Genomic DNA, 72,089 nt, shown 5'->3' with positions numbered 1-72,089 from the left:
GGCTTACGCAACGTAAATGAGAGTTGAAGATCTCATTAATAGGAAATCAACGGTAAAAAGACAGACAAAAACAGAGTCCGTATGTAGAAGTTATGAATTTTACGCAGACGTTTAACAGTATAATCTCCTTGTACTGTTAAATTTAAGATCGGTCGAGAATTAGCCGACGGAGTCAAAATAAAAGTTGTAGATCTTATTATTACCTACGCGTGGATATAAAGAACGTCAAAAACGGAGGTCGTATGTGAAAGTTACGGATTTTAGAAGTCGGAAGTGTGCTGTGCGAAAATGGGTGATGTGGCACAATCTTGGCCATTGCTTTCTCCCCAAGGCTTGCCACCAGATGGTGACATGTGGCACAAAGTTCAGCCACATTTCAACCTATAAATACCACCTCTCCCACCCTCATTTTCTTCACACCTTTCCCATTCTTTCTTCTCTTTACTCTCTCTCTCTCTCTCTAGAACCTCTCTCTAGCCCCGAAATCCCCCGAAAAGCCTAGGGAACCTCCCTAGCACGAGGCGGAAGCCCCGGAGTACTCGACGGCTCCAAGAAGAAGAGCTTTTCGACTCGGAAACGCTGCTCCAAGCAAATCTTGGTTTTCTATAAAACCCGCTGTAAGTGAGTTACGCCTACGCTATTTTTAATATAGCTTTTATTTAATTATAGTAACGTTATTAGGAACTTATAATAAATACTTGGGCTATTATTATGGGTTATATAAGTATTTTTTGACGCTTATATAATAATAATAATAGCTAGACTATTAATTAGTCTCGACGAATAATAAACTAAACTCTAGTGGTAATAATACTAGGTTTCGTCGAAGAAAATTCTTTTTAAGAAGCGAAGCGCTGTCTGAGTTCAGAATCACCACCTTTTCAGGTGAGTGCATAGTTACTCTCATCTTACACATAGATATGAAGTATTTTATATATTACGTGCTATGTGTGCATATTATCTGTATACTTGTTATCTATGCTGGATGAATGTTTTTATACAAGTTTTAAATGATTTAAACTGTATATGTATTTTATATCTACAAAAATGTTGGGGTAAAACTTGGGTAGATGTAATAAGATGATGTGTGATAAAATGATGAGAGGCCTCAATGTTTTTGTTGTTGATCCAGTCATCTAGCGGAGTATAGATGACGACCACGGACTCTTCTAGACAGTCCAGTGGAACACTAGCAGGCTCGCAACCTGTAGGTGTTTGTGAACGATGTGTTCACCGGTGTACTCCATCTCCCACATGGTTGCCTTTAGGACATTTATTGCTGAGGAACCCCCTTAGAAGTAGTGTTTGTCCCGATGATGATCCTTAGGATAGGTCCCTTATGATAGGTGTTTAGGGACGTAAAGTGAGGATAACGGGAACGAGTAATCGGGTTATTATTGATTGATGAAATTAATAAACTTATTTATTGTGGGTTGAAAACCCTATGTGCTCACCAGGCTCTCAAGCCTGACCCACTAAGTTTTATGTATTACAGGTAGTGGCGCATGAGCATATGTGTGGTGTTTTGGACGAGGGATTACGGATATAGGCCTGTAGATATGAAATAATGTAGTAAGGCTTATATTGTACTGTTTATGCTTTTGATCTGTACGAACATGACATCCCAAGTCTTTTAATGAAATACATTTCTATGGAAATGATTTTGATAAATCTTTATCATATTTTTGTTTTGGGACAAATTCCGCAACACTTTCATTTGAAATGTAACTCTGATTTTTTTTTAAACAAAGCATAAACAAACCGGTCTTTTCTGGCTGTGATTTTGGGGATGTCACACCAATGCATGTGTCACATCATATTTTATCCCATATATATTACTACCGAAATCAACATTCATAATCACATTTCCACTTTTGAAAACCTTAAAGTTTTGCTCTCAAAACTCATGCGAAAACTTCAAGAGTTCATAAGAATTCCTTTCAATCTTCATATCTTCATAAGAATTTACCCATATTACCTTCAAATCACCATAATTCCCTCAAGAACACCATCCAAAACCTTAGGAACATTCAAATCTTCAAATTTTTCACCAAGAACACCTTCAAATATTTCCAAAGATTTTTGTAAGTATTTCTTACATAATCTAGTGTTGTCTAACACTGTAAATCAATCATTTCGCTAATTTATATACAATATCGTGTATAAATAATATTAAGATACAATTATTTTGTGTATTCTAACACGAAGAACGTCACTACCACATCGTAACCAACCATGAACACACATTCGAGGTGAGTTCATATCTCTATGTTTTCAGGATTTTTCATTGTTTTAAGGGGAGGGGGGATACAAGTAAAACACAAGAAATCTTGTGCTAATATCTAAACTATTTTAAATTATTTCAACTGTCGTTTTTACCATATATATATATATATATATATATATATATATATATATATATATATATATATATATATATATATATATATATTGTGACAACCCGAAATTTCTGTCTTGCACAATCATTCAATTCAATCAAAGTCAGACTCGTTTATACTATCTTTTAAGCATTTTTTAGGGTATGTTTGAGTGTTTTAAGTCTAGTACCTCCAAGGATAAAGTGTTAGGAAGTATCGTATAGAGTTTAGTGTGCAACATATAATCCGGAAAACTCCAAGGATTGGAGTTTACGACCGTAAACTAGGGTTTACAGCCGTAAACCCTTGTCTGGCCATGAACTCACCCCATAAATATGATACTTCTTCATTTTTTCCCACTTTCCCAACTTTCAACTCAAGAACTCAGATTTTCTCTCAACTATCATCAAGTTTTCACCTTGATCTTCCAAAATGTAAGAAATATTTCCATTTTATTTGTGGTTATCCTTCTTGATCTTGTGTCACCCTTTGATTTCATCCATGAAAATCATCTTTTTGGGTAGATCTTCAGGTATTCAACTTTCTCACCAAGAACACCTACTGTTCTTGGACCGTGAACCCCATCCCAAGCTTTAAAACGTGAGTATCTATTCTGTCTCCTAGTTAGACTTGTTAAACTCTTTATTTCTTGCTTGGGATCATCACGAAATACATAATCATCAAGAGTTTACGATCGTAAACCCCTTCATGGCCGTAAACCCGTGTGTTGATGCATGTTTTGGCCTTCAAACTCATTTAAGTCCAAACCTAGGGCCTTGAACACTTAGGGAATGCTTGTTAGACCCATAAATTACCTCGTTTGCAAGCGGTTAAATGAGTGTATGACCATAAACTCCATGACCGTACACTCATTGGCCGAAAACTCCCTTAGGCCATAAACTCCATTGTGTAGCCATAAACCCCTTAGATGCAATCCTTTGTGATTGTAACACTTCAATATAAGTGTTTCTTAGTCCCTAAGGTGGTTTCCTTGCATGATTAGTTGTGAATACACTAATTTGATAGCTATATGTGTCTTTATATGCTGAATAGGACCCGTGTGTGCTCGAGTCTTCACTTAACACTTATCATCCTTTTTCAATCTTACATTCGTATCACTCACTACATGTGAGTTCATACCCCTTAATCTACCTTTTAAATGATTTTAAATGCTTTTAGGGGGGGGGGGTACAAGTTGATAACATCATAGTTATTATGTCAATCACATGTGATTAATAACTATCAAACAAGTGGATTTTCATATACTTCAAACTGTTTTATCAAACAAACTCTTCAAAACATTTTATAAATTGACATCAAGTCATCTGCTACCATTCAAATGGTTAATACTCTTTTACGTGTTAAATCTTTTATTAAACTCTTTTAAACTTATATATTGTCAAAATCATGTCTATATAGATATAGTTATATAAGTAAGATTGAAAAAACTTAGGACTGATAACTCAGTTTATTTCCTGTTCCTTGTTTGGTTGTGGACTTAGGGTATCCAGTTATTTGTCTGAGTGTCGTTTGAATCTTAGTTATGTATTATGTACATGTGTATAGATAAAAAAAATTCCTACAGTAGTTCAGCACCTTTGGGTAGCAAAGGTGTACAAAGATACTCAGACATTCAAGCAATGTTACTAGTAAGCTATAACAGGTATAGTTTAGAGGTTCAGTACTCGCTACTTCTAATACAATGAAACATACAAGAGTCAGTTCATTCATGACTCAATACAAACTTACTATTATGAGAAACAAAAAGAACATACTATGATGAGAAACTAAGAGAACATACACTACACTATATAAGAGAACATATTATACACTAAAATAGAGAGAACATACAATACACTAGAACATACTATACAGACACTAGAATACTATAACATAAATGTGAGCCACTACTTCATGACATGTCAATCTACTGTTGTGTCATGTTTTGTAACCAGAGTCTCCTAGAGGGAGAGCATGAATTTGTGTATAGATCTATACTGGACTGACCATCATACACCTTGATGCTAGCTACAGTGGGACCTGCAGGTCTACATGTGACGAATGTCATACCATTTCGATGCCTTCGAGCGTCGTGTTTCACATTGTGATCAAGTATGGTTGCGACCTCATCACATTTTACCTTAATAAACAAACTGGTTAAGGTAGTTAGTACATTGGTAGTTATTGATATACAATACTACAGTACATTGTTATTCTCCCAATGCATTCACATTGTAACATCCCAAATTTTAGGTGTGTCTCTTAAACCAATTTTCTTTTCCAAGGTTGTCAAGTTAAGACCTTAATTGAAATATTAAGGCAAATGAGTCCATTGGGCGTACTGAGGAGTACATTGCGCGTACTCATGTGCTTTAATTGGACGCGGACACACCAAGGTATGCTGGGCGTAGCGGGCCCAGATGCAAACCCTAATTTATGGCTTGTGCACTATAAAAGGAATGCTAAGGCCTTATCCTTAGCCACCATTTCAGATATTGAAACTCTAAGAGAGCATTTCCTTCGTCCTAAAGCTTGTGTGTGAGTGTTTTGAGCAAAAAGTGCCTTTGCGTGTTAGTGAAGAAGAAGGAGGGGTGATTGTGGAGGCTAAGGTTTGGAGTTCAAGCTGGGATCTGAGTTCTTTAGAGGAAGGAGCTTCACTTTGAGGTAAAAAGATCAGAACTTTCCTCTTTATTTTGGTTTGGTATTTTATGGTCCATTTCTAGGGTTTAAGTCCCGAAGGTGGAAACTTTATGAGCAAGAGGGTCTCCATGGACCTAGATCTATCCCATTTCAGTGTTATGTGTGATGTTGATCCATAAAAATCCCAGCATGGTCGTCATTAGGAAGTCATGTTTGAGTTATGGGCTTTAGAGTGTTGAAAGTGGAAAGATTTTGGTGTTGGTGACTCTCACAGCCATGCAAAGGCTTAAAGTCACCAACTTTATGGATTAAGAGGCTTAGGGGTGGTCAGATCTGAGAGTTAGATGTGTGTCTTAACCGTTTAAGACCCCAAAAGCTAAGGAACATGAAACTGGGACTTGCGCAGGGCGTAATCCCAATACGTGCAACGTAGGGGGTCATGTTCCCCGTTTCTGTGAGGTTGTCAAGTACGCCCAACGTACAGGTTTGGTACGCGCAGCGTAACCCGAAGAGTTTAATTTTTTTGTCTTTTAGGGTTTGGTTAATGTTAGGGTCTTTGAGTCATGAGAGGGGTAAAATGGTCTTTTACCCTTCTAAGAGTGCTAAAAGAGGGATTAGTCTAGCCTTGAGAGTTGTATTGATTAGAGTACTTATTCCATGTGATTAGGCGGAGGCTAGACCAGATTTTACAGAGTTCGAGATTTACCGAGTTACCCGAGGTGAGTCTTCTCACTATACTTTACCTAGAGTGGTAATTAGAGTTATATGACATACTATCTTGTATGTTGTTTATGTGATTGTGATACACTGCATTATTTCTTTGTGATCCATGCCGTGTATGTTCCAGAGTTTACAGAGTTAGAACCAGAAGGTTCACAGAGTTAGGACTAGAGGGTCCACAGACTTATAGCCTCGAGTGGAGGATCGCGGGAAGGCGCCGGCATGATCAGTACACACTATTGGAGTTTCATAAATTTTGATATTGGGATGTAATTTTATGGATTTATCATGTGGTACATTGAGAATTGAGAATCTTTATGAAATTACATTTTTAAAAAATGAAAATTTTGTTTGAAATTTACGTTGTTACAAGTTGGTATCAGAGCCTTGGTTTGAGGGATTCGGGTGCACCTTCGGGCGTCTCTGAACTCAAACTGATGATTTGAGAGATTTTCAAAAAATAAAACAATTTTTTTTAAAAGAGAGTAAAAGGTTTTGAAAAGAGCAGGGCAAAGCAGTGTGTACGATCAACCAGCGCCCGAACGGTGATTTCCCAAAATACCCTTATATTATGCATTTGAGATATGATATGATATGTTGTGCATGTTAGAGTAGGCTAGGTGAAACGACCCAAAGTACGACCCAAAAGTTTTTGTTTTAGTATTACTAAAATCACATCATCCAATGTCATATATAACAAGAACCATGGAATGGGTACTCAAAAGTCATAGTAAGTATGTCAAAACAAAAATGTATCAATCATAACAAAATGTCTGAATAAAACTCCCAGGATAAAAATGAAGTTGTGGTGGGTGCGATGCCATCAACCCGAGCTCCTCCCTTTGCTAGCGGAAGTACTTGAAACCAAAACTAAAATTGTAAGCACGAAGCTTAGTGAGCTCCCCCAAACTACCACGTACCATACAACAACATATAAAAATATGTTAGGGCTTGCCCACTGCATCGGACTGAGGTCTAGAAACTGCATCGAACCTGAGTCCTGAACTAACTAGAACCTTTCCCTCTGCATCAGACCGAAGTCTGGAAACTGCATCGGATCGAAGTCCGGAACTAAACAGGGCCTTGCCCTCCACATCGGACCGAAGTCCGAAACTAACCAGGGCCTTGCCCTCTACATCAGACCGAAGTCCGGAAACTGATAAAACATAGCATATCATAATCATAACTACTAGCATAAACACATATACTACATACTGCATCGGACTCAAGTTTGGAACACATAACACAAATACATACTTGAATCACAAAGATATCAAGCACACTAACTACTGCATCAGACCGAAGTCCGGGACTACTGCTAACTAGACGGGTCGACATTGTGGCCGTAGACCCGTTCCTACTAGAAGGAAACTCACCTCGTAACGCTGGCTGCCCAGATGCTAAATCTGAAACTGCTTGACTGCTTCTCCAGAATTCCCTGGCTACAAATCCCATAAACACTAAATTAATTGCTGATAACTAATCTTAGGGTAAAATGACTATTCACCCCTGGGTAAGTCAAAGTCAACTTCCTGGTCAAAGTCAACTTCGTGTTGACCGGACTCGCCGAGTTGGGCCGTCAACTCGCCGAGTCCATATCATCCATTATAGACCTCTATCCGCTTCCACTCGTCGAGTTTGGCAAAGACTCGACGAGTTCTTCCACGATTCTAACATCGAGTCTAACTTCGTCCGACTCGCCGAGTTGTATGAACAACTCGTCAACTTCTCCTTCAACATATGAACACGTCCAGTCTGTGACTCGCCGAGTCGTATGAACAACTCATCGAGTCTGAAGAACAACTCGCTGAGTCCTAAGCATGCTATTACTATACAATCGATTCTAATCGATTCCAGTGCTTCCAAAACATAGATGTGAGCTTCTAGGACTGGTTTTACACGTAAAGTTTCCAACTTTACGTGCATTCACAAGGGTATGAGGTTAATATACCCAAAAGCATCAAATACTAATCACTTAGGGTTTGGAACAAGGCCAAGATTGCATAAAGGTGGCTATAATGAGCTCCAGGAGTTCAAGAGAGGCTAGATCTGAAGTATAACTTGATCATAAGGCTTTATTACAAAGGATTTGGGGTTTTTGAGCTTAATATCAACAATTTGGGGACAAACTAGATCTATTAGATCAATAAGCAAGATGGAGACTTTATTACCAGAAAAGATGACTACAAAGGAGTGTATTCCAAAATGCACCAAAAGTTCCTTCACAAGGCAACAATCACTCATGCACTCTTTAAGGAGGATAGGGTTTGATAAGAAATGTTCTGAGGGTGGTGGAGGCGAGGTTGGGGTGCATAAATGCATTTAAATAGGGTGCAAACCCTTAAAATTAGGGCTTCATCCATATAGGCGGATTTGCCGAGTCTCAGCATATGGACTCGTCGAGTAGCCAACTCAATTTGCGTGATCATCCAGTCTCTACTCGACGAGTCGGGCTACAAACTCGTCGAGTACCCCTTAAGAATTGAAAATACTTATTTAAATTACATACCAGAAAATGCAGCGTTACAACTCTCCCCCAGTTATCTTCGACTTCATCCTCGAAGTCCGCTGCTGCTAAATCTGAAAATAACTCTGGATAATGCTCCCTCATCTCCCCCTCGGTCTCCCACGTCCACTCTAAACCCTTTCGGTGCTGCCACCGCACCTTCACTAAGTGAACCACCTTGTTCCTCAAGGTCTTCGCCTTCCGATCTAAGATCGCAAATGGCCTCTCGATATAATTCAGGTTGCTATCAACCTGAATATCCTCCAAGGGTAGAACTGCTGACTCATCCATCAAATACTTCCTCAATTGGGAAACATGGAAAGTGTTGTGGATTTGGCTAACCTCTTCCGGATGATCCAACCGATAAGCTACCCGATCCACCAAATCCAAAACCCTAAAAGGACCAATGAACCTGGGGCCCAGCTTTCCCCTCTTCCGGAACCTGATAACACCCTTCCAAGGTGACACCTTCAAGAGGACCATATCGCCCACCTGAAACTCCAAGTCCGAACGCCTCCTGTCGGTGTAACTCTTCTGTCAACTCTGCGCAGTCTGTAATCTACTACGGATCTGCTGGATCAACTTTGTGGTCATGAGCACTACCTCGGTGCTCCCGATGACTCGCTGACTGACCTCGTCCCAACAAATCGAGGTCCTACACTTCCTTCGTAGAGCATCTCGAAAGGAGGGCGGTCAATGCTAGCGTGATAACTGTTGTTATACGAAAATTCTGCTAAAGGAAGATACATATCCCAACTGCCTCTAAAATCTAGGACACATGCCCGAAGCATGTCCCCGAGAGTCTAAATCATCCTCTCGCCCTGCCCGTCCGTCTGGGGGTGGAAAGCGGTGCTAAAATAAAGACAAGTCCCCATCTCTTCATGAAACCGCTTCCAAAACCGGAAGTAAAATGGACGTCTCGATCTAATACTTCTGATACGGGCACCCCATGCCATGACACTACCTCGCGTACATAAATATCGGCTAACTTCTCGGCCGATATGCTCTCCTAAATCGGTATGAAATGCGTGCTCTTGGTCAGCCGATCCACTATGACCCAAATCGATTCAACTCCATATGCTGTCCTGGGAAGCTTAGTGATGAAATCCATAGTGATATCCTTCCATTTCCACACCGGAATGTCTAACGGTTGCATCTTGCAGTGGGGTCTTTGGTGTTTCTCTGTCACAACTAGAATTTTTAGCTAGGAAATTCTATTCTCATATAAACATCATCCTAACACTATACTATAAGTGAATACTATACTCTATTCTCATTCAAATATATCTCATATGCTCAAATAAGGGTTGGAAACCCTAGGAATCCCGACTCAAGTTCTTTATGGACAAGGATTCTCTGATTGGGCCTAATGGACCAATAAACTTTCAAATCGACTATTTGGGCTCTAATTGGACCCACAATCATGGAACTAGATTGTTTTGGGCCATGAGGGCCTAAAATAATTCATTTATATCTCTAACAGGCCTTGTTGGGCCATAAGATCCATTTCTTTTATGCCATTTTGGGCCATGAGTTACCCACAAGGGCCCAATGGGCAGAAAACCATTATTGGGCTCTAGAAATTTGAATAAACCTAGAATTGACCCAAACTACCCATTCTTATCCCTTTTGGCCCAAAATCTTGACCCATTTGTAAAAAAAAAAAAAGATTAAGGGAGGATTAAGGAGAGAGTGACAACTCAAGATTACCCACCATGTATCTAAGTATTATTCTTCATACATCCAAGCTCATCACTTCCACATATCCTCCTTCTTCTCTCTTCTCTTTAATTCTCGGCCACACTCTCATTTCTCCAACTTCTCTTTTTTTTTTCAAACTCAACAATACTTCTCTAGGTCATCTAACACTCCTCCATCCACCTTCCTCAAGGAAACCGTGAGTATAAGGAAGATCTTCAAGAGAATCACTTCAAGCTTCGTTTTGTGGTAAGATCTTGCAAATCCAAGTGTCATACTTCATCATTAAACTCTTTTACTCCTCTTACACCCATGTGTTCGTGAATCATACTCTTATAGCACCTTAGAGCTCGAAAATCATCTCCATAACACATCTAGGGCCGAGATCTCTTCACTTCTTCATCAAAACCGACTTCCAAACCCCAAGGTGAGTTCATACCCCTTGGTTTCGGTTTTCACATGATTTTGGGGGAGAATGCAAGTTGCTTTATGTATATCTATGTGCATATGCATGATTATGTGTGTTTTCTTGAATCATTTGGTGATTATATGTTGCTTACTTCATTAATCTTAAAATATGTCAAGAACTTGAAGTTTATCACTTGGATCTTTATATAAATCTTGAGAGAAGTATGTTTTATCAAACTTAATACATGTAAACTAGTATATATGGGATTTATACACTTGATATAGCAAAAATGAGTGTTGTGTTCAAAGATCTATAAACTAAACTCATAAAACAACTTTTAACATGAAAGTTTTAGTCCAATCTCGGACTGTTTTGACCCTTTAATGGAAGTATTTGTCAAAAATGTTTTACATGAGTAAATTTCAGATTTATAGCTTTAAAATGACTACTCTCACGTTTTCATACGATTTTTCTACAATTTTTGGTGAATTTTACAAAACTGCCTATCAAATTTGAAATAACTTCGGACCAGCCTGTGAAGGTGGGAAATTTCACACTTGTTAGAAGCCATTAAAAATAATGAGAAACATTTTGAACAAAGTAGACAAAATTTAAAAAATTCCAGAATTTACGGATCCAAATTTCGACTTACGATAATTTTTCTACAAATTTTCCAAAAACTTGGTCGGAAAAGCCCAAAACCAGAAAAATATGTATTTCCAAAAAAATCAAGCGAAAATTTATATTTTTGACAAAAAGGGGTTTTAAATGTTATTTTTATTACAAAGTAGTCTTCAACACAAGTTTTTAACAAAATTGGAGATTAAAGTGTTATTCTTACAAAAATTGGGCCTTAATTGGAAATTTTTAGCTTATTGGGCCAAGAACGTTATTTTTACAAAAAATGAGCTTTTATGTCAACTTTGTATATAATCAAGCTACAATAAACAAAACAATAGCAAACGGGATTAAAAACGATATTCATATCCTTATCGGGCCTGGAAATAATATACATGTTTAGTGGGCCTTAGTGTCATTTTACATGTATATTGGGCTTAGGATAGACATTCGTATTCCTTTCAGCCTGGAAATAATAGACACGTATAGTGGGCCTTAGTGGTCCGCTTACATGTTTATTGGGCCTGGGAATGGGTTTTATATGCATTCTTCTTTTTATGCTATTTTAGTGAATACTTGAGCCAAAACCAATGATAAACCAACAAATGGATTGAATTTGATCATTTTCTAGGTTATTGGGACTTAGTGGCCCATTGTTATGTGTGAGAGGTCCTGTATGTGTTTATTGGGCCTCATTGACCCATTAACATGTGTGACGGACCTTGGGTACTATTTGTGTGCTATTTGGGCCTATAAATACCTTACATGTGAAATGGGCCTTAGTTGTCCTTTCATATATATTTCGGGCCCATGTTATATAATCTCATTCCAATTGGGTCTTGAAATGATTTACATGTTTAGTGATGCCTTAGTGGTTCACTTACATGGATCATTGGGCCTGAAAGGAGTTTATACCTTTTTCTTCGCGTAAATTCGATTAAGGACCTAGCGAGTTTTTATCGGTTGGCACCTATTAAGTGTACGATCATAGCCTGTAGTAATAACCAGAGTCTCTTGGAGGGAGAACGGGGATATGTATATAGATCTATACAGGGTTGACACCCCACACCTCAGTTGTTCACTACAGTTAGACTAACTTAGTCTGGGGTGACAAAAACCTTATAATCAAAGTCAAAATCGGCGTCCAACGACACCAAGACATGTGAAATATTCATTATTTAGTATGGTTATGATGGCTTGCTTATAGGAATTAATGTTATGAAGTTTACGGAAGACCTTTTTTTTATAGGCAACATCAGGTTGTCTGGGAACATTCTCTTTACATGCTCTTACATTCTCTCTACATTCTCTTTACCTTTTTAGTTAAATAAACAATAACATACATGCATTAATACAAGATCTAACACAAACACACTAAATAGTTTTAAGAAAATATCAGATTTTTTGGTGGTTTTCAAAGTTATACAAATCATTTTCACAAACATGCTTATGACTCACCAACATTTTTATGTTGACCGTTTTCAAAATAACTTGTATTCTCAGAATACCGTTGAAGCAGGACGAACGAAACAAACTAATGGATATTGTGTGATATTTTGTTTCATCATACTCTTACTATTTTGGCATGTAATATTCAAACACAATACTCGATGTAAACAATGAATGTTGTTATATTACATGTGTGATGATGATGATGTTATGTTTCAATTATATTCATTGTAATGATATTTCAAGATGAAGTCATGCACAAGCCCCCGGACGTTTCCGCCGTCTGGTTCGGGGGTGTGACATCTGCCTTTACCTTCCTGTAGGTCAAGTATCTCTCTACATAGCAGGCTACGTCCCGCTTCATGCAGGGCCACCAATAATCGGCTCTAAGATCTCTATACATCTTCGTCGCCCTTGGATGGATGGAGAATCGGGACTCGTTGGCCTCATCCATCAACACCTGCCATACCCTACCCCAATAAGGCACCCAGACTCTCCTATGAAGGGTCAACAATCCTCGACTGTCATAATCAAAAGAAGCTACTCGGCCCACAATACTCTCACACTTCTACCTCTCCTCCTTTCAGACCCTCGACCTGTGCCTCTCTAATCTGCTCCAACAATGGAGTAATCATCGTCATCCTTAGACGTATATCTCTGATCGGTGCCGCCACCGCCTCGCAGATCAGGGCGTCGGCCACAACGTTGGCCTTGCCCGGATGATAAAGGATCTCACAATCGTAGTCCTTCACCACATCTAACCATCGACGTTGCCTCATGTTCAAATTCGGCTGGTCCATGAGGTACCTCAGATTCTTATGATCCGTGTAAATGGTACACGGACCCCATAGAGGTAATGTCTCCAAATCTTAAGGGCAAACACCACTGCGCCCAACTCTAAATCGTGCGTCGGATAGTTAGCCTCGTGAGGCTTCAACTGTCTAGAGGCATAAGCTATCACATGTCGTCGCTGCATTAACACTGCTACCATCCCTGTGATCGAAGCATCAAAATAGACTACAAAGTCATCCTTTCCTTCTGGCAGGGTAAGAATCGGTGCCTCGCGCAATCGCTGTCTGAGGGTCTCAAATGTTGCCTGCTACTCAGGCCCCCAGCGAAACACCATCGACTTCCTTGTCAGTCAGGTAAGTGGAACTGCTATCTTGGAGAAGTCCTGGATGAATCTCCTGTACTACCCTGACAACCCTAGGAAGCTCCGAATCTCATATGGAGACCTCGGGACTTCCCACTGCATCACAACCTCCATCTTGGTCGGATCCACCAATATCCCCTTCTGGTTGACGAGATGTCCAGGGAACTGCACCTCGCGCAACCAGAACTCGCACTTGGAGATCTTCGCGAAAAGTCTCTCCCTCCTCAAATTCTCTAACACCTCTCTTAGGTGCTCCTCATGCTGCTCCCGAGTCTTGGAATAAACCAAGATATCGTTAATGAACACTATCACAGACCGATCCAACATCGTCCTGCATACACGGTTCATGAGGTCCATAAACGTGGCTAGAGCATTTGTGAGCCCAAACGGCATCACCACAAACTCATAATGACCATAACGGGTCCTAAAAGCTATCTTTTGAACATCCTCACCTTAGCCCGCATCTGATTATAAAAGAGCAGATCAATCTTGGAAAACCAAGATGCTCCCTGAAGCTGATCGAACAAATCATTTACCCTCGGGAGTGGATAACGGTTCTTCACTGTTACCTTGTTCAACTCCCAGTAATCTATACACATACAGTGCGACCCATCCTTCTTCTTCACAAACAGGATCAGGGCTCCCCATGGTGAACTACTTGGTCTGATGAAACCCTTGTCTAGCAGCTTCTACAGCTGCGTAGACAACTCCTGCATCTCTGGAGGAGCCAACCGATACGACCCCTTGGCTATCGGAGCCTCACCCGGAACCAGGTCAATCCGAAACTCAACCTGTCTCTCCAGAGGTATCCTAGGAAAATCCTCCGGGAATACGTACGGGTAGTCTCGCACTACCGGTACATCATCAACAATCTCCTTTCCCTTCTCCCGGGCATCCAAAACATAGGCGACGTACCCCACGCAACCCTGCTGGAAGTAGCCATGAGCTCTCGCTGCCGTGCAAAGAATCGGTCCGCGTTGTAGGCTCTCGCCCTGAATCACTAACTCTCCCCCACCAGGGGTGCAAACCCTCACTAACTGTAGCTCACAATCAATTACTGCCCCATAGAGGCTCAGCTAATCCATACCCACTATAACCTTATTCCCTCGCTGGGGAATAGGAACCAAATCCACTGAAAACTGCTCATCAAATAGCTGCAGCGAACAAGCCCTATATACTCTTGCGACCATGACAGTTCGTCCAAGATTGAGGTTGTGCTGAGTTGGGAGGTGCCGAGATCCCCTTTAGAGATCAGGAGTTTCCTGGGATTGGCCGGTTACTATCGAAGATTTATCAAGGATTTCTCCAGGATTGTTGTTCCTCTCACCAGGTTGACCCGGAAGGGTGTGGATTTCAGTTGGGGCCCGGAGCAGCAGGCCTCATTCGAGACAGTTCGCCAGAGATTATGTGAAGCCCCAGTGTTAGCCCTTTCAGAGGGGAAGGAGGATTTCGTGGTATATTGTGACGCATCGATATCGGGATTGGGTGCGGTACTGATGCAAAGAGGACATGTGATAGCATACACATCGAGGCAGCTAAAGCCTCATGAGACAAGGTATCCTACACACGATCTGCAGTTGGGGGTTATGGTGTTCGCCCTCAAGATCTAGCATCACTATTTGTATGGGCTTCGGTGTACCATATACACGGACCACAAGAGCTTGAAGTATCTGATGGATTAGCCTAACCTGAACATGCGCCAGAGGAGATGGTTTGATGTGGTAAAGGATTATGAGTGTGAGATCCTGTACGACCCGGGCAAAGCTAATGTTGTGGTCGATGCCTTGAGTTGTAGGGTGGAGAGTGCCCGATACGGGATGTTTGTATGAGGTTGACGGTGATGACTCCGGTGTTAGACACCATTCGGGAGGCCCAGGTAGAGGTCATGAGGTGGGAGAACCGCAAGAGAGAACGAGTGATCGGGAAAGTATCTATGTTCATTGCCGATAGCCGAGGATTGATGACCTTCCAGGGCCGGATTTGGGTGCCATTTGAGGGCGGGGCACGTACCATTTTGATGGAGGAGGCACACATATCGAGGTTTTCGATCCATCCCAGGGCCACTAAGATGTATTTGGACCTAAAGAGAGACAATTGGTGGCCCAGTATGAAGAGGGATGTGGCATGGTTTGTAGAGAAGTGCTTGACCTGTCGCAGGGTTAAGGCCGAGCACTAACAACCGCATGGCAAGCTGCAGCCACTTGAGATTCCCTAGTGGAATTGGGAATAGATTTCCATGGATCTTATCACCAAATTGCCGAGGACTGCGAGAGGTGTCGATGCAATTTGGGTGATCGTTGACCGGCTGACGAAGAGCTCTTATTTTCTTGCTATCAGTGAGAGCTCTTCTGCAGAGAGGCTGGCAGAGTTGTATGTAAGAGAGGTGGTATCGCGGCATGGAGTACCAATCTCGATCCTGTCGAACCGAGATGTGCGTTTCACTTCCAGGTTCTGGAAGAAATTCCACGAGGAGTTGGATACGAGGCTGCATTTCAGTACCGCATACCACCCACAGACGGACGGTCAGAGTGAGCGGACGATTCAAATGCTTGAGTACATGCTTAGGGCATGTGTGTTGGACTTCAGAGGAAGTTGGGACTCGTATCTACATTGGCTGAGTTTTCTTATACCAACATCCACCATTCGAATATCGGTATGCCTCCCTTTAAGTTGTTGTATGAGAGGAGGTGTCAGACTCCCATCTGTTGGGGAGAGGTCGGGCAGCGAGTGTTGGGTAGCACTGAGTTAGTGCTTCAGATGAAATAGCAGATACAACAGGTCAGACATAGGTTGTTTGACAGCTCAGAGTCACCAGAAGAGTTACGCGGATAGGCGACGGTCTGAGCTTGAGTTCCAGGTGGGAGACTTCATACTCCTAAAGATATATCCTTGGAAATGAGTGATTCGATTCAGGAAGAGGGTAAAGCTGGGGCCCCGGTACATCGGCGTGTTCATGGTGACCGTGAGGGTGGGCAAGGTAGCATATCGTTTGGAGCTACCTACGGAGTTGAGTCAGATTCATGACACCTTCCACGTGTCTCAGCTGAGGAAGTATATAGCCGACGAGTCGGCAGTGGTGTCGTTGGAGGATATCCAGGTGGATGCGAGTCTGAATTATGTTTAGAGACCGATCGCGATCTTGGACCGAAAGATCAAGGTTTTGAGGAACAAGGAGGTGCCTATGGTTCAGGTCTAGCGGCAACATCGGAGAGGGTCCGAGCTGACCTGGGAGCCAGAGTCAGAGATGCGGGAGCAGTATCCAGAGTTGTTTGTAGCATGAGACTTCGGGGGCGAAGTCTGGTTCTAGTGGGGGAGAATTGTAACATCCCGAATTCCAGGTGTGTGTCTTAAACCCTTTTCCTTTACTAAGGTTGTCAAGTTAAGCCCTTAATTGAAATATTAAGGCAAATGAGTACGCTGGGCGTACTGAACAGTACGTTGCGCGTACTCATGCGCTTTAATTAGATGCGGACTCGCCTAGGTACGTTGGGCGTAGCGGGCCCAGATGTAAACCTTAATTTATGGCTTGTGCACTATAAAAGGGATGTTAAGGCCTTATCCTCAACCACCATTTCAGAGAGTGAAACCCTAAGAGTGCATTTCCTTCGTCCTAAAGCTTGTGTGTGAGTGTTTTGAGCTAAAAGTGCCTTTGTCTGTTAGTGAAGAAGAATGAGGGGTGCTTGTGGAGGATAAGGTTTGGAGTTCAAGCTTGGATCTGAGTTCTTCAGAGGAAGGAGCTTCACTTTGAGGTAAAAAGCTCAGAACTTTCCTCTTTATTTTGGTTTGGTGTTTTATGTTCCATTTCTAGGGTTTAGGTCCCAAATATGGAGACTTTATGAGCAATAGGGGCTCCATGGACCTAGATCATTCCCATTTCAGTGTTATGTGTGATGTTGATCCATAAAAATCCCAGCTTGGTCGTCATTAGGAAGTCATGTTTGAGTTATGGGCTTTAGAGTGTTGAAAGTGGAAAATTTTGGGTGTTGGTGACTCTCACAGCCATGCAAAGGCTTAAAGTCACCAACTTTATGGATTAAAAGGCTTAGGGGTGGTCAGATCTATGAGTTGGATGTGTGTCTAAACCTTTTAAGACCCCAAAATCTAAGGAGCATGAAATTGGGACTTACGCGGGGCGTAATCCCAGTACGCGCAACGTAGGGGGTCACGTTCCCCGTTTCTGTGAGGTTGTCGGGTACGCCCATCGTACAGGTTTGGTACGTGCAGCATAACCCAGAGAGTTGACTTTTGTTGACTTTTAGGGTTTGGTCAATGTTAGGGTATTTGAGTCATGAGAGGGGTAAAATGGTCTTTTACCCTTCTAAGAGTGCTAAGATAGGGATTAGTCTAGCCTTGAGAGTTGTATAGATTAGAGTACTTATTCCATGTGATTAGGCGGAGGCTAGACCAGATTTTACCGAGTTCAAGATTTATCGAGTTACCCGAGGTGAGTCTTCTCACTATACTTTACCTAGAGTGGTAATTTGAGTTATCTGACAGACTATCTTGTATGTTGTTTATGTGATTGTGATACACTGCATTATTTCTATGTGATTTATGTCGTGTATGTTCCAGAGTTACAAAGTTGAAACCGGAAGGTTCTTAGAGTTAGGACCAGAGGGTCGACATAGTTAGGACCGGAGGGTCCACAGAGTTATAGCCTCAACTGGCTAATATGTGTTGTATGTTTGGGAACTCACTAAGTCTTGTGCTTACAGTGTTTGTGTTTTGTGTTTCAAGTACCAATGAAGATCGCGGGAAGGTGCCAACATGATCGGTACACACTATTGGAGTTTCATACATTTTGATCTTGGGATGTGATTTTATGGATTTGTTATGTGGTACATGGAGAATTGAGAATCTTTATGAATGAAATTACATTTTTAAAAAGTGAAAATTTTGTTTGAAATTTACGTTGTTACACACATTGTGATCTTCTCATATAAACGGAAATGTAAACTATATTTTGGTAATGATAGTCATACTTGGGAAAGATACACACTTTTACAAACAAAGAACATATAAATCATTCGGGCGTTGGTAGAAGGTTACTTTTAGTTGAAAATATAGGATTTTCTAGGAGATACAAACATTTACTACAAACACATACAAACATTTTCAAACACTTTCATACAATCAATGACACTAAAATACTTATGAACTCATCAGCTTTAATGCTAATCTACTATTTCAAAATAACTTGTATTCTCAGGTCACCAGTAGAATGGTACCGATGACTAGGTTTTTGAGATGACGGAGCTTTCAGGATTCGTCTTTATTTTGATTATTCATTTTCGGTTTCTTATAAACTATACACATAACACACTTGTATTAAAATTATATTATTAATGCAATGGATGATGTTGTTGCTTGTTTACTATTATGCATTGTTGTGATATTGTACATGACGTCCTTCGCCCCAGAACATTTCCGTCGTTCCGGTTTTGGGGTGTGGCATATATATATATATATATATATATAAACTGAAAAGGAAGTCTAATGCATATGGGTTATGGACTCAACTTGAAACTTTGTTTCATTCAAATGTTGATTCCAGTGCAAAACTTGATGTTGAGCTTCGATCTATTGACATGGATAAGTCATACGTGGCTGCATACTACACAAAAATCTGAGCCATTGCTGATACATTGGATAATCTTGATGTGGAAGTCCTAGAAAAGAACCTAGTTATCTTCATTGTGAGTGGATTGTCCACAAAGTTTGGATACATTGCAAGTTAAATTCGACACTCCATGCCCCTCCCATTTTTTTTCCGATACTCGGGCTATGCCTGAGGTTGAAGAACAACGTCTAATTGAACAATATCACAGAAACAATGGTGCATTGATGATTTTCAACACCTCCTCTCCTACAGCCTTGGTCGCTGAAAGCTCGTCTACCCCGTCGTTCAGTCGTGGCGGTGGTCATCATGGAGGCAGGGGGAAGGCGCAATTAGCGCGGTGGTAGATCTGGTGGTCGTGGTGGCTGATCATTTTATAGCGGCTCTAATCAACATGGTGGCGGTAGTAGTCAAACTCCTCATGTACTTGATGGATGGGGTTTTGGGTTTTACCATTTGGTTATTGTGGGATCACCACAACAGAACTAACACTCATGCATGCTTCCTACACCAATCGAACGTTCCCCCTGGCCCAATAGTCACAGTCCATGTGTGACAACCCGTTATTTCGGTCAACAAAAAGACAAACAAAAGTCAACAGTGGTCAATATACTAGAAACCATTTGATTTAATCATTATTATAATTATTTGATTATGTAAAATGGTTAAGGAAATCAATTTATGCCCTTATTTGAAAACCGGAAAGACGCGCACACCACTTGCCTCGGACCAAAAACGAGTTTTGGTCAAGACAACTAACCCTTACAATAATGTCGACACTTCGGACCGCAAACGGCTTTTGGCCGTAAATGACTTCGAACCGCAAACAGCTTTCGACCGTAAATGACTTCGGGCTGCAAACTACCTCGGTCTTATCTTCTTGGGTGGTGTTCTCGGCCGAAAACGCATGGATATTTATATAAGGTAAACCAAAAAAATACCTCATTCTTCACTTTCCAGCCGATAACTCTCATTTTCCCTCTCAATTATCATCAAAAAATCCTTTGAATATCCTTAAAGATCTTGCCAAGAACACAAGTGTTCTTCATATCATCGAACTATCACCTTCTATTTTTGGGATCTTCAACCAAAAAAGCACACATATTCTTGGTTTGACCAAGAACACGAAGAACATCATCCAGATCTTCATATGGCCAAAAACCCAAGGGCTGGCCGAAAACACCTTGCACCCTCACGAATTCACTTCTAACACTCATATTTGTAAGTGAAACTTACAAATTAGGCTACTTCCTTAACATACTTGCTATATATTCACTAATTGTATACCTATATATTACATGAAATGCTTTTAGGACTCGGTTTTGTTGCGAGACTTAACTTGTGGAAATAACACCTATATCGAACCTTCTATCGAATCACTCACATAAGGTGAGTTCATACCCCTATGTTTTTACTATTTTTCAAACTTTTAAAGGGGGGGGGGGGGATACAAGTAAAAACACAAGGAAATCTTGTGTTAAACAGTTCGAGCTATTTCAATTGATTTAAACTATTTTAAAAAGTGTTTTCAAACTAGTTAAATTGTTTTATACTTTTATTTTCCAAAATATATGTTTATATATATATATATATATATATATATATATATATAATGTAGATCCAATAGACTTAGGACTAGTGTTTCCACCTTATCTCATGTTCCTTGTCTGGTTGTGGACTAGGGTTGGAACCATTTGTCCGACTGCATGTCTGATCTCAATTATATATATATATATAGAACATGAAACTTGTTTAAATAAAGCTTTAAACCCTTTTGTAAACATGTCGAGTAATAGGTATCTTTCTCAAATTATTTCATTGTGTTATATAAACTGTTAAATTACTAAGATTTTCATTTCGTATAGAACACACATATAAACTATAATAGATATAGTTTAGGGAACATTGATAATCTTTTACTAAGTCACGAATATCATACTAAAATGATTATTTAAATTAGAATTATTGTACACACACTACTAGTACAATGTAATTCATAGATTTTCAAGTACAAAAGAACATTAGTATTCTCTTCGTGTCTAGTTATACAAAGTTGTGAGGTACTACTTGGTCGTACCCATTTGGGTATAGGTTTCTTAGTCTTATATATTATAACCAGAATCTCCCGGAAGGAGAGCGTGAGTTTGTGTATAGATCTATACGGGACTGACAATCCCGCACCTTGGTTGTTAGTTACAGTTGGGACCGATAGGTCTACGGGTGACAAACTAATAACTGTTTCGACGCCTTCAGCACATCGTGTATTTATCCGGCCCAAATAAGTATGGTTATATGAAACTCACAATGGTCTCAACTAAGGTTGTAGCACCTGGTTCCTGGTATGTAAATCTTATTTGAGTATTTTCCATTTTTAGCCTTGGACTCGGCGAGTCATAGGTCCGACTCGCTGAGTAGGGACGAGACCCAGGACACGTTTAAGTTGGTGACTCGGCGAGTCCATATCCTGGACTCGGCGAGTCACCGCTGTTGGATGAAACCCTAAGTTTCAGGGGTTTGCACCCTATTTAAACCTCATATCTGCCCCTTGCCAGCCCCCATTCACCCCCAGAGCTCCCAACCCTCGTTCTAAGCTTGTTCCTTGAGAGTTTGAGGCTATTGTGTGTGTTCTTGAAGGCTTTGAGGCAAGAAGGGGAAGAAGATCAAGAGGAAGGAGAGCCATCCAAGCATCATTGTGTTTTTCAGCAGTTTCATTGAGGTATATCCCATTTTCCCCTGTTTCTATGCTTAAGGTTTCATTTAAGGCATTCTTGAGCCATTCCCCAAGCTAGTATGTGCATAATGTTTTGTAATAAGTTGATTGGCCTCTAGATCTAGGCAAGATTGAGCTCCAGGAGCTCAGATCTATTAGCTTTATGGACCCATGTGACTTGTTCATCCTAGATCTACCCTTTTGAGGCATTTTGAACCCTAAAATTCATATTGGTGAATATCTACACGTCAAGTTGGAAACTTTACGTGTGATTCGTGTCTTAGAAGCCCAGATCTATGAATGGCATGGACTGAAATCGAACAAATCGGTGTATTTAATGGATGCATGGCGACAACTCGGCGAGTCGTTCATGTGACTCGGTGAGTCTGCTCGTGAGTCACCGAATTTGTCCCTTTATGATGTATCAAGTTTGAGTAGTGAGTCACAGGGTGTGACTCGGTGAGTTGGAAGCTGAACTCACCCATGGTAAGACTCGGCGAGTCCAAGGCAATCTTCATAGATCAAGAACAGACTCGACCAGTTGTTCATACAACTCGGCGAGTCTAAGCATGAGTGTTCATCGGATGAAGATGAACTCGACGAGTTGTTCATACAACTCGGAGAGTAGGACGAAGAACTTCAATGTCAGTTTAGAAGAAGAACTTGTCGAGTCATAGCCTAACTCGACGAGTAGAATCAGGGACTCAGGACAATCGTCTGGATAGGGACTCGGCGAGTTGGAGAGCCAACTCGGCGAGTCGGGTCAACTGAAAGTTGACGTTGACTTTGACTTAGGGCTAGACTAGGGGTAAAATAGTCATTTTACCCAAAGGACAGTTAGTAGTGTGTGAGTGAGTATGTTGTGAGAATTGCAGTCAGAGGATTTCTGGAGCAGCAGCAGCAGTCAGTCAGTTCCCGATCAGTTCAGCAGCTACTTTGAGGTGAGTTACCTTCCAGTAGCGGTGGGTCTAAGGCCACAATGCCGGCCCACCAGTAGGAGATGTGTGATTAGATGACGGTCTTTGTGATATTCATCTAGGGTTGCTATTACTGTGTTACGTTAAGTGTTAGTGACAGTAGGGGGAGATAGTCCCCCAGAATACCGGTCGATAGGGCCGAAGGGGCGGTTACGCCCAACCATGCTAGATAGACTATGTGATATATATGTGTGTTATGTGGTAGTAGTAGGGGTGAAATAGTCCCCAGTATCCGGTCGAAAGGACTGAAGGGGAGGCCAGCACCCAGATATGCTAGGCAGTATCCGGTCGAAAGGACCGAAGGGGAGGCCAGCACCCAGATATGCTAGGCAGTATCCGGTCGAAAGGACCGAAGGGGAGGCCAGCACCCAGATATGCTAGGTAGTATCCGGTCGAGAGGACCGAATGGGTAGGTCGGGCACCCAAATATGCCTGACAAATTTACGTATGTTATGTGATTATGTGGTATGTGGTACAGTGGGGGAACTCACTAAGCTTTGTGCTTACGTTTTATAGTTTTGTTTTCAGGTACCTCTTCTTCGAAGGGGAAGGAGCTGGCGCGGTAGCGGCACATCATGCACACACTCTGGTTTCCGCATTTACGATATTCACTGAGATTTGTACTCTGATATTTTGATGGGTTGTATGGTTTGGCTTTTTAAACATGGTTTACGCTGTGTTGTGGTGTGATCAAACAATGCTTTTAATTATTAATGTTTTCTAAAGTAATGTTTTAAAATGAAATTTTTGGACGTGAAAATTGGGTCGTTACAAGTTGGTATCAAAGCCCTGGTTTGAGGGATTCGGACTCACCTTCGGGGGTGTCTGAACTCAAATCGAGGGATTAAAAGATTTTAGAAGAGGATGTTTTCTAAAATGGAGAAAAGAGTTTAAGAAAGAACAAAAGTGTGTGTGATGTGCGCGACCGGCCGAGCTCAAGTAAGTATTCCCCAAAGTACCCATACAAGTTTATGATTATGTTTATCAGCTTTTGTAGAACAGCATGCTAGAATAGGACTAAGGATCTAGGAATGATGCCTTATGTGCCTGCCTTATGTGTTCCACCTATATGAGAATTGCATGCTAGTATAGAGTAGACAGCAGTAAGGTAGCCTGTTAGGGTGTGCCTGGTAGTATGAGTTAGCACACTGTGCTAGTTCAGTTTCTCTCTATGAGAGCGGAATTGCTTGACATTGTTTCACTCGTCTGAATGTTGCTTGCTTCGTGCTACGTGGGACTCCAAATAATGGGAATTAGCCATTAGGCGAATACGTCACATCACATGTGATCAGAGTTGAATAATCTTAGAGTACCGGATTTGATCCTACTGCGCAGCTCTTGTTTGAGTCCAACCATTGTAGGGGCGAGTCGGGTACTCGAAGGATTATCTGAGTCTCGTCGCATGTGATGGTATTCGGGTGATGGCTAATTGGCATTACGAGGAGGCCTGCAGCAGCTAAGGACTAGATCGAGTAGAGCCGGAGATTTCCCTAGGGCGAGCCTGGGATGAGTATAGTAGTGACCAGCCTTAGCGTAAGTGACCTGGTGGAGTCAAGGCAGTTCTTGAAGAAGGTACGAATAGATGTGGAATGTAGTATGGGCCCGTACTACTGAAAGCAGAGGATCCGTACCGGAACCAAGGAAGGCCAAGACAAGACCAGGGAACTTGTAAATAACTGTGATCCCTCAGGAAGCATCAGTATATCTAATGATTGTTGTGATGTATTGCAGAATGGTGGTACTTCGATCGAGGCCGGTGGATGGCGGTTCTGGAGAGGGATCAGGTTCGGGATCAGGTTCCGAGCTGGTAGATGAGGGCTACGTGAGTTCATCGCGTCAGAGATCACCATGGGTATCCTTGAGTCGACTCCCATTATCTTCGGGTCGATCAAGGAAGGGATCATGGAGTTGATGGAGGATCGCCGGCGGGCATTGAGGAGTGATTTGGCCTCTAGCCAGTCGGGGTCACGCACACTGTCCTTCAAGGACTTCAGGGGAAGTGGTGCGCCGGATTTCCATGGGGTAAAGGACCCCATTGCTGCCAGGCGATGGATTGCAGACATCGAGTCTGCACAGTTGACTAGCTTTTGCCCCGAGGGGTCGAAGGTGAGATATGCAGCGGGGTGTTTACGGGACCGAGCCCGGGATTGGTGGGAGTCAGTGGGTGACTCATTGGGAGCCTCAGCTATCGAGACTATGACCTGGTCGGATCTTGTGACCAGGTTCAGGGCAGAGTTTGCGCTGGCTGTCGAGCTTCAACAGCTGGCCAGGGAGTTTGTGGATATGAGACAGAGGACGGAGACTGTGGCGGAGATCACCGCCAAGTTCTGGGAGAGGGCTTTATTGGTGCCCCAGTATGTTGGTGACGAGGATATGAGGAGGACTCGTTATCACGATATGCTCCGAGCTGACATCCGGGAGCATGTTAGCTTTTCGACTTTCCCTACCTTGGACTCTATGATTGCCAGGGCGAGGGAGAGGGAGATAGATTTGGAGCACATCCAGAAACAGAAATTAGAGGAGGGACAGACAGGAGGGGCTTCAGGAAAGAAGCCCAAGGGATCGGATATGGGGCCGAAAGGCCAATAGGGACGGGGACGCTGCCGGAAATGCGACAAGGCACACGAGGGGGCGTGCAGGATGTGATCATCAGGCTGCTACAAGTGCGGCAAGTTTGGGCACATCAACAGGGATTGCACTGCTCCTGCAGCAGTTATTGAGACATCGGATTTGCTGTGTTTCCACTGCAACCAGAGGGGCCACAAGAAGGCCAATTGCCCCTAGTTGACAGTTTCAGCGCCGGTGAAGGCTCCAGCTCCAGCGACCCTGCGGATCACGGATGGCCGACAGGGCAAGGTAGAGGCTCCGGTGGTGAGGAGCCAAGCATTCCAGCTGACTACCGAGGAGGCACGCTCCGCACCCGATGTGGTGACGGGTATGATTCTTTCCTTCTATCTTTTGTTTTATGATATTATGATATTGATATGTGCTCCGTGTGTATATATATGCATTAGGATCGTTCCATGTGAACGGCATCCCAGTTCAGGTATTGTTCGACTCGGGTGCATCCCGATCGTTCGTTTCTCTTGCGCTTAGCAAGAGGTTTCACGAGACTTCAGGCGAGTTAAATTGCCCTTTAAAGGTAGAGATTGCTGATGATCGATCGGTGCGAGCATCGATGGTGTTTCGAGATTGCGTTCTGCAACTGTTTGAGGAGCGTTACCTGGTGGACTTGGTTCCCCTTCCATTGCGTGGGAACAAGGTGATTATTGGCATGGATTGGTTGAGCCCTAATGGGGCGGTGATAGACTTCGCGCAGCAGCTAGTGTGAGTCAGGACCCCAAGCAGGGGAGAGTTAGTGATTCATGGCGAAAGGCCGCAGTGTGGACCCATTGTATGTTCAGCAGCGAGGGCTAGGCGCTATCTTCAGCAGGGATGCACAGGATATGTCGCGTATGTGATGGATACCCAGGAGGCGGGTAAAGCGACAGTGAGCGAGGTTCCGGTGGTTCGAGATTTTGCAGATGTTTTCCCGGAGGAGCTACCTGGGATACCTCCGGAATGACAGGTGGAGTTCAGGATTGACCTTATCCCCGGTGCGGCTCCGATAGCCAAAGCACCATATCGGTTGGCTCCTCCCGAGATGTAGGAGTTATCTACGTAGCTGCAGAAGCTGCTAGACAAGGGATTCATTCGTCCGAGCAGTTCGCCTTGGGGAGCCCCGATTCTATTTGTGAAGAAGAAGGATGGGTCGCATTGGATGTGTATAGATTACCAGGAGTTGAACAAGGTGACGGTGAAGAACCGTTACCCACTCCCGAGGATTGATGACCTCTTTGACCAGCTTCAGGGAGCATCTTGGTTCTCCAAGATTGACTTGCGTTCGGGTTATCATCAGATGAGAGTCAGGGAGGAGGATACGCAGAAGACTTTGTTTCGGACACGTTATGGCCACTATGAGTTTGTGGTGATGCCGTTTGGGCTCACCAATGCTCCTGCCGCGTTCATGGACCTCATGAACCGCGTATGCAAACCGATGTTGGATCGGTCTGTGATAGTCTTTATCGATGACGTCCTGGTTTATTCCAAGACTCAGGAGGAGCATGAGGAGCATCTGAGAGAGGTGTTGGAGGCCCTGAGGAGGGAGAGATTGTATGCCAAGTTCTTCAAGTGCGAGTTCTGGCTGCGCGAGGTGCAATTTCTTGGGCACCTCATCAACCAGAATGGGATTCTGGTCGATCCGGCCAAGGTCGAGGCCGTGATGAGATGGGAGGTTCCGAAGTCTCCATCTGAGATTCGGAGTTTCCTGGGATTAGTGGGTTACTATCGGAGATTTATCCAGGATTTCTCCAAGATAGCCGTACCCCTGATGCGGCTGACGAAGAAAGCCGTCGTCTTTCGGTGGGGACCCGAGCAGCAGGCTGCATTTGAGATGCTGAGACAGAGATTGTGCGAGGCGTCGATCCTAGCCCTGCCAGAGGGCATAGAGGATTTTGTGGTTTACTGTGATGCGTCCATTTCAGGGTTGGGCGCAATTCTGATGCAAAGGGGGCATGTCATTGCCTACGCTTCGAGGCAGCTCAAGCCTCACGAGGCGAACTACCCGACGCACGATTTGGAGTTGGGGGCTATGGTCTTCGCCCTCAAGATTTGGCGACATTACCTCTACGGGGTTCGTTGTACCATCTACACGGACCACAAGGGTCTGAGGTATCTCATGGATCAGCCAAATCTGAACATGAGGCAACGTCGGTGGTTGGATGTGGTGAAGGATTATGATTGCGAGATCCTTTACCACCCGGGGAAGGCCAACGTGGTGGTCGATGCGCTTAGCCACAAGGCGGAGCCGATCAGGGACGTATGCATGAGGATGACTGTAGTGACTCCCCTATTGGAGCAAATTCGGGAGGCTCAATAGGAGGCTATCAAGGAGGTGCATCGAAAGAGCGAGCGCGTGGTGGGTCATGTGTCCTCCTTTGATTATGATAGTCGGGGACTATTAACACTACACCATAGGGTGTGGGTGTCGTATCACGGGGGCGTGCGCCAGATTTTGATGGATGAGGCGCACAAGTCCCGATTCTCTATTCATCCCGGGGCGACGAAGATGTATAGGGATCTCCGTCTGGACTATTGGTGGCCCTGCATGAAGCGGGATGTGGCATGGTACGTTGAGCGGTGCGTGACCTGCAGGAAGGTCAAGGCCGAACATCAGAGACCGCATGGTAAGATGCAGCCGTTGGACATTCCACTGTGGAAATGGGAAGATATCACAATGGATTTTATTACAAAGCTTCCCAGGACCGCGCGTGGAGTGGATTCGATTTTGGTCATCGTGGATCGACTGACCAAGAGTGCTCACTTTATTCCGATTCAGGAGAGCATATCGGCCGAGAAATTGGCCAACATCTATATCAGGGAGATCGTGGCACGGCACGGGGTGCCGGTATCGGTGATCTCGGACAGGGATGTGCGTTTCACTTCCAGATTTTGGAAGAATTTTCATGACGAGTTGGGCACCCGCTTGCATTTTAGCACCGCCTTTCACCCGCAGACGGATGGTCAGAGTGAGCGGACCATCTAGACTTTGGAGGACATGTTGCGGGCATGTGTGTTAGATTTCGGTGGTAGCTGGGATACCTATCTTCCCTTGGCTGAGTTCTCTTACAACAACAGCTACCACGCGAGTATTAACCGACCACCATTCGAGATGTTGTACGGGCGGAGGTGCAGAACCCCGATATGCTGGGGTGATGTTGGCCAGAGAGTCATGGGAAGCACCGAGGTGGTGTTCGAGATGACCGAGAGGATCCAACAGGTTCGGAGCAGACTTCAGACTGCTCAGAGTCGGCAGAAAAGTTACGCCGACAAGCACCGATCCGACCTGGAGTTCCAAGTCGGGGATATGGTTCTCCTGAAGGTGTCGCCTTGGAAAGGCGTCATTCGATTCAGGAAGCGGGGCAAGTTGGGCCCAAGATTCATCGGACCGTTCAGGGTTGTAGCCCGGCTGGGCAAGGTGGCGTATACGCTGGAGCTGCCAGCCGAGCTCAGCCAGATCCACAACACTTTCCATGTTTCTCAGCTGCGGAAGTGCCTAGTGGACGATTCAGCGGTAGTACTGTTAGAGGATATTCAGGTTGATGACAGCCTGAATTACATTGAGCGCCCAGTCGCAATCCTCGACAGGAAGTCGAAGGATTTGAGGAATAAGAGGGTAGAACTAGTGAAGGTGCAATGGCAGCACCGCAAGGGTTCGGAATGGACTTGGGAGCCGATGGACGAGATGATGGAGCATTACCCCGAGCTGTTTCAGGATCGAGCAGTAGACTTCGAGGACGAAGTCTAAAATAAGTGGGGGAGATTTGTAGCACCTGGTTCCTGGTATGTAAATCTTATTTGAGTATTTTCCATTTTTAGCCTTGGACTCGGCGAGTCATATGTCCGACTCGCCGAGTAGGGACGAGACCCAGGACACGTTTAAGTTGGCGACTCGGCGAGTCCATATCCTGGACTCGGCGAGTCACCACTGTTGGATGAAACCCTAAGTTTCAGGGGTTTGCACCCTATTTAAACCTCATATCCGCCCCTTGCCAGCCCCCATTCACCCCCAGAGCTCCCAACCCTCGTTCTAAGCTTGTTCCTTGAGAGTTTGAGGCTATTGTGTGTGTTCTTGAAGGCTTTGAGGCAAGAAGGGGAAGAAGATAAAGAGGAAAGAGAGCCATCCAAGCATCATTGTGTTTTTCAGCAGTTTCATTGAGGTATATCCCATTTTCCCCCTGTTTCTATGCTTAAGGTTTCATTTAAGACATTCTTGAGCCATTCCACAAGCTAGTATGTGCATAATCTTTTGTAATAAGTTGATTGGCCTCTAGATCTAGGCAAGATTGAGCTCCAGGAGCTCAGATCTGTTAGCTTTATGGACCCATGTGGCTTGTTCATCCTAGATCTACCCTTTTGAGGCATTTTGAACCCTAAAATCCATATTGGTGAATATCTACACGTAAAGTTGGAAACTTTACGTGTGATTCGTGTCTTAGAAGCCCAGATCTATAAATGGCATGGACTGAAATCGAACAAATCGGTGTATTTAATGGATGCATGGCGACAACTCGGCGAGTCGTTCATGTGACTCGGTGAGTCTGCTCGTGAGTCACCGAATTTGTCCCTTTATGATGTATCAAGTTTGAGTAGTGAGTCACAGGGTGTGACTCGGTGAGTTGGAAGCTGAACTCACCCATGGTAAGACTCGGCGAGTCCAAGGCAATCTTCATAGATCAAGAACAGACTCGACGAGTTGTTCATACAACTCGGCGAGTCTAAGCATGAGTGTTCATCGGATGAAGATGAACTCGATGAGTTGTTCATACAACTCGGAGAGTAGGACGAAGAACTTCAATGTCAGTTTAGAAGAAGAACTTGTCGAGTCATAGCCTAACTCGACGAGTAGAATCAGGGACTCAGGACAATCGTCTGGATAGGGACTCGGCGAGTTGGAGAGCCAACTCGGCGAGTCGGGTCAACTGAAAGTTGACGTTGACTTTGACTTAGGGCTAGACTAGGGGTAAAATAGTCATTTTACCCAAAGGACAGTTAGTAGTGTGTGAGTGAGTATGTTGTGAGAATTGCAGTCAGAGGATTTCTGGAGCAGCAGCAGCAGTCAGTCAGTTCCCGATCAGTTCAGCAGCTACTTTGAGGTGAGTTACCTTCCAGTAGCGGTGGGTCTAAGGCCACAATGCCGGCCCACCAGTAGGAGATGTGTGATTAGATGACGGTCTTTGTGATATTCATCTAGGGTTGCTATTACTATGTTACGTTAAGTGTTAGTGACAGTAGGGGGAGATAGTCCCCCAGAATACCGGTCGATAGGGCCGAAGGGGCGGTTACGCCCAGCCATGCTAGATAGACTATGTGATATATATGTATGTTATGTGGTAGTAGTAGGGGGTCAAATAGTCCCCAGTATCCGGTCGAAAGGACCGAAGGGGAGGTTAGCACCCAGATATGCTAGGCAGTATCCGGTCGAAAGGACCGAAGGGGAGGCCAGCACCCAGATATGCTAGGTAGTATCCGATCGAAAGGACCGAAGGGGAGGCCAGCACCCAGATATGCTAGGCAGTATCCGGTCGAGAGGATCGAAGGGTTAGGTCGGGCACCCAGATACGCCTGACAAATTTACGTATGTTATGTGATAATGTGGTATGTGGTACAATGGGGGAACTCACTAAGCTTTGTGCTTACGTTTTATAGTTTTGTTTTCAGGTACCTCTTCTTCGAAGGGGAAGGAGCTGGCGCGATAGCGGCACATCATGCACACACTCTGGTTTCCGCATTTACGATATTCACTGGGATTTGTACTCTAATATTTTGATGGGTTGTATGGTTTGGCTTTTTAAACATGGTTTACGTTGTGTTGAGGTGTGGTCAAACAATGCTTTTAATTATTAATGTTTTCTAAAGTAATGTTTTAAAACGAAATTTTCGGACGTGAAAATTGGGTCGTTACAAAGGCGTTTAGATTACGGGATTTTGACAACTTCAAGTAATCTTACTAAACATTAGAACTACCACCACACAACTTTCCTATTAACATGAACATACAGTTTAGAAGAGGCCTATAATTCTAACTATATGATTCCTTGGTTTATACATTAGGGTTATATATTAATAGGATATGGTAGGTAATAGAATGTGTGCTTTCCGCTTCACTTCCTGTTCTTTGTTTGGTTATAGGCTTAAAGCAGATTCACATAGTCTACTATCTATTCGATCTTAGTTATATATATATATATATATATATATATATATATATATATATATATATATATATATATATAATCAGTATACACTAAGTAATCATAGGGGGGAAACAGGTATGGGTCATGTCATAACTTACAAGTACAACATACAATTTTCTAGTACAAAAACATACTTTTCTGATGGAACGTTTAACTGAGTACATACATATACAAAGGACTGCATAGAAATACAACAATATTACATTACTTTCTAAGTACAATGTAGATGTCATACAAAAAGGACCAGCACCATTAACTCTGTATTTACCTAGTGTATACACCAGGGTTACGTACAGTGTAGATACGACAAACAGTGGAATGTGTGGATTTTGTCTCATTTCCTGTTCCTTGTTTGGTTGTGGGCTTAGGGCAGAACCACACAATCAATTGTCTGCTCGATCTGTATTGTATATAACCAATATCTACTAGGTGATTGTAGAAGGAACTAAATGGTCACATTTTTCTTACATATTACATTAGAAAATATTGGATTTTCTGGAGGAACATACTAAGGTCTTTGAGGAACAAAGAGCATGCTTTCTAAAACAAAATACTCATGAACTCACCAACTTAAATGTTGACACACTTTCAAAATCACTTGTATTCTCAGGAAACTAGTAGAGAGGTACACGCACAGGGTTCTAGAAGACAGAGCATAATAGCTACAAGTCTTGTTTTGCTACTTACTTTTGGAGTCAATCATATGTGATTTGAATACAATGTAAACACTTTAATATTAATCTAATGGATGTTGTTGCTTGTATTACTATTCTATATTTGTTGTGATACTAGATATGATGTTCTCCCTCCCTCCCCCCCCCCCCCCCCCCCCCCCCCCGCGAATGTTTCCGTCATCTCGGTTTGGGGTGTGACAACATGGAGCACTCCAATATCGTTAACATGGTGTTGCCAACACATAACAATCCTATGTTATATCTTTAAATCAGCATCAGCCCAGTCCAACTTGGCAATGGTTTAACTTGGCAATCTCTCCTCAACAATCAGATAAAGTCACATCTCTTCCCGATATTTTTAATGCCATGTCGTTAAATGATCCCTCACACAATGGGTGGTACATGGACATGGGGGCCACTGCTCACCTTCACTCTGAAGCAAGTATACTAAAAAAGAAATCTAATAACATTTTTTTATCTTTCGGTTTTGGTCGAGAACAGCTATAAAATTGTTGTAGGTAATATGGGTGACACCGATCTTTCCCATAATAATCGTATCGCGCTGTCAATTTAAAAATTGTTCTTATTACTCCCAACATCGTCAAAAATCTTAGTTATGTGCATCGTTTTACTATTTATAATAAGTGTAGTATTGAATTTGATACCTTCGGGTTTTTCAGTCAAGGATCTAAAGACTACATACTATTTTGCGATGTGATAGCAAATATGCTTATATCATTTAGGATTAACTCATCATTCAAAAAAAAAAACATAATGAATTTATAATTGTCTAAGGGCGTGTTCGGTAAAATTATCTGGTAGTTGGTGGTTTGTAGTGGGTAGCAGGTAGCTTGTAGCATTTTGTTAAACGCTACATGATGTTGCATTTGGATTGAGAGCGTTTTTTTTTTAAATTAAACGCTAAAAGCTTGTAGTGCCGAATGAAGATTTCTATTTAAAATGGAGCTTTTTGTCAAGTGATAAAAGCTGGAAGCTGCCTAACACTCCGTACCGAACATGTCCTAAAGAGTTAAATCGTTAAAACCTAAAAGTAATTATGCTATATTATATTTTTTTCGTTATAAAAAATTGATAACCTTGACTTTTATATACTAATGTTTATAAGTAGGTAAATTATTCTGTTATAGAAGACAATTCATAGTTTATGTAATTAGGTTTATTTTTGTTGTTAATTTATAACATTGACCGTTCTTTATACATCAGTCAGATAAAATACTCATTTTAGATATTTAATTGTTACATTTAGATTTATAATAAAATATATACCAAATAAGAGTTGTATTTTCTTTACAATTTATAAAGATAATTAATAATTTTTTTTTGCACGGTTTGTTCCAGCTGGAATTAAGGGTCCTACCCCTACATAGCGAAATGTGGCTGGTGCGTCGTTTGCGGATGAATGTTTTGTCCACTCAATTATTTTTATTTAAGGGTGATCGTTTTTTGTATTAATTATTTAAGATGTATGAAGTATTTAAGAACACATCATAATATTAGGAATAGATTTAAAATAAATAAAACTTTTTATTTTCTTCACATTTTGGTAATTATCTTTTTTTTTTTACACATCTAGATAACGAATTTTTTGAAAGTGTTTATATATGACCAATATGACCGGCTGTAACAGGTTACATCCGGTCATAAACGGTATAATGGTCATATTTAAACACTTCTAAAAAGTTCGTTACCTAAATATATAGAAAAAAAAAGATAGTTATCGAGATGTGAACAAACCGAAAAGATAAGATTAAATTACACAAATGGTCCCTATGGTTTGAGTTTTATGCGTTTGGTTCCTAACTTTTTTTTTTTTTTTTTTAACTTGAATGATCCCTACTGTTTATTTTAATTGTTTGTTTGGTCCTATCTTACCTCAAACGACTATTGTGTCCTTTTCAAATTCTTTTTTAATGTTTTTATCATACTAATCAACAAGTTAATACATCTTAGTTATCATCGTACAACGAATGAGAAGGCAAACGGGGCGACAAGTTGCGCCGCTAAGCCTTTTTGTATGGTACAACCAATTATTTTGAAGATTACATCCATAGATCTAGGGTATATAACATTGTTATGCATGATCCATTGTACTCTACTAACAAGCTCCATAGCATCCGCCACAAGAAAACCAAATGTATCAAATGAAAATGGTATGAGCACGTGTTGATTTTCCATGCATGGTTTCTCATGTTTGGTGACCTTGCATGTAGCAACTTTAATGCAGCTTGTCCCGTTGTGAAACCCTCAGCCCTCAAGCCTACGAAAGGGGATACCCCCGTAAGGTCCACACATGCGTGTTTCCCTCCAACCCATCTAAAAATCAAAACGTCAGTCGGTCTAAGGGTTGACCACGTCAGTTGGTCTAAGGGTTGACCTTCCTTTTATCAGATCAGTCAGGAAATTCACAGTAGCCTCTTTCTTGGCGATAACCCCAACACACTTTAATATGTTGAACAAACATATCTAACCCTATCGTGCCTGTATTTGAACCATGAGAGTTCTTTGCAATGAATTGCATGATCTCCAAAGAGACCAAACATGCCTTGCGGCACACCAGACATATCTCATCGGCTGAGAATATTGAAATCATGAGTCAATATTTAAGGATGGCACGATACTCCACGGGAGACATATGTTGGTCCAACCCATCTATAGGGATAGCTTGAAAAAAAATCTTGAGCATGTGGTGCATGTAAACATTGGAAAATTGCTTTTTGTCGAGTCGTCATGTGGAAATGCACTTCCATATCTTGGTCAATTTTTTAATTAATTTTCTTATTTGTGTATTTATTTTTTATATATTTGAAAAAATTAATAGACCCCACATATCTATGTCTCCTCATCCTAAACCTGAAACCACATTTGAGAAATTTAAGCTGGGTCTCACCAGTCATCATCGCATCTCTCACCCTCCTCAACTTCCATTTACTTTCCATCTTTAGTGACATCGACATCTTCACTGTCCTTTCTTTTTTTCGGTCCTTTAAATCCGACGAACCAACATCACAACCCGCTATCTCTTCATTGAATTTTCCACCACCACAACCCAATAGAAGGGTTGTGGTGTTAGTTTGGCGGAGTTGAAGGTCGAAAAAATAATGAATGATGAAGACGTCGATGTCACTAAAGATAGAAAGGAAATAGAAGTTGTCACACCCCCAAACCAAGGATGACGGAAACGTCTGGGGGTGGAGGACTTCATGTAGAGTATCAAAACAACGAGTATAATAGTGCTCAAAGTAAATACAACCATCACAAATATAATTGAAGATGTTACATCAAAGCACATGTTTACATGACTCACATCAATTACATTATGATACAAAATGAACTGTTTGACGATTTATCGTCCCATCCTCAAAACGTTGTTGATTTCCTGTTTTCACTGAATTCCTGAGAATACAAGTAGTTTTGAAAAGTGTCAACACAAAGGTTGGTGAGTTCATAAGAGATTTCGTTAGAAAAGTAAACCGTTTCCCTTGTAAAAGCGTTAGAATGATATTTTCTTTAAAATCTATGTAATGCAGTCTTATGACCGAAGACCAAAATGTATAAGTAACATTTCTTACTAATAGAAAATGTTACGTGTTTAAATGGACATGGATGCGTTTGAATTAAATGAAATTTCCGTATGTTCTCATGTTTGTTAATACTTTATGTATATGTAGTCCTAAATCCGAGGATCGAGAAATAACAAGTATTGTCCATACTTAAAGGTATAAATGTGGTTTCAAATGATGTGTAGTCATAAATACCAAAACCAAAAGTATACAGTAATATCTGTACTCATTGAGATAAAAAGTGATTTTAAATCGACATAAAACCCATTTAGGTTTTATAAATAAAACCCCGTAAACTTTATGGATTGTTATATCCCTATGTGAGTCGCTATAATCATACTATGACTATGTGAACCTGCCACGACGTTTCTCAGGCGTCGCGAAAACTGAAATGACATTTGTCACCCGTAGACCTGCAGGTCCCACTGTAGCTAGCAGCAAGGTGTGGGGTGTCAAACCCAATATAGATCTATATACAAGTATCATGTTCTCCCTCCAGGAGATTCTGATTATAACTACCAGGAATTATATCCCGCACTCGGACGTACAGGGAGAGAATGTCTCACAATTTAGGTTAACAAGTTTACATGAAATGTGTGTGAGTGTAAATCTTTTCTGTATGAATGTACCCTTTTTGTACGAGTGTGTTGTGTGATGTATCATAAACTATACCTATTATAGTTTATCTAAAACGTTTGTAATATGTAAGAACTCTTTTATGGAAATGCATTAATGTTATGAATCCATTAAACTATACTTTTTATAGTTTATTATACGTGTTCTAAAATGAATGTATAATATTTATTATGAATGACTTAGTTTCAGTTCATGATGATAAACTAACAAAGAAACACATTCAATAATTAGAACTTATGATTATACACTTTGCTCAACATAATACAAAGTGTTATGATATTTATATGCTGTTGGCTAACTTTAGCTATTCTGCACTGTTTTGGAAAAATCATAGAAAATCATACTAAGTCGAAAACTAGATCCGTAAATCCTGAGAGTTCAGAAAATGTGTCTAGTTTACTCATAATTTTTATTACGATTTTTAATGACCTCCAACTTGGGTGAATAAGTCCAAAATCACAGACTGGTCCGGATTGTTGTTTGAAATGATAGGCAGTTTTGTAAAAATCACCATAAATTGTAGAAAAATCGTATGGATATGTGCAAGTAGTCATTTTAAAGCTAAGAACTTGAACTATTTTCACCTTGTACAGTTTTGAAAACGAAAATGTTTAAGATGCCCAAAACGGTCCGTGAATGGAGTTGAAGTCTTCTGATGAAGGCTGTTAGAAATTTTTTGTTATGTTCTTGGTGTTTTAACTTGTATTCCCCCCCTGAAAACTTGAGAAAACATGAAAACGTAGGGGTATGAACTCACCTTGAGTGATTTCAGTAGATAAGTGTTGAAGACAGTAGATAAGTGTTGAAGAAGAGAAGTGTTCAACCCAAGAACACTTGAAGAATCACTAGAAGATTCGAAGCTCTAACACAATTATGATGGAGTTTGTGTAAGATATCCTTGATTTGAGTGGAAATAAGTGAGATATTCATAAGGATAATGAATTATGCTTACCAAATGTGGAAGAACACTTGAAAATCAGCCTGGTATCTCGAATTTGGTGGAGAAAAAGTTTGAGAGAAAAGTGGTGTTTGATAATTAGTGAAATGAGAGCAAATGAGAGAAATGAGGAGAGAGGGTGTTTTGTTCCAGCTCTAAAAACGTGGGAATGAGTGGAAATTGAGTGTAAGGGACATTGATGTAACCTAGGTAAGGTGGGGAGGTGTGGCTGGTCATAGAGTGGGTGTGGGAGTGGTTGCTTGTGTCATAAGCTAAAGCAAAGTCAACACTCCACCTTTTTGTACTTTACCCACTTGCTTTTATTATTTAAATAAAGATTTCTATGAAAATATGATTAAATTGTGAATATTTAGGGTTTATTATGTTAAAATATGATTTTGGGTGAAAATCCCGCGTTAAAATAATTAAAAACGGACCTTAAACGCAAAACTACCCGAAAACCGGGAGAAAATGGGTTTCCAACGAGACCTCTCGGTCCTAGGCTGAGGTTCGGTCCCTAGGCTGAGGATCGGTCCTTGCTATGGCCGAATCCGGAATGAAGCGAAACAAAGGGAAACGAAGGGGGGCGAGGAAGCGAGAGGAGGCGAGGAAGCGAAGGGAGGCTCGGTCCGACGATAAGAGGCAAAGGTGGTCAGACCCGAAATGAGCTGAATGAACAGTAGCCTTCGGGTTCGGTTCCTCCTGGGCTCGGGTTCGGTTCCTCCTGGGCGAGGTTCGGCCCTGAGAGGACCTTCGGGTTCGGGTCTCCTAGATTCGGTCCTCTTGGTTTCGGTTCTTAGTAGGTTCGGTCCCTATAGGGACCTTCGGTTCTAAGAGGTTTCGCCTCTTATAAGAGGGTTTCGGGTCCTTAAGCCTATTTTACTCGCTTTTACCCCGTTTTAAGCCGTTTTTTATCCGGTTAAGGGTCAGAATGACCCAAATGACTTCAAAAAGTTACGGAAACTTTTGAGAGAGATTTGGGAGATATTTAGGAGAGATTTCACATACTTGGAGAGATTTCTCACACAAAGAGATATTTGGGAGATATTTCACATACTTTGAGAGATTTAGGAGAGGTTTGACATTCTTAGAGAGATTTGGGAGAGATTTGACATTCTTAGAGAGATTTGGGTGATATTTGATATTCTTAGAGAGATTTGGGAGAGATTTGACATTCTTAGAGAGATTTGGGAGAGATTTGACATTCTTAGAGAGATTTGGGAGAGATTCTTGATAAGAAGAGATAGAGTGAAAACGATTGAGGGAGGTTTCATGTGTGGCATTTGCGAGTGTTCGGCATCGCAATGCATGGTTCGTAAACCCTGTTAACCTTGTTTGCGGATCTTACACACTCCCGATGAGTATGCAACATTGTTTTATCGGTTTGGCTCGCCACGTACCACAGTTTTAGGTTAAGGAGATCTAGATGTTCGTACTTTTTGCTTTATGATCTCTCATTAGAATAGAGAGTTGTGTAGAAGTTTCATAATGTAAATTCTAGTACCCACGGGCAAATTGATTCAAACGGTTTGACTTGTTGACTTTAGTTGACTTTGACTTGACCGAAATTTGACGGTTGTCACAGAAGTTGAGGAGGATGAGAGATGAGATGGTGACCTATGGGACTCAGCTTAAATCTCTCAAATGAGGTTTCAGGTTTATGGTGAGGATATACAAATATGTGGGGTCTATTAATTTTTTTAAATATATTAAAAATAAATACAAAAATAAGAAAATTAATTAAGAAATAAATTAAAAAGGGCACAATAGTCATTTGTTGTAAGATAGAGATCAAACGTACAATATAAATAAATAGTAGAGATCATCCGAGTTAAAAAAATAAGTTAGGAACCAAACACACAAATTACCCAAACCATAGGGATCATTCGTGTAATTTCTTCTTACATTTTCGGTTTGTTCACATCTGTGTAACTATCTTTTTTTTTACACCTCTAGGTAAAAAACTTTTTGAAAGTGTCCATATATGACCATTATAATTGGTTATGATCAGGTGTAACTTGCTACAGCCGATCATAATAATCATATGTGAACACTTACAAAAAAGTCTGTTACCTATATCTAGAAAAAAAAAAAAAAAATAGGTACCCAGATGTGAACAAACCGAAAAATTAATTACCTTAATAAGTTTATTTTCCTTTAAAATATAACTACATTATACCTCATATGAAAAATAGATTTAAAATATAATCAAATTATACCACACGATTATATGAAAATTACTTATGTTTATTAACGACTTTGATGTTTATAGATGAACTATTAATTATGTTCATTAAATGAACATGAATTATTTTCAAATGATAATGTAATATAATTTGGTTATGTGTTAAATTTATTCATATGACGGTATGAGAATGCATTTTAAAGTTTTTTTTTTATCATCCTTAAAAAAGTAAATTAATTAATTTTTTTTATGTATAAAAGAAAATCTGGTGATCACTCTCTAAAAATGCATCTTCTTAAGAGTCTTTTTGTTACAATAGTTATATCTTAAATTAATTTTTATGCTAATTTCACTTTTTATATAATTTTATGTCGTTTTCTTATATTTTGATCATTTTATCAAATATATTAAGTATTCAAACAAAGTTATTATATATATATATATATATATATATATATATATATATATATATATATATATATATATATATATATATATATATATATATATATATATATATATATATATATAAGGAATGCAAGCTTAGGAATAGTGAAGTTGCGATTCTTTGGCATACTTGGTCCCTGTACTGGCCAAGTTTTGACAAAAATGGTCCCCTCATTATCGTTTAGTTGTTGTTTCCGTTTGATTTTTGTACCTGGGCATTTTATGGAAATAGTTACATTCTTGTATACACGTGTTGATCATCGTTTGGATTTATTCGCTTCCGGATCCTTCTTACCGCCTCCTTATCAAATATATTTACTCAACCTTATTAAGAAGTTTCTTCCGCTCAATTCTTCATCTGGGTTTACAGCTTCATCTCGATTATTCTTCTCCTGTTGATCCTTTCTCAGTCTGTGACCGACATGGAGCAATGTTGTCACGCCCGCTCCACTTTCGATTTTATTCACTAAAATTAGGCATTTTCAGATCAAGCGGTTTTAGATCAGCCTCATCGGGTGCGTTAACAAAGATTTGGAATCGATTGCGACAGACTGGAGGATCGAGAGGCAACCACACCTAGGTTTGGCTTCTCCGTCGATTTCTGCTTTGCCAGCGCAATTGGTTTGGTTCATCCAAAGAGCAGTATGTTCCCATAACTCTTCTTTTCCCTGTAAATCCTCTGTTTCCTTCATATGATTTCTTTTTTGCTTTCCTCCAGAAGATATAAACAACTAACAAGATATGGACAACTAAGAGGTGTGAGCCCTGTTCACTGTCATGTGGATTGAATCGATGGTCCGTTTCATCGTTGTTATATATATATATATATATATATATATATATATATATATATATATATATATATATATATATATATATATATATTTTAATTTAGGGAAACACACCACATCAGTTGCTCATCTATTTCAAATTCTTTTATGCCACATAAATGGAAGGATGTTCATATATTACTGCAATTCGAACACATTTATATGATTTATGAGTTTATGGATTTTTTTTTTACTTTTGAGATTTTTCTATTGGAATGGGTTTTCAAGTAGATGTCAGTTCCAAAGACTGGTGTATTTCCTTACATTAGTCTAATCAGGTAAATATTTCCTTGTTCGGACGTTAGTTCTTATTCTTGGGTGTGAGGCCCATTTGACCAATTTTGAATTTTGTATTTTTTTTATACGGGTGGAAGCATAACAACATGTTTTCAGTTATTCATGCTCCATGTTAAAGATTTTATCTAAATAAGCCATCTTAATCATTCAGTCTGCCACACACAACAAGTATTACCCACTCTGCCTCTGTGTGTTCAACGAAGCTGGACCTCGAATTTAATTTCAGATTTTAACTAAGATAACATTCAATTTGGATTGTACCACCAATCTTATTGCATCATTTGGTTAGATTTTGAACATTGATTTAGTTTTGCATTTTTTTCTTATGTTTTGTATTTGTGTTTCAGGTTGATTTTGGAATTCAACTTTCATGTTATTAAGCTTTAAAACCAGATTGTCTTTCCATGTACTTATTCGAATTGGAATCAGAATCTACTGAGTGGAATGGAATTTGATAATATATATGGTTTTTCATTATTGTCTGTTGTTGATAAGTTGATTAATGATTATACAGGTTCAGTGATACAACTGTTACTAGGTCAAGTTGGTTTGGTGTCTGGGATTAAATGTTGTCAGTATGGAGATATGTGGTTGTTGGGGTAGCTATTGCTGCAGTTATTGTGGCTCCATCAACCGACCCGTTGACTCGCTTTCTTCTGGAAATGATGATGATCCAGTAGCACATATGAATGTTGCTGAATAGCCTCTTGCAATTAAGGAAAAGGTGATTCAAGCTACTTGATGAGTGCTTTAATCATTTTGGTATTCTTCCGTTTATTAGTCAATGGACTTAATGTGGACGTGACCTACTACTTTAACCTATATATGAGTTATTTGATCATTTGTTTATAAATTTTCTTCAAATTATGCAGAAGAGGTAGAAGAATCAAAAGAACTTGTCACTTTCTCCTTAACTAATGGACTTGAACATCATGTCTCCCATGTATGTTGACTTAACTTCATTTTATGCTTTCTCTCCTTTCTGAATGTCTAGACTCAAACGGAATACAACTGCAATTGAAACACTCTGCCACAACTTAACTTGTGCGAATGTTCCCTCCTGTTCATGTTCATGTTCAAAAGTTATAAAAGTGTATTATATTTTCTAAGTATGTCCCATCTAAAGATTGGCTGACAATAAAATATTAAGTCTAAGGATTTTTGTGTCCAATTAAAACAACATTCACTAATTATGTGCATGGATGGGGTATTTTAATTATACAAAAAAATATGGGAACTTATTTACAAAAGGTACAAGAATATATAAGGTTACTATAATATATATAACATTTAGTTTAAATTAGGAAAAATGTCGTATTTAATTTGAGACAAGAAATTATATTTTTTACAAATATATTTATTGTATAACCAATTAATTATCTATAAGAAGTTCAGAATATTAAGTGATTGTTTTTAATATGTTTACTTTTTTATGATCTCATAAATAAATCTGACTATTAATCAAAGATATGTCACATTTTATATTTGATAAGTAAATTTAATATGTAAAAAAAGCGTATGTGCTCTTCAATTTTCAATGGTTATTTGATGAAAACTATCAATTGCTGAGATTATACTCTATGAAATAGTTTAAGAAGACTATTTGATTATTTATTAAGAATTTAAAATATAAATCAATAAACATAATGTTCTTACTCAACTTATTCAAAACCAATTTCATGTAGAAAGTAGAGTTTGATTAAAAAACGCATAATAATATTACAAATCATAGAAAAAAAAATTGATACGATATAAATATAAATATAACTATATAAGTTATGTTAAAACCACCACAAAGGCTTAAACTCAATATTTATGTATAAAGGGTATTTTCGTCATAATACTTTTCATTGTATATAATAGATATTACTTTTCTGTCTGTATATTCTGACAGATGTTCAACCTGTATTTTACCCACTTTACTATCTGAATGTTGTAACTTGCTAGTATAAGTATGAAATTACATCTTCTTAGCTTCTATTTTTTTGAACAACATTCGAGCAGTCATTCGATTCTCCCTTTTGTTCTCCATGAGTTTTTTGGCACACTAATAATGCAAATAACACCCCAATTGGTAGCACATCTCCCTTTTGTGCAGAAACAGGGGGTCCATTTTTGGTATCGCTGATGGGAAGGGGCAATTTCATAATTTTGGTACAAGGGTATGGTTAATAATTAAGGAAGATAGTAGAGAAAAATTATGAAATGAGAACTGCTACCAATATTTAACCTTACTCCAGCTTTTGTAGGTTTGCTATAAACATTTATACATTATGTAATATATGTTGTACATTGTTCCCTTTTTCATAATCTCATGATTGATAAATACACTCAGTTTTTGCTTCTAGATCTCATGGATTAAATAAAGTAGGTTGTTATTTAATATTTAGTGCTTTGTTTTGCATAATGGAAATATAATATTGTGAAAAATTTTATCTCAAATCGGTTTTCAGCATACTTTTCGTCTTTTGATTTTGAAGATGGCTCGACTGATTCGATTATCAAAAGACGAAAACTATGCTCAAACACGATCACCAACCACACACTGCCTATGACTATATGACATACATAACCGAAAACCAAAAGACTAAAAGTTTGGTCGTAACCGAACCCTGCGGAGCGGGGTACCCCACCTAGGTGTTATTATTATTATTATTATTATTATTATTATTATTATTATTATTATTAAGCCAAATTCTATAAAAACTAAAATAGTTTTTAATTTTTCACTTTAACCATTAAAATAATATTTTATTTTATTTTGTACATTGACTTTAATGGAAAAAAATAATTTTCTAATTTTTTTGCAATTCATTACCAAAAAACATTAACAATGTGTTCGAGGCTTACATGTTTTAAAATTTGATAACGATTCGTTGTGTGCTGCTTGTGAACAGGGAAAGTAGCATCGACAAGCTCATCCGATTGTCATTGATTCTAAAGTCATCGAACATTTGGAACTTCTTCACATTAGTTTATGTGGACATTCTACTGTTGAATATCTCAATAAGAAGAAGTACATATTGGTCATTTTTAATGCTTTTCTAGGTTTACTTGGGTTTTCTTTCTTCGTTAGAAGTCTAAAACTACTCAAGTGATGATTCACTTCATCAAAAACATCTAGTTAAGTTTGAAGAATTAAGAGTGACAATGCCTCAGAATTCAAGAATCGAATTCTTGATTCATTTGTAACACTCAAGTTTGGTAAGTTTCACATTTAACCCTCTTTATCGAAAAACATTGCATTTTTGGTCCTTTAGCTAGTACGAGGGGTGTACTAATTGGTACGCTTGGCGTACTAGCCCGTTGTCTTGGTTGTGGGACTTAACCACGTACGCGGGGCATACGTGGAGTACGCATGACATACGTGAGTCTGAGTCAACCCCTAATTTTTAGGGTTTGCACCCTATTTAAACCTTATGATAACCTCATTTGGATACGTTTAGCCAGCCTCCATCCACCTTGGGCTCTTTCCGTTTTGAGATGGTGGCCTTGATAGGAGTCGATCATGAGCACATGATGGTTAGCAGATATCGCTAACGTATTCCGCTCCAGCAGTTGTCCCGATGGGGCAAAGTTCAGACTTGCTTCCTGTCTTCTCAAAAACAAAGCTTGGGATTGGCAGGAGGAGGTAGGGCATGCCTTGGGAGGTGAGGTGATTGAGCCCATGTCATGGGATGATTTTTTGACTAAATTATAGGTTGAGTTTGCACCAGTGATCGAGGTGCAGCAGCTGGCGTGAGAGTTTCAGGATCTTCGCCAGACTACTGAGACGATGACTGATGTCGTTGTGATGTTTTGTAAGAGGGCACTTTTGGTTTTGCAGTATGTGGTGGATGAGGAGATGAAGAAAGCGGGGTACCATATGATGCTGAGGAGTGATATTGGGCAGTTTGTGAGCTGATCTAGTTGCAAGACATGGGAGGATATGATAGAAAGAGCCAAAGAGAGGTTGATATTGAGATGGAGAGGACGAGGAAGCCGGATCAGGCTCAGGTTTCAGGGGGCCAGTAAAGAGGCCCAAGGTACATGATTCGAGATCAAGAGGCAAGCAGGGCTAGAGTCGTTATGGTAAGTGCAAGAAGACGCACGAGGGAGCGTGCAGGGTGGGTGGTTCGGGTTGCTTCAAGTGCGGTCGGATGGGTCATTTTAGCAGGGATTGTACTGCTACTAACACCACCACCCCATGATCTAATATATTTTTCTTTCATTGTAGTATTGATTGTGAGCACCAGTTGTTTGGATTCAACCCTCAAGTGGGGGAGAGTTAGTGGTTCAGGGAGAGAGAGCTCAGTGTGGGCCGATTTTTTGTTCAATAGCGAGGGTCAGACGCTATACTCAGTAGGGTTGTTCCATATTTTCGCCTATGTTATGGATACCCAGGATAAGGGTAAGGCGGTCGTCGGCGATGTGTCAATTGTGCGGGAGTACCCGAATGTATTTCAGAAGATTTTTGTAGGGTGCCTCTAGATAGGCAAGTTGAGTTTAGGATTGATATGGTTCCAGGTGTGGCTCTGATAACCAAATCACTATATCGGTTGGCTCATCCCGAGATGCAGGAGTTGTCTACACAGCTGCAGGAGCTGTTAGAAAAAGGATTCATTTGATTGAGCAGATTGCCATGGGGAACACCTATCCTATTTGTGAAGAATAAAGATGGATCTCATCGTATGTGCATTGACTACCAAGAGCTGAACGGGTAAACAGTGAAGAACCATTATCCACTCCTGAGGATTGATAATTTGTTCGACCAGCTTCAGGGTGCATCTTGGTTTTCCAAGATTGATTTGTGTTCGAGATATCATCAGATGAGGGTTAGAGAGGAGGATGTTCAAAAGATGGCCTTCCGAACTCGCTATGGTCATTACAAGTTCGTGGTGATGCCTTTTGAGCTCAACAATGCTCCAGCCGCGTTCATGGACCTCATAAATTGCGTATGCAGGCCAATGTTGGATCGGTATGTGATTGTATCCATTGATGATATCATGGTCCATTGCAAGACCCAGAAGCACCACGAGGAGCACTTGAGGGAGGTGTTGGAGACTTTGAGGAGGGAGATACTTTTTGAAAAGTTATCTAAGTGTGAGTTTTAGTTGCACAGGGTGCAATTTTCTGGGGCACCTTGTCAACGAGAACGGTATTTTGGTTGATCTAGACAAGGTCGAGGCCATGATGAGGTGGGAGGTTCCGAATTTTCCATCTAAGATTATGAATTTCCTTAATGTAGTAGGTTACTATCGGAGATTCATCCATGATTTCTCAAAGATAGTTGTTCCTTTTACTTGGTTGATGAAGAAGACGGTCACATTTTGCTGGGGGCCTAAGCAGTAGGCAACTTTTGAGACCCTGAGGCAGAGATTATACGAGGAGCCAATTTTAACCCTGGCAGAGGGTGTTGAGGATTTTGTGGTTTATTGTGATGCGTCGATCACGGGTGTGGGGGTAGTTTTGATGCATAGGGGTTACGTCATCAGTTACGCATCGAGGCAGCTGAAGCCTCATGAGGCGAACTATTTGACGCATGATTGGGAAATGGGGATGTGATTTTTTCCCTCAAGAATTCGCGACATTACCTTTATTGGGTCCGTTGTACTATTTACACTGATCATAAGAGCCCGAGGTATCTGATAGATTAGCCAAATCTGAATATGAGGCAGCACCAGTGGTTGGATGTGATGAAGGATTATGATTGTGAGATCCTTTACCATCCAAGGAAGGCTAATGTGGTGGCCAATGCTCTCAACCACAAAGCGATCGTGGCTCCGATCATGGATATATGTTTGAGGATGATTGTGATTACTCTGCTATTGGAGCGGATTTGTGAGGCTCGGATCTAGGCTATGAAGGAAGAGCACCTGAGGAGTGAGCATATTGTAGGTCAGGTGGCTATCTTAGATTATAATAGCCATGGGTTGTTGACTCTTTCATCGGAGGGTATGGGTTCCATATTGGGGTGATGTGAGTCATGTTCTGATGGAGGAGGCACACAAATTGAGATTTTCCATTCATCATGGGGTGATGAAGATGTATCAAGATCTTCATCTAGATTATTGGTGACCCTGCATGAAGCGGGATGTAGCCTAGTACTTGGAGCGGTGCTTGACTCGCAGGAAAGTCAAGGTCGAGCATCAGCGACCTCACTTCAAGATGTTGAAGTTAGAGATTCTATTTTGGAAATAGGAGGAGATTATCATGGATTTCATTACAAAGTTGCATCAAAATGTGCGTATAGTGGATACGATTTGGGTCATCGTGGATCGATTGACCAACATTGCACATTTTATCTTGATTTAGGAGAGTATCTCTGCGGAGAAGTTGGTTTATATATACATAAAGGAGGTCATGGCACGACATGGGGTGCTGGTTTTGGGGTTTTAAAGAAGGACGTTTGGTTTACTTCCAGATTTTGGAAGCATATCCACAACGAGTTGGGTACTTGTCTGCATTTAGGAACGACCTTTCATCCGCTGAGTGACGGCCAAAGTGATGAGATGGAGTTTATAGGATATGTTGAGGGCGTGTGTTTTGGATTTTGGTGGGAGTTGGGATACGTATCTTCTATTAACGGAATTTTGAATTTTCGTATAACAATGGCTATCACGCAAACATTAATCAACCTCCTTTTGAGATGATTTATGGGAGGAAATACAGGACCCCGATATGTTGGGATGGGGTTTTTGTCAGTGGGTCAAGGGGAGTGTCGTGGTGGTACTCAAGACCACCGAGTTGATCTAACAGGTTCATAATAGACTCTAGACAGTTTAGAGTCGACAAAAGAGTTATACCGACAAGCGCCATTTACATCTAGAGTTTCAGGTGGGGGATATGGTTCTTCTAAAGGTGTCACCTTGGAAAGGTGTCATTCGGTTCAGAAAGAGGGGCAAGTTGGACCCGAGGTACATTTGATCTTTCAGAGTTTTGGTCTGGGTGGTCCAGGTTGCATATCGTTTGGATCTTCCTAAGGAGCTTGGTATGATCCATATCACGTTCCATGTCTCTCAGTTTCGGAAGTGTCTAATAGATGATATCGGTGATGATTCTTGACCGGAAGACGAAAACCTTGAGGAACAAGGTTTTTGAGTTGGTGAAAGTCTAGTGGCTACATGCAAGGGTTCTGAATGGATGTAGGAGCCGAAGGATGAGATAAGGGAGCACTACCCTAAGTTATTTGGAGAAACGGACTTCTTGGATGAAGTCTGATTCAAGTGGCGGATAACTGTAATACTCAAGTTTGGTAAGTTTTGCATTTAACCCTCTTTCTCTAAAACATTGCATTTTGTTGCTTTAGCTAGTACGTGGGGTGTACTAAATGGTACACCTGGCATACTAGCCCGATGTCTTGGTCGCGGGACATAACCACATATGCAGGGCGTACGTGGAGTACGCATGACATACGTGAGTCTGAGTCAAACCTTACTTTTTTAGGGTTTGCACCCTATTTAAACCTTATGATAACATCATTTGGACATTTTTAGCCAGCCTCCATCCTCTTTGTCCCAAAGAACGAAACCCTAAGTGTGTTAGTGGTTTTGTGAGGTTGATAAAGAGATTTTTGGTGTCTTATAGTGAAGAAGAATAAGAGAAGCCCTTGGAGAAGTTGATTGAGCTTGTAGATCCATAATCACTTCCACATTTTCAAGATTTTTGAGGTAAAAAGCTTACACCTTTGTACTCTTCTATGCTAGATCTAGTTCTTGGAACATTTGGGCATCTTTTGAGCCCTTTGTATTAAAGGAGTGCTTTTGATCTACTCTAGAGGTTATGGATGCTAGATCTTAGCTCCTTTCAGTCCCCAAGTTTATAAAAATGTCAACTTTATGGTGCATTTGGACACATTCACGTGTTAAGACCTTTACTAAACTCTTTTTGAGCTCTTGAGCCCCATTAAGCCACGCATGTGTGTAAAGTTACCAACTTTACGTGATAAGTAGTCTTATAGAATTAGATCTGAGAGTTTGGCTTGAAGTCTCAATGGATTAAGTGCTTAATGGAGTGGGGTGGCAAGTTGGGGAGTACGTTGGGCATACCAAGATGGTACATTGCGCGTACTAGACCCAAAAGGTGTACGCTAAGCGTACAAGCTGAGTACACTCCGCGTACTCAGCAGATGGGATTTTTGGGCTTAGATTCTCGGTTTGGGCCATAGGTTGGGTTTTGTTCATTTAGGCCTTGTTGGGCCATTAGACTTATAATTTAAGCTTTAAGTTAGTGTCTTCAGTTCTTTGGATTTTAGGCCCATGATGGGTTTTGTCCTAATTTGGAAGATTGGGCCATATTTGGGCCTTGGGTTGCCAATTAGAATTTGGGCCTTTATACTAGTTGAATTGGGTCTTGGTCTTGGGCCAGGTTAGATAAAGGTTAAATGGTCTTTTTCCCTGATGATGGGCCCAATTGATTAAACTGATGGTTATGGACTGGGATCCAGTTATAAATTGGATGGTATTGTTATTGATAACATAGGGATTTGTCAGACCAGCCGACGGAGAGTTTATTTGAGTGATTCAACAGCTTGAGGTGAGTTTCCTCACTGTGTTTGACGGGTCGAAGGAACCAATGCTAGCTCATGGTTATTATGTTAGGATGCTAAATGTATGTGTGACTCTTGCATGTGTTATGTGTTGGTATGTATACCGAGCGAGGCACAATGTCGGGTGGGGCCTGATGATTATATTCTATGCTTATCATGTGTTCGTATGATTATATGTTTATATGCATACCGGGCGAAGCTCGATGCCAGGAGAGGCCTGATAACTGAAAATTTTGTATACCAAGTGGGGACCAATGTCGGGCGGGACCTCTTGATGGGTGGGGGGCCAGTATATGTTTATTATGTATGGAATGCGGTATTTTGGGGAACTCACTAAGCTTTGTGCTTATAATTTTCAGTTTATGTTTCAGGCACTTCTGGTTCGAAAGGGAAGAGCCCGGGATGATTGCAGAACACACACCACCTTATTCCGTATTTTGTGATTTACTCTAATATTTTATGATGTAGTGATACACTTTGAAGCATCTTGGTTTGATGATGATGTTTTGTATTACCGTATTATTTATTTAAAAAATAAAATTGTTGGTATTATTTTTAGGACGTTACATTGTTCTTAAATGAGTTGGGAATTTTGCATAACATTTCGTCAACTTACACACTGCAACAAAATGGTGTGGTCGAAAGGAAGAATTGTTCTCTATGCGAAGCTGCAAGGACCATACTTACATATGCGAATATGCCTCAACATCTTTGGGCAGAAGCTGTTTCGACGATCTGTTTTACACAAAATCGTTCTTTTATTCATCGTCGTTTCAACATCACACCTTATGAGATAACTAACAAAAGAAAGCATAATGTTAAATTCTTTCATGTGTTTGGGTGTGGGTGTTTTATAATGAATCTCAAGGACAATCTTTCTAAATTTCAGTCGAAAGATGATAAAGGAATTTTCTTGGGATATTCGCACAATTATGTTGCCTATAGGGTGTTGAACAAATGAACGAGAAAGATCGACGAAACTTTCAATCTTACTTTCGATGACTATTATGTCAAGCGAGTCGAACAATCATTCATACAAAATCCTATCATTTCTGTAACAAATGATGAGTCCAGAAACTTGAATTCTTATGATATTGATTATGATTTGCTTTTTGGAATTCCGTAAGAGAATAAGCATTCAGATTATTCAAATGACAATCATAATCCTAAAGAATCATATTCCCGATTGATGCTGAAGAACATGTTGATGACAATCTTATTCCTGGGGAATCGAAGCATTCAAATGATTCGACTATTACAAGAGAAGAAGATGTCACTCATTCCACATCAACTTCACAAGTGAATGTCGAACGAGTATCAGTTTTGACTGATGATCAATTGGAGGGGGGTCACTTGAGTTCGACATTACATAATGATAATCAAGATCAACTGTTGAGGGGGAGCATGTGCGAACAACATCTCAATTCGAGGGGGGAATGTGCTACACCATGCTGATGTTGAAGGGGAGCATCTCAATTTGAATCCATTGGTTGAGGGGGAGCTAAGTGGATTGAATCCTGGTAATCTAAATATTTAAACTAATGAGTTTCATGATGTCATTGCCAATCTTTCGAATGCATGAGAAGGTTCAGAAGCGAATGATGTATTCAAAGATGCACCTTTAGATTTTGATCCTGAATATCCACCAATGGATAAATGGACATGAAAATGAAACAAGACTTGAGCGTCAAGTTCCATACATGAGAGGGGTATGCCTAATTGGGAGGCAAGATCCAAGCCAGTGATTAACGCCCGAGCTTCTGCTTGCATGTTCTTACCCGAAAAAAAAATAGCCTGACCTTGGTAATTCCTGATAACACCACCCCCTAAGTGCATTTTTGAATGCCTAACTGAACGTTCAAGATTGGATTCAGAAGCTGCATCCAAATGAATAGATTCTTGGCGGTCCACATGTTGGATTCTTGAAACGAGCACAAATTCGAGCCAAAAATGAAGTGCTAAATGTTCATCAAGAATATTGTATGTTTAACATGTTCATTTCGAAACTTGAACCAAAATGTAACATCCATGAAGTTCGAGCCAATTTAAAACTTTTTAAATCATTTAAAATCATTCAGTTATTACGATTTGTTTTCAAAATAGTTTAAACAACAGAGTTCCCAGAATTCATATTCAAAAAATTGAGGAAGTGTATGGTCATGCTTTCGCCTTCCCGCGGTCATCCGCTGAACCTGAAACAATAAATTGAAATTGTAAGCTTGAAGTCTTAGTGAGTTACCCCTAAAATACCCGTACACACAACAATACACATACAATAACAAACAACATACTATGGGTCCAATCATCCGTCGGGATGGAATACCCCAGACCCCTCAACCATCGGGTTGAAATGCTAACATACAATGGGTCTAATCAACCATCGGGTTGGAATACCCCTAGGCCTTTAACCATCAGGTTGGAATACACACCTACTATGAGTCCAATCATCCTCGGGATGGAATACTCTCGGCCCACAACCATCGGGCTGGAATGCCCACACACAATACATATATAACAGATACTATGGGTCCAATCATCCATCGAGATGGAATACCCCAGGCCCACAACCATCGGGTTGGAATGCCCACATGCTATGAGTCTAATCATCCTCGGGATGGAATACTATCGTCCCACAACCATCGAGTTGGGAAGCCCATAACCAATCAAACATGTGCACCTATATCAGATAACCATATAACAGTCTATAGAGACAACATACTAGGGTCCTATAATCCTAGGGATGGAATACCTTCAACTACCAATCAATCATATGTACATATAATAGGTAATCTCCTACCGGCATACAGATAGTCAGACCAAACTACAGGTCACTATGTATACATGCCCCATAATGTAAACAATCTTAGGCTAAAGGACTTGATTCCATAATGGTTAGACTCAAACAATAGCTGTGAAGCAGAACCCAACCCTTCAACCTAAAATCCTTTAAACCATGTAAAATAGCACATACAGATAGTCATATAGACCTAACAGATCACCGATCATAACATCATCCTAAAACCAGGATACAGATCTAACATAGCATCACAACACGTAATCACAAGATAACTAGGATAAAAATCCAAAGAGCCAGTCTTGATGCCTTAGACCCTTGAGTATAGTGAGGATAACTCACCTCGCAATGTCGGTCTGAACTAAAGAATCGAACTCCCAAATCAGTGCCTCACCAAAATCTCGAACTATCCAAATAATAAATACCAAGTCATTACACAAAATAACAATCTTGACTAAGGGGTCCACACAATCCATCATGTCCATTATCTTTATTGGGCCAAGGCCCAATGCCAATTTCATAACCTTGAAAGCCCTTAAGCAAAACCCATTATTGGCCCAATTTACCAAATTGGTCGCAACTCCCTAATTAGGCCTCACCCAATATCCATTATCAAAACTTGGCCCAAAACATTATATTTATAAAGTCCAGCAAAGGCCCAAATCCAATTAGCCCATAAACAGCCCAAAACCCGAAGCCTAATTGTCAAGGACCCAACAGAGGACGTACGCAGGGTGTACTACTCTGGTATGCGGGGTGTACTCATCCAGATGTTGACCACCATCGGGGTGGTCGACCCAGTATGATGGGCGTACTGGATTTACGCGGGGTTTCACCAAAACCCTAATAAGTGCTTAATGGCTTAATCACTTAAGCCCAAACTCCAGATCCATCGACCAAATGTGCTATAGGACTATAATGTCTCGAACTTTATCACTTTGGACGTCCAAAAAGTTCTTAACACATGGTCTTAATCCATTAAGACCTTCCTACTTCATGCGTGAGACAAATCTAGCTATTGGGATGCCATTTTTGTCACTTATGACCTCCTATAAGGTCTAAAAGGGCAACCCATTTCATCCAAAGCATAACATGCACCATTTTGGGACTTTCGGGACAAGAATGCTTCCATAAAGCTTAAATAACTAGATCTATCTCATACAAGTATAAAGTTCCAAGTTTTTTTTACCTTCTGGAGCCTCTAGGGCACAAAAAAACTTCAGATATACAAGCTTGATCTTCTTCTCCAACCCCTTGATGCAACACCTTCTTCTTAAAACACTCAAAAACTCAAACACTTAAGGAAATGGCTAGGGTTTGGGGAAAACGACTCTAAGAAGTGGAGGCTGGGGTAAGGGAGGGTCTTGTGCTCATAATGTTGCTTATATAGTCCCCAAACCCTAAATATTAGGGTTTCCTTCTTCCATGAGTACGCCTAGCGTACAAGGGTGCACCTAGTACGCTCAGCGTACCCTTATGTATGCACAACTAACTCCTCCTGATCCGCATAATTGCAATTTATCCCTTTAGACTTTCATGGCTTCACCCTTCTATCCCCAGGGACTATAAATGACAAATCTTGGGATGTTACACAAAAATAGTAAAGGTTGCACTAAAACACTTAGATTGGGTTGTTACAATGCAATATGAACTGGCTGAATTTGAACAAAACAAAGTTTGAAGGTTAATTCCTAAACCAAATGATGTTCCGTTAATTGGTTTAAAATGGATTTTAAAAAATAAAACTGATAAAGAAGGTAATGTGATTCGAAATAATGCAAGATTAGTCGTTAAAGGTTATTGTCAACAAGAAGGTACCAATTATGAGAAAACCTTCTCCCCTGTTGCGAGACTTGAGGTTGTTCGAATTTTTCTTTCTTATGCAGCGCGTAAAGATTTCGATGTATATCAAATGGACGTCAAGTGTGAATTCCTTAACGGGGTTTTGGAGGAAACAATCGATGTTGAACAACCACCTGGTTTTGTCAATGATAAGTATCTTGATCACTATTATATTATAGATAAGGCAGTCTTGATGGGTTTTGGCCATATGAACATTCCTATGTGCACATACAAACCCTAATGCTTGGATCTAGGTTTCTCTAATTAAACATGCATTGAATCCAAGACTTCTAATGGCTAATTAGGTATAAGAACAATACAAAACCAGAGTTAGAAGCTTACCTTGAAACACTTGTTTGATCTTCTTGTTCTTGGAGCTTTAGAGTCACAATTGTCACTCCTCTAATGGACTACAAACACCAACTAGCAAAGAGAATGATTTAGGAGAGAAGAGAGAGGAGGAAATCGGCCAGGGTTTCCTTGCTTTAGAAGAGGTGATGATTTCCCTTCCCCAAGGGGTCTATTTATACTTGTAAGGCTCCTAGGATTTCACCCTTAAACCCTAATTGGATAACTTAAACTCTAAGCAATCCTAATCCTTTCCTTAGATAGGCCTTGGACAGATTTGAGGCTTATCCTAGCCCTAGAAATCGTCCAACCCTCATCCCTTAAGGATTTACAGCCCAAAGTGTAACTATCAAACAATTGACAGTTTATACCCTCTTATTTAATTAATCTCTTTAAGTCACCAAATCAATACTAATTAATCTATGACTTATATTAATCAAATAACAATATTATTATTCCTTACATTATTCTCATAATATATTAATAATATCTATTCTCTCATAACAAATCATCCTGTCAAGTTGCTATGGTGAAGGCAACCCAAAAGGACCATGCACAATCGGGTCAAATACTTGCCTAATATAGTTGCAGCCTTAGACACTATTCCAACAGTCTCCCACTTGGATAAGTCTAGTAACTATATGCACAAGTACAATCCGATTCGCAATCGTAGCTCTCAAAGACGCTGTCAAACTCTGATCTAATTAATATTGTCCTTTAGATAAGGGATCGTACAGTCCTCTGTTAGATATCATGCTGACAATTCTATGGAATAATTAGTCTAGCATTTGGTTTCTCGATCTCCGATTTATTTGACATAGAACTTAATCGAACACATCAATTCAGTTCTGACCGGGCCCGACACATAAGTCAAATCAAATCATCGAGCGAATGAGATATCGCTTTTTCCTTCTTAGGATAAAAGTTACAGATAAACTTCGACTTATATGCATTTACTTATCCATTAATCAACTATACACAACAATGCGTTTTCGCATTATCAATGTACAATCAATTAACAAATAAGAAACCATATATCTAGGTTTTAAGACTATATGATATTATCGTCTTGCGATCACCCTTTTTATCACATTCCATAAGGTGATTCCAGCAAGCGCGGGTTTGTTCCAATGCTCAAAACAGGTTCATAAGCACTCATGAACGTTGCAACAATCTTTTGCTATGTCTAAAACCATTTAGACAATCTACAAACCTATTCATGACAATCTTCATTCATATCTACTTCCGACATATGAACGATTGTGGACAATTTGAATAATTCGATTATTCTTAATAAACTTAATTATTCTGGAAGTCAAAACATGCAAAGTAAAACAATAGTTAAACAATTAACATAAGACAGTAACATTACTTATAAATAAAACTCCTTTATTTAATCATCAAACGTTAATTACATTTATCTATTACACGTTTCTAATACTATATAATCTATGCTAATATCATCCTTCAGTCCAATACTCCTAGCATGCTGCAAGTGCTTAACCCTACTCAGTCCCTTCGTAAGCGGATCTGCTGGGTTATCTTCTGATGATATCCTCTTCACTACGAGTTGTCCTTCTTCTACACGATGCCTAATAAAGTGATATATTTTGTCGATACGTCATGATCTACCATGATCTCTCGGTTTCTTGGTCAAGGCAACCGCTCCTTCATTATCACAGAAAATCTCCATGGGCTCCTTTACGGTAGGTACAACTCCAAGATCACCAATGAAGTTCTTCAGCAATATTGCCTCCTTTGATGCTTTGCTCACTGCAATGTACTCTAATTTGCACGTTGAATCAGCTACGGTTTCCTGCTTGGAACTTTTCCAAGTCACTGCTCTTCCATTCAGGGTAAAGACCTAGCCTGACTGCGAACGGTAGTTGTCCCTGTCAATTTGAAAGTTGGCGTCACTATACCCTCGCACCTTCAAGTCATCACTCCCTCCAAGGACTAAGAACCATTCCTTCATCCTCCGAAGGTACTTAAGGATATTCTTCACCGCAATCCAATGGGCTCTGCCAGGGTTCCCTTGATATCTACTAACCATGCTCAAAGCAAAGGCTACATAAGGGCGAGTACAAGTCATAGTGTACATGATTGAGCCAACTGCGGAAGCGTATGAAACTCGACTCATTTCAGTTATCTCAGCTACGGTACTCATACTTTGAGTCTTACTCAACTTGGCATTACTTTGTATCGGTAATTCTCCCTTCTTCGAGTTTTCCATACTAAGCGTTTTAGTACCTTCTCTAAGTAAGTGTTCTGACTAAGTCCTACTAGTCTCTTACTTCTTTCTCTTACTATCCTTATTCCCAAAATATAGGAAGCCTCTCTGAGGTCCTTCATAGCGAAGCACTTCCTAAGCCAGGATTTAATCTCCTGCAGTGTCGGGACGTCGTTTCCTATGAGTAATATGTCATCGACATATAGAACGAGGAAGCTTACTATACTCCCACTGGATTTGACATATACACATGATTCATCTTCGCTTCGTACAAATCCAAACTCTTTGACTTTCTCATCGAAGCAAAGATTCCATCTGCGAGACGCTCGCTTAAGTCTATAAATGGACTTCTCAAGCTTACACACTCTATTCGGATGATTCGGATCCACAAACCCCTCTGGCTGAGCCATGTAAACATCCTCAGCCAACTTCCCGTTAAGGAAAGCGGTCTTGACATCCATTTGCCAAATCTTGTAATCATGAAATGCAGCAATAGCTAGCATCACTCTTATAGACTTTATCTTTGCAACTGGTGAGAAGGTCTCATCATAGTCAACTCCGGGAGTTTGAGTAAAGCCCTTTGCAACCAATCGCGCCTTATATGTGTGTACTTTTCCATCCGCGTCGGTCTTCTTCTTGAAGATCCATTTGCACCCAACGGTCTTACGTCCGGGCACATTATCAACCAAATTCCAAACTTGGTTATCATACATGGATTGGATCTCGCTATTCATTACCTCTTTCCATTTTTCAGACTCCGGGCCTGCCATGGCTTCCTTATAGCTATTAGGTTCATCAAGGTTTATTAGTGTACTATCACTAATATACGTGTCCCCTTCGGTAGTAATATGAAAAAAATACAACTGGGGTTGAACTCTAACTCTTTCGGAACGTCTAAGAGGTAATGATACGTCAATCGGTTCAACCGGAGTTTCCTCCTCGGGTTGAGCGCCAGCGGTAGAGGTTCCTTCATCTATCGACTCTTGAATCTCTTCAAGCTTGATTTTCCTCCCACTGTCACCTTGGCCTATGAGTTCTCGCTCTCGGAAAACTCCTCTCCTCGCAACAAAGACAACATTGCCCTTCGATCTATAGAAGAGATATCCAAAGGATTTCTGCGGGTAGCCGATGAAAATATATTGCTCACTACGAGGTTCGAGCTTGTCGTGAGTATCTCGTCTAACAAAAGCCTCGCCACCCCAAACCTTGATATGTGTTAACGAAGGAGCTTTCCCCGTCCACATCTCGTGAGGTGTTTTGGCAACCTTCTTAGTAGGGACTCGGTTAAGGATATGGGCGGCAGTCTCTAAGGCATACCCCCAAAAAGAGATAGATAGCAAAGCACGACTCATCATAGAGCGAACCATGTCTAACAAGGTTCAATTACGCCTTTCTGCCACACCATTCAACTGCGGTGTCCTAGGTGGCGTCAATTGTGAAACTATTCCACACTCCTTGAGATAATCATGGAATTCAAGAGTTAGGTACTCTCCTCCTCGATCGGATCGAAGCATCTTGATCTTCCTGCCCAATTGATTCTCCACTTCATTCTTAAACTCTTTGAACTTTTCAAAAGTTTCTAACTTTTGCTTGATTAAGTAGATATACCCATATCTACTATAGTCATCGGTAAAAGTCACGTAGAAGCGGTTTCCATCCTTCGTGGTAGATCTAAACGGTCCACACACATCGGTATGTATGAGGTCCAATAGACCCTCACCCCTTTCGCACGTACCAGCGAAGGGTGACTTAGTTATCTTTCTAAGTAAACAAGACTCGCATGTGTCATCTTCCCTAAGGTTGAATGACTCCAACACTCCATCCTTTTGGAGTTGGACTATGCGTTTCTTGTTGACATGTCCAAGACGATAATGCCAATAGGATGCCTTATCCATACTATTAGAAGAATCCATGCATAAAACATCATTTCCTAAGTTATCAACAATCATAACAGTTTCATAAATTCCATTACATGGTATAGCTTCAAAATAAAAGACACCATTTAGATAAGCCAAAATAGAACCATTCTCATTATTAAAAGAAAATCTAAAACCTTGTCTAAACAAACCATGAAATGAAATGATGTTTTTAGCCATTTCTGGCGAATAGCAAGAATTGTTCAAATCTAAAGATAAACCATTCCTAAGCACTAAAGAATACACTCCAATCTTGGTCACATGCGACAATCTTCTGTTCCTTATGATTAGATTTATTCTTCCATGCTTCACGTCTCTATTTCTTCTTTGTCCCTGCACATTAGAACAAATGTGGTAACCACAACCGGTATCAAGAACCCATGAAATATCATGAGATGAATTGTTAGATTTAATTATGTATCTACCGGCGAAAGACGGCTTGATCTTTCCTTCCTTGATGGCTTGCAGGTACTCTCGGCAGCTTCTCTTCCAGTGTCCTATCTTGTGGCAGTGGTGGCACTCTGCCTCCTTTGGGTTAGGGCAGGGCTTAGCGGGATCAACTTTGATCCCACTAGAAGAGGCACCATCTCGGGCTTTAACCTTGTGATAGCTCTTAGACGAAGCCTTCCTCTTCTTTCCTTTTCCTTGTCCAATTGCCAAAATAGGAGCGGCGGGCGGATTGGGAGTTGGTGCAACAAACTTGTCCTTGAAGTTGCTCTCAGCGACCCTCAAGAGACCTTGGAGTTTGCTTAGGGTGACCTCTTCTTTGTTCATGTGATAGGTCATCCTAAATTGATTGTAACTTGGAGGCAAAGAGTGAAGCACCATGTAGATCGCCAAGTCGTCACCAAAGTCAACATTTAACTTGCGAAGACGGTCGACATACCTTTGCATCTTTTGCAGGTGCACGGTAAGAGACTCTCCATGACCCATCTTAGTGGAAATCATGTTAGTGAAAATCTCATAATGCTTTTGTCTCGCGTTTTGTTGGTATCTCTCCAACGAGTCTTGGTGCATTTCATATAGATACATGTCCTCTTAGGACTTTTGGAATTCGGAGTTCATAGTGGCGATCATGATGCAATGTACCTTCGCTGCATCACGCTCGTGAGTTTCAAAAGTGGTCATCTTAGCCGGAGTAGCGATTTCAGGGTTGATTTTCTCGAGCTTCTCATCGAGGACATACTCCTTATCCTCATAGCGAGCAATCGTGTGAATGTATCTTACCATTCGCTAAAGTTCGTTCCATTAAAGGTGACCTTTTGACAAAGGCTCATCAAAGTGAATGAACTAGCAGCAGCGTTGTTAGCGTTCGATATCTACAAATAGAAAGGACAAAGATAGATCAGAATATGAATCCCTAATTATCACCCAATAAGAAAAATTAGGGCTAGGATCCAACAACAATATTTACACATTAGAAAAGGGATGTCGTAATCTAATATGCAAACAATTTGAAGGTAAGTGAATGAAGATTCACTAATTCCCCACCATAAAAACATAACTTTAAGTCCTAAATGTATTGAGAATTCCTAGGTTTGGATGAGATTCATTGAAACTTTTCAATGGCATGTTTAAATCTCGATATGCCCCTCTTGTTTGTGACTGGGATACCGAGGATCACAAAGCGGGTGTGAATTACCATGCAAATTCACATGGTGCCTTCATTGTAACAATCACCTATTCAATGTGCCGGTAAACCACACACGCTCCATCAAACTATGATAAACAATGAATCACCCTTTGCCACCTTCGCTTAGAACCAATTAGTGTGCCGGTAAACCACACACGCTCCACTAACTTCTTAGCAAGGTGCAAAGTGTAATTTCATGGGATTGCATCAATTCACTTTTCCTAAAGTAACTAAGATTGGGAAATTTTAAGAAAACATGTAGTTACTTTGTATTTCATATTATACTATTAATGAGAGGATGAGGTTTCCCTATCCTACCCGTTCGGCTAACGACCCTCCACCGATCAAGCAAGCGGTGGGTGTGAGTGTACACCCATTAAGCGCCATTTTATAGGCCGCAACCTTATACCCACCTTATAGATCGGCTTCGTGAATGAGGCCTATTAACGGTAAGACTACCATTTAAGTTATACATATATAGATATTAATCTTGTAATATTATATTAGTATAAGGTTGGATTTTAAACTTGTAAAATTCTAGGGTTTGAAATTTAAATTGTCTAAATTAAACTTTTAATCACAAAACATAAATTTCAAAACTTGCGGGCAAGTTTTTTAAACATTTGAAACATAAAGGATCAAATAAGAAATAATACAAATTAACAATTAATCACATAATTATCCATATTTGATTTATTTATGATTTCTTGAAAAACAATTTACCAATTTAATCAAAATAATTAATAATTATCATATAAGGAAATTAAATATTTTATTAATTGATAAATATCTTCAATTAGATCAAAAATATAGTCATATATATCATAAAATCGGATTTGGGCTGATCTAATATGATAAAGATAAGTTTCCATAAGATAAATATGAAAAAATCCCGATTTTGGCTCTTCCTGACGCTCGGACTCGCCGAGTACCCACTCTGGACTCGCCGAGTCAAGCCAACTCGCTGAGTCCACTATGGAAATCGCCGAGTCCATGACTCATAATCACAAAATTCGAATTTTGCAGGTAAGATTCAAACAATCAAGCAACAATTTAATAGAAACCAATCTAGGCTCTGATACCACTGATGGGTTTTGGCCATATGAACATTCCTATGTGCACATACAAACCCTAATGCTTGGATCTAGGTTTCTCTAATTAAACATGCATTGAATCCAAGACTTCTAATGGCTAATTAGGTATAAGAACAATACAAAACCAGAGTTAGAAGCTTACCTTGAAACACTTGTTTGATCTTCTTGTTCTTGGAGCTTTAGAGTCACAATTGTCACTCCTCTAATGGCTTACAAACACCAACTAGCAAAGAGAATGATTTAGGAGAGAAAAGAGAGGAGGAAATCGGCCAGGGTTTCCTTGCTTTAGAAGAGGTGCCGATTTCCCTTCCCCAAGGGGTCTATTTATACTTGTAAGGCTCCTAGGGTTTCACCCTTAAACCCTAATTGGATAACTTAAACTCTAAGCAATCCTTATCCTTTCCTTAGATGGGCCTTGGACGGATTTGAGGCTTATCCTAGCCCTAGAAATCGTCCAACCCTCATCCCTTAAGGATTTACAGCCCAAAGTGTAACTATCAAACAATTGACAGTTTATACCCTCTTATTTAATTAATCTCTTTAAGTCACCAAATTAATACTAATTAAGCTATGAATTATATTAATCAAATAACAATATTATTATTCCTTATATTATTCTCATAATATATTAATAATATCTATTCTCTCATAATAAATCATCCTGTCAAGTTGCTATGGTGAACGCGACCCAAAAGGACCATGCACAATTGGGTCAAATACTTGCCTAATATAGTTGCAGCCTTAGACACTATTCCAACAAGTCTATGGGTTGAAACAAGCACCTCGTGCTCGGTATGCAACCTTGACCAATTTTTTGAAAATTGTTAAATTTAAACAAGGATCAGTAGATCACACTTTGATTCGAAAGAAAGTTGGGAATCACCTAATTCTTGTTCAAATTTATGTCGTTGATATAATTTTTGGTTCGACTGACCCTTTATTATGTACGAAATTTGAGGAGCTTATGAAAATTCAGTTTGAAATGAGCATGACATGAAAAATTAGTATTTTTCTAGGTTTACATATTCATCTATTAATTAAGAGAAATATACTCGCAACCTGCTTGAAAGGTTTGGGATGACAAATAACACTAAAGTGAAAGTACATATGGTAGTTGGAACTCTATTAAACCCTTTGTTGGACAAGCCATTTTTGGACTTAACAACATATAGAATCATGATAGGTTTGCTTTTGTGCTTAACCGTAAATTGACCTGATATCATGTTTAGAGTGTGTAATGGTGCTAAGTACCAATGGAACCCAATAGAACCCATCTCAATGTTGTGAAGAACATATTTCACTACCTCAAAGGAACAATTTTGTTGGGTTTATGGTATCCATCGAAGACATGATTCTTTATATAAGCATTCTCAGATGCATATCTAGGTGGTAGTCAATTCAATGGAAAGAGCACGACAAACAAATGTCAATTGTTGGATGTAAAGCTTGTGAGCAGGCAATCAAAGAAACAAAAATGTCTTGATTTCGATAGTAGAAGCAGAGTATGTGAATGTTGTAGCTTGCACATCACAAGTTATATGCATACAAAGCCAACTCCGCGATTATGAAATCAATATGAAGAAAATGCCTTTGTGCTGTGACTCACAAAGTGTCATTCGTATATGCCGTAATTCGGTCCAACATTTGAAAACCAAACACTTCGCTCTTCCCTATCAGTTTAGAAAAGACCATGTAGAAGATGGGAACATTGATGTCCAATTTTTGAAAACAACGGATCAACTTGCATGTATTTTTACAAAACCTTTAGATGAGAAGTCATTTTTAACGATTTTGAATGGATTGGGGTTGATCGAAGCAAGTTCTGTTCCAGGTTCTTCTTGATCGAAAAGGTGTTAATTTGATTGGTGTTTTTCTAAATCCTTCAGAGGTTACTATTTTAGTTCTGCGTTCACATCCGTTTGCATTCACAATTCCTCATAATCATTCATAACTCAATTCGCTTTGTGAGGGAGAAAACAGTTTGATGTGCAACATAATTTCGGGTTGCTAATTGCTGGTTCGAAAGTCTTTTGGTAACATTTTATAAGTTTGTTTTTGTTTGTTTTGTCTCAAATACTAAAAATCCAAAAAGATTTTCTTATTTTTGTATTTGTTTTTCAAAAACTAAAAATCCAAAAAGATTTTCTTGTTTTTGTGTTTTAATTCATATTGTGTTTAACTCTTCGTGGCTCATTGTAACAACATGTTATTGTGATGTATGCTCAACGATCATATTCAGAGAGGAAACAATTGTTACTTCAAATTAATGTACTAGTAGGGGTGAGCAATACCGAAAACAAAAAACCGGAACCAAACCTTATATTTCTTAAAACCGAAACAATGGATTTGGGTTCGGTTTTGTTAATATGAGAAACCGAACAAACCCAAACCGGACCGAACGTATCTGTATATATGATTTCCGTGAGATGTTAACATAGAAAGGAGCTTGGTCTAGTGGTTAAGTGTCTGGACCTATAACCTTCATGTCTCGTGTTCGAATCTCGTCCTTTGCATATATCTTGATTTTATTTTGAAAGTAGGATGTGTCCTTATTTCTTTATATCTTCATTGCATTGCGTCCGACATCGCCCATGATACCAAACAAACACGCTACTTACCTCTATATAATGAAGTATTTGGCTCTCTAAAACCCATAAATCGATTAGTTAGGTTTAAACTCAAAACTAAATCGGGGAAAACCGAAAACCCGAGAAGTTGAACCCATTGGTTCTTGTTTGGGTTTGGGTTTGGTTTTCAGAAACCGAGCCTTGTCGGGTTGGGTTCGCTTTTAGGTCAAAACTGACCCAACTTGACCCATGCTCACCCTTATGTACTAGTTAAGCGTCCCTAGAAGCATTTTCTTGTATGTTGACCTTAAACCTCATAGACTTTATGTGTTCGAAGCCTTAATGGAGCTCTTACTTCGAAGCTTCCTTCCCAATTAGGCTATATTCACATTAGTCAAAGAGGTACCTTCTCTTCTCATATAGAGTAAAGAGATTTCCGCTATGTCCATATATTTCGCAGAGGTACAATGTGTTCCTACACACAATCTTTTTCACCAAAATTTCTCTAATAATCACACACTTCACTTCATATCCTTGACATCTATGGTCGAAACCTACCAGAATGTAGATATTGCCACACTATGTGTTTATGATCCTAAGTCATTCTTCCATGATGATGTTGAAACCCAAAAACTCCAACTAATCAAGGAATTGATGGTGAACATTTTTGTTCAATATTATAATGAAACACATGTTTCAGTACCATTTCAATATTCAAAATCATATTCCATTCAACATGCGTGATCTTGATGAAACGTTCTAAAACCAAGACATTTTTTCCCAACAAGATCCAATACTTATTTTTTTGGAAATATGATATTCGTCTGAATATCTTTCTGATTTCAAGTTATTACAAATGATATCCAACCATACGTGTTTTTGAATACGCTAGTCATCCAAGTAATTTGGATAAATTGAATCACACTTATGTTAAGTTGCGGTATTGAGCAAAATTAATCCTACCTTTCGAAACCAATACAAAAGAAGCCTTTCAATGCTCGTCAATGAGTATTCGGTTGTAATTCACGTGAAACCACGCAAGCAATTTGTCATCTCTCTTGATGTCGAATGAAGAGATCTTTGCCTAGGATCCAACTGCTTTCGTATCAAATGCAATTTGATATCAAATACCCACATTTTTTAAAAATTTGTTTCTCACTCATTCTTTGGCACACAATTGCACTAGAATCCTTGAGGTTTTGGGTATTACCAACTCGAAACCTAGATTTCGCAAACACTGGCATGTGATTTTGCTTTCAAATCCCAAAAGCGAATGAGCCTTACCTAAAAGCGACAAAATGATGCTCTCTTGATGTCGAAACAATAAGATGTCCTTGCTCACAGTTTGAAATTTATGGCGGTTCTGATCCGATTGGGAACAAAGAAAGATTCAGCTAACATGACGGTTCATGATCTTCACGGGATTTGAGGAAATCGTGACGATCACTTTTATGATGTGGTGATTTTTATGGAAACCAGTTAAATAACCGATGCAATACATGGCAAAATATTATTGGTTAACGGTTCAAATTCAAAAATATTGTGAATTATAAAAGGAAATTGTTGGTGTCATTCTAAAACTTTATGCCCTCATAATATTTTCCTAAAAACCTCTCAACTGTTTATTGTCTTCAACAATCCTTACACTCACAACAATGGTGGCTTCTAACACCAATGTTGATCCTAAAAATACCACCAATGAAGAAGAAATTTCACAACCCCTGATGAAGATTCAGAACATAAATCTTTGTTTACTTCCAACAGTTAATCAATATGCAAAACAATTATAGATGTTGATTCTTGCCCTAAATCATCATGTTCTTTCCACGATGTTATCGTCGTCGTTTGGAGTTTTGATGACTTGGTTGTCTCTTGCTGGTTCTACTATCGTATTTAAAAAAACAACCAAGGTTCTTACCTTTCAATTTACAAACAACAAAATGTGAAAGCTTACCAAGAAACAATTTGCCTAAATAATGAAGCTACCGGTATCAGGTAGTTTTTATGAACTCACTAATGAACAGGTTGTTCACATGTTCAACGAGATGGTTCATCAACCTGTTCAGACTAGAACAAGCTATTTTGAAAATCAGGTCTACCCTGCATTACAGATACCAACTTGTAATGCCCCAAAATTCAATCCAAAATTTTCAAAAAAATAAGTAATTATTCCATTTGCAATTTACAAAAACTTAGATAAATCATTTAACTCAAAACATTTATCAGAGTATCATCATAATTTAACAAGTGTACAAATCTCCCATGGATGCAATGAAATTGAGCCATGCCCTTCCTTTAATATAAGAAAATCTAAAAACATTTAAATCACAAAACGTAACAACAAAGCTTAGTGAGTTTTCCCAAAGGTACCACATACAACAAAACACATATAATAATTATGGGTTATCAACAACCCTTAAGACTACCTGAAGTCTTGGTGGGCAAACACCACTCCCAGCGGGTTATCAGCAACCTTGGAGACTACCAGAAGTCTCAGTGGGCAAACAGCACGCTCGATGGGTTATCAACAACCTTGGAGACTACCCGAAGTCTCAGTACACACAGTAACAACAAATAAGAACTAACTTGTCAGTACGTATATACTACCACACAGACCCATACAACATGCAGGAATAAAAAATACAACTAGCATCATACATACATAACTCAGTGAGCTGATATTGTTGCCTTCAACCCACAAGCATAGTGAGAAGACTCACCTCAATCCGATGTTAATCAGTCACACACACTCGAGGTTTTGATGTGAATACTCCTCACACTAATCATAACCAAAATGACCTTAACTAATAATTAAGCCAATTATCCATAAATACGCGTCCAGATTATATTCTATCATGCCAAGGGTAAAATAACTATTTACCCTTCCTTTAATTTACCCATCTAACCACGACCCAAACCTAGAATGATCCAAAGCCCAAAATGGCCCAAATGGCGTCTTGGTGAGTACACCCCGCATACCCACCCACTACGCCCGTCGTACTTCCTGATCGAAGAAAGGTGGAATATAGGCAGGACCTTCCAGTCGAACTCACTCAAATTCATATCACTTTTCACATCTCCTAGTTACGAAAATGTCTGGTGGACGATTTGGTAGTGGTGCCTTTGGAGGATATTCAGGTGGATGACAGCCAGAACTACATTAAGCGGCCTGTGGCGATCCTCGACAGGAAGTCGAAGGATATAAGGAAAAATATGGTGGAACTAGTGAAGGTGCAATGGCAGCGCCGCAAAGGCTCGGAATGGACCTGGGAGCCGGAGGACAAGATGAGTGAGCACTACCTCGAGCTTTTTCCAGATTCAACTGCAGACTTCGAGGATGAAGTCTAAAATAAGTGGGGGAGATTTGTAACACCCGGTTCCTAGTATGTATTTAAATTCAAGTACTTTTATAATTTACTCTGGGACTCTGAGAGTTGGAGGCCTAACTCGTCGAGTAGACTCGACATTATGCAGGGGTTTTAGTGATCTACTGAACGAGTTGGGAGACTGACTTGGCGAGTAGGAGCTGTTTGGACAAAAACCTAATGTTTAGGGTTTGCACCCTATTTAAACACTTTATCTCGTCCCAAAATAATCTCCATCACCCTCCTAACTCAGAGAAGCCCTAGATTGAAACCTTAAACCCTTATTGAGTGTTCGTGAGCCTTTTGGTGCCTTTTGTGTGTGTTTGAAGTTGGAGAAGAAGAAGGAAGCTTGGAAGTTCAAGTAGAAGAAAGGAGATCCAGAATTTTTACTCCATTCTCAACTCATTCAAGGTAAAAAGTTGGAAACTTTAACATCTATCTCTTAGATTTTGATTTGGGGTATCTCTACCCTTGTTATGAGTATAGAGAAGCTAAAATCGGATTTTGTGGGTATGCTTAAAGTTGCACTTTGGATCTGGAACTAGTGGGGGTCTTTATAGCATAAAGGTGCCAACTTTGTTGCTATAAACACCCCATGCATCTTTTAGACCTTCTTTTATGGATTTTTGAGCCAAAGACCCAATGTATCTATGGTTTGGATGCATTAAGACCCATTATAATCGACTGTATAGTTTTAGACAAAGATGGAATCGATGATTTGTTCTTGGGACTCGGCGAGTCGGGGTGTATTTTACACCAAATCCTTTCTCTTTGTGGACCAGATGTTAAGATCGAAGGTTATCCAATTGTTTATGTTCACTAGGGACTTGGAAATCATAGGACTCGGTGAGTGGATGAATAGACTCGGCGAGTTCAAGGCAATGTCCCAGCTACATGAAGACCGACTCGGTGAGTCATAGACTGAACACCTTCTTATGGATGACGATGAACTCGCTGAGTCGGGTTGAAGATAGTCTGATGTATTGTTGAAGGTGAACTCATTGAGCTCTTGCTAGACTCGACGAGTAGGGACGAAATTATGGCATTTTGTGGATATGGGGACTCGATAAGTTGGCGGGCCGACTCGGTGAGTCGAGTTAAACAGATGTTGACTTTGACTTTAACTTGGATTTGAGTGACTCTTGTAAGGGTTATGAGTATGAATTGATAACTTGGAAAAGTTGGCATGTAGGGATTGAGGAGTCAGGGAGAGTTGATTTTCACACCGAGGACAGTGCAGACACTACATGACTTTGAGGTGAGTTTTCTCCTAGTAGGAGTGGGTCTACGACCACAATGTCGGCCCATGAGTAAGAGTGTTGGATAGATGATTGTATTTGTCATAATTATCTAGTGTTGATATGAGATATGATTACTTTACCAGATACGATTATTGTGTTTGATATGTTTACTGTGCTTTGTATGTGTTATCAATAGTAAGGGTGAAATAGTCCATGATTACCGGTTGAAAGATACCGAAGGGAAAGGTAACTCCCATTACTTGTTGAAAGATACCGAAGGGGAGGTTAGTTCCCGGTTACCGGTTGAAAGCTACTGAGGAGGAGTCCAACTCCTGGTTATGCCTGACAGTTACCGGTTGAGAGATACCGAAGATTATGCATTATTTGGTGTGAGTATGATGGGGGAACTCACTAAGCTTTGTGCTTACGGTTTTTAGTTTTGGTTTCAGGTACCTCTTCAAGTAAGGGGAAAGAGTCGTCCAGGTAGCAGCGCATCACACATTCACAAATGATGTTCCGTACTGAGGAACCTGGGATTGTACTACGATATATTATAGTATTTGCTAGTATGGTTTCGAGACTGGTGATTTGTGACTTTATGTTTGAAAGAATTTCAATGTTGATTTCCGTTAACTATTTTTTTTACAAGTAATATACTTTAAAACAAATAATTTTGAGCCTCGATTTTGGGATGTTACAATTTGGTATCAGAGCCTTGGTTTGAGGGATTCGAGCACACCATCGGGGGTGTCTGTACTCAAACCGAGGGCTTGAAGGGTTTTTACAAGAAAAATAGTTTTCTAAAATTTAAAATAAGGAGTTTTGAGAAAGAACAAGGTGTGTGATGTGTGCGACTGGCCGAGCTATAGTAAGTTTTCCCCAAGATACCCATACATGTTATATTATGTTATATGATGTGATTATGAGAATTGCATGCTAGACTATGGCTAAGGATCTAAGGAGGATTCCTTGTATTCCTATTATGTGATTATGAGAATTACATGATAGATTGGGGCTAAATATCTAGGGAGGATGCCTTGTATGCATGCTGTATGAGTTTATTGAGCTATATGTTATGGTTGGTTAGTCAGCAATGTGATAGCTTGATTAGGTTATGCTTGGTAATGGTTACTCAATGCATGAATGATGCTTGCTTCGTGCCTATAGGGGTTCCAGTTGGCTCTAACTGACTAATAAGCGAATATGTAATAGTATTCGCAAGCTAGTTAGTGAAAGATGGCAGGGACTACTTGTGCAGTTGATGGCAGAGAGTAGGTCGAAGAGTTACCTTGGACAAGCCTAGGATGAGATTAGTTAGAAAGTTGTATTAGTAAAAAGGGACTTGGTGAAGTCAAGGCAATCCTTGAGGAAAGTACGGATACATGTGGAAGATAGTATGGGTCCGTAATACTAGAAGCAAAGGATCCGTATTCGAATCGAGGAGGGCTAAGATAGAACCAAGAAACTTGGAGAGTGTGCAATACCTCTCAAGAGTATGTATGGCCCTGACGATTATGTGTTTATTTCCGTATGGCAATTACGGAACATGGAACAGGAGGTTTAGGGACTAGATCCAGATTAGGATCAGGCTGGGGTGCGGGATCCGACCAGGTTGATGACGGACTATGAGAGTTCATCGCATCAGAGATCATGAGAGGTATCCTTAAGGGGACCCCAGTCATTTTCGGGTCGATCAATGAGGGGATTATAGAGCTGATGGAGGATCACCTCCACGCATTCAGGAGTGACTTGGCATCCAGCCAGTCGGGTTCGTGCTCACTTTCCTTCAAGGACTTAATGGGGAGTGGTGTGTCATACTTTCACTGGGTGAAGGACCCCATTATGTCCAGGATATGGGTTGCAGACATCGAGTCTGCATAGTTGACGAGCTTCTGCCCGTAGGGGTCGAAGGTCCGCTTTGCTGTGGGTTGTTTGAGGGATCAAGCCAAAGATTGGTAGGAATTAGTGGGTGATTCGCTGGGAGCCCCAACCATTGAGGCTATGACTTGGTTAGATTTTCTGACCAGGTTCAGGGTTGCGATTCCGCCAGTTGTGGAGCTCCAACAGTTGTTCAGGGAGTTTCTTGATATGAGGCAGACTATTGAGACTGTGGCAGAGATCACTGCCAAGTTCCGGGAGAGGGCCTTGTTGGTACCTCAATAGGCAGGGATGAGGAGATACAGAAGATCCTCTATCATGATATGTTGAAGGGTGACATTCGGGAGCATGTCAGCTATTCTGCTTGCCCGACTTTGGATTCCATGATTGCAGGGCAAGGGAGAGGGAGATTGATTTAGAGCACCTCACGAAGAGGAAAGCAGAGACATGGCAGGTTGTTGGGGTTTCAGGGAAGAAACCCAATGGATTCGACGCTAGGTCGAAGGGCCAGTAGGGTCGGGACCGTTATGGGAAATGTGGTAGGTCACACGAGGGAGTTTATCGCACTGGGTCGCCATCAGGCTGCTATAAGGACGGCAAGACCGAACATTTTGGCAAGGATTGTATTGCTCTTTCCCCCACTGTTCAGATGTCAGGCCTAATTTGCTTTCATTGCAATCATAGGGGCCATAAAAGGCCAACTACCCCAGGTTGATAGCAGCAACACCACCAGTGGTGGCGTCAACTCTGATGACTACACATGTTACGAATGGTCGGAAGGTCAAGTCAGAGGCTCCAGTGGTTGACAGCCGAGGAGGCACGCGCCGCACCCAATGTGGTGACGGGTATGGTTTCTTCTCTCTAACTATTGTTATACATCGCTTGTGATATTAATGTATTATGTTATATGTTTTTTTAGGATCGTTCCATGTGAATGGTATCCGGTTCAGGTGTTGTTTGATTCGGGTGCTACCCAATCATTTGTCGCTCTTGCGCTTAGCAAGAGGTTTCCTGAATCTTCGGGCATGTTAGATTTCCCTCTGGACGTCGAGATTTCGAACGACCGGTCAGTACGGGCATCATAGGTTTTCAGAGATTGTGTTTTGAGGTTGTACGAGGAGCGTTACTTGGTAGATTTGGTTCCCATACAATTGCAGGGGAACAAGGTTATTATAGGGATGGATTGGTTGAGCCCCAACGGGGCAGTGATCGACTGTGCACAACAGATGGTTCGGATCAGGACCCCAGGCGGGGGAGACTTGGTGATTCAGGGTGAGAGGCCACAATGCGGATCGACTATATGTTCAGCGACGAGGGCTAGGCGTTACCTCCAGCAGGGTTGTGCGGGGTATGTCGCCTATGTTATGCATACCCGAGAGGTAGGTCAGGCGATGGTG

Source organism: Lactuca saligna, chromosome 9 (assembly GCF_052625555.1).
Source record: "Lactuca saligna cultivar CGN05327 chromosome 9, ASM5262555v1, whole genome shotgun sequence".
In the NCBI taxonomy this organism is placed as follows: domain Eukaryota; kingdom Viridiplantae; phylum Streptophyta; class Magnoliopsida; order Asterales; family Asteraceae; genus Lactuca; species Lactuca saligna.
Note: the sequence above shows the minus strand (reverse complement) of the source record.